The sequence below is a fragment of the Anoplopoma fimbria genome, chromosome 23 (assembly GCF_027596085.1).
Source record: "Anoplopoma fimbria isolate UVic2021 breed Golden Eagle Sablefish chromosome 23, Afim_UVic_2022, whole genome shotgun sequence".
Classification (NCBI taxonomy): Eukaryota; Metazoa; Chordata; class Actinopteri; order Perciformes; family Anoplopomatidae; genus Anoplopoma; species Anoplopoma fimbria.
Window position 1 is genome coordinate 12,788,954 of NC_072471.1, and position 61,549 is coordinate 12,850,502.

Genomic DNA, 61,549 nt, shown 5'->3' on the forward strand with positions numbered 1-61,549 from the left:
CTCCATCAGTGGAACATCGCTACTAGTGGCCAAAAACTACACAGCCTACCTTTAAGTATACTTAATGTGGCACTCCAAGGATTTTAAACAGTAAAATCTGTTTACTGACCACAAGGAGTACTACTCAAAAACAGTAAATTGTCTTCTGTGGCTCTGGCAGGAGTTAACTACAGTCTGAAAAAAATAGAACTGACTGAGTTTCTCAGATTGAGTTTACAGCTTAATTTTAAACATGTTCACATGCTCCTTCTACCATAAAAGAAAGACGGAGAGGAAATAAATAACATCACAGAAAAAGCAAAACAATCACTAACATTAGATAGAGGGACACATTTTGTTTAATGTCCCTGGGGTGCACACCGAGGACAGCGGCAACTGCGCTCAGATGTGCCGGAGGCCTGGCAGCGTTTAAACTCTGTAGCTTTGCATCTCCTCTCACGAGAGATGAGAGGATGCAGAGCCTGGCCAGGGGTCAAAGGCCAGCGTTGTGCTCTCTCTGAGCTCCGATCGAATTACAGACGTTTGAACCCACTGACACATCGGTATGTGATGAAAGGCTTTGCTGACTCATTTGAAATCCCAAGGAGAGGTTATTTATTTGTCAATGTCAGGCTTTTAAAATTAGAACAAAGAGAAGAAGAAGGAGGAAGAGGGACATCAGTGAGGCTCATATTTGCTTGTGAGTCATGCGAGGAGTTGTGGAAACAGCATGTTAGTCCCTCTGCCTTTTCTTGTGGTTGATAGGAGAAGCATTGCCGTGAAACAGTATTTCCATAAAGCACCACATGGATTTTAATTTGTTTTTAATTTACTCAGAAACAATGGTGGTGTCTAACATATTTTCTAAACATCCAGATGAAAACTTACAGCTTTAAGGAAAATCTTAGCCACCTATCTTTTCTGCATTGACTTTGAAGCCATCAAAGAAACAAAAAACACGAGTGCAATATGAGACCAGATGACTGAGCTGCTTGATATTTGGTCCGGGTCAAGAGCTCTTACTTTCATCTGCCTTCACCCGTCCACACTTAGAAGATAAAGCTTTCATTCCTACAGATCCTCCTATTGTCTTTGACTGCCGTTTGTCATGTACATCACACCTGACCCCGACACCCTTTGACCCTGCCGGTCTTTTGAAAGAGACACGCTGCTGACAGATAAATGGATGTTGTTCTGTTTTGTTGTACAGACTTTGGTATGTTCCTACTGCTGCCTGATAACCCCACGGGGCCTAAAACCACTGACAATGAGCGTTCTTCACATTCCTGCTGCAGGAATGTTCAGTTTTTAGAATTTAAGGGGATCTGGTGACATCATAATGCATCGTATCCGGTATTTTATTTCTTTGCATGAAAGAGCCAGAAGTTTACAGAGTCACGGGAGCCTGCAAAGATCACTCCGAGTCAGGCTGCTCACCTGTATATATGGGAGCCGGGGTGGCCAGGCTCAGTTCTGAGTTAGCATCTCCTGACAATGAATGGGTGAAGGAGGGGGGTATGAAGAACAAAAGGGTGCATGAATATCAAAGAAGAGGTAGAAAAACACAGGAGAGGAAGAAGACCAAAAGGTGGGTATGAGTCTCAGGTCTGGAGGAAGGACCAAGGTGTGAGAGGGCCAAAAGGTGGGGGCATGAATGAAAGGACATAAGGAGCGTCTCCACACAGTGTAACTTAACATACAGAGACGAGGTTCTCGTCACATCATAGTACATTTCATTCAAAACCTTTACACTATATACTTCCAACATACACCAATATAATTTTCCATTACATTCCCCCTTTTGATCATTATATTGATCAAACATAGTATATACATATTATTCATACACCTGTCACTATCATCAAACTTGGCAGACTCAAAGTCTCCTCCTCAGGGGCCTTTTGAAGTACAAAAAAGCAGGACGTTTCTGAGAAAAGGTCATTGTGATGCTCCATCTCACCCTAGCAAACTTTGAATGACCTTGCTGATGTATGTAATGGTTTATGTGGCCCCTTATCTGAAACCAGTTTACCTCGGCTTTGAAGTAAAAGATTCTGTTGTAAATGGAACGTTCCACAACAGCAAACGTACAATAATAGCTTTGCCACCATCACCAGGCTCAGCAGGCCTTTGAAATACTCCACCTGCTGATGCGGCAAGCAATAGTACAGCGTTTTCTCAGCATTTAAAGAGTTTGAAGGGTGGTTTCTTTTTTCAACCTTTCTAAAGCCAAGATACTCAAAATAGTATGAAATGGATTAAACTGCATTTGTCTGTTCTAAAGGCTCAATCATTAGCATTTCCTTAAAAAGGATGGTTAGAAAACTTCCACTGCGTAGTATCACCACACTGCGTGAGAGCTGGTCAAAACTGTGGTGGAAGTTTTTTCCCAAAACTTCAATACAATTTACAATACTAATACCCAATGTACTAGTACTATCTATGTCCCGAGATGAGTCCCAGTGAGCGTTGAAATAATGATCAAATGACAAATGAAATGTCCTTGTATTTTATTTCTTTGCATGAAAGAGCCAGAAGTTTACAGAGTCACGGGAGCACCTGGATGCTACAATATCAGCGAAAAGAAATGCTAGCATCTTTGAACGGGAGGTTTACACTCCAGCAACCATAGCCTAGGTTTAAAGCCTTTTCTCTTGCAACTATAAAGCCACTACCAGGAACTTTAAGTTTGTGTTGATTTTGGCGGTCCCTGTGGTTAAAAGCAGTAGTGTTTCCGAGCACCAGAGTCCCTTTAGAAAACCTCAAATTTTACTGCAGCAGGGTCTAACAGTCTGCTCCACTTAGTCAAAATCAGGTTAATTTAACATGACAGTTGAATGGAGTAAAACAAATGGTCAACAGCAATGATTAACCATGGGATTTTAGTTTTAAATATGCTAAATTATTAAGTTCAGCTAATTTTTTGCAAAATAATGGTATGACATAACCAGACACCCAACTTACACACTCACCCCTAAATCCCCTTTAATTCAATGGCTTACACACAGCAAACCCAGGCATGGTTTTGTAACACTGTAATACTTTAGGAGATGAAAGTGTTTTCTGTGTCTTAACTGATGAGGCGGTGAAAAGCTCCATCTGCAACTTGCGGGCAGGTTGAGAAAAAGGACGTTTTCTGACACCTGAGTGTAAAGAGAGAAAAAACACTGCAGGGATGAATACATGTCAGAGACAAGTGTTTCTGTTGTTGTATCATTTCTTATACCAGGCCAGATGTTCGTCAACTCAGGATTTAAACCAAGGTCGTCTAACCTCTTCACCTAAGTGCAACCAAATTAAACCCTATTATTAGTCTAGATTCAGTTGAGAGTATGTTTATGACACACACAGGGACTTTTAACAGAGGTGAAGCAGCTTCAGACGCACGGCAGGTTCAGACACATAACACTAAATGCTAATTGCAAGTCGAGGAGGAAAAAAGAGGGAGATTTAGGGTGTGGTTGGGAGAGACTGGCTGAGACACGGGGATGTCTGCAAAATCCTTGGAGCAAATATCTTTCTCTTTGACTGACTCCCTGTTTTATCCTGTCTCGGCTGTATGGCTCATCAATGCTGCCTTTCTTTCTCTTTCTCCAACTTTCTTTGTGGTGTCCCAACTGAGCTTGTGTTTGAATAAAAGTTATGCTTTTGTTTTATATGCTTTGCATTTGTGTTTTGCATATGTTAATACAAAATTTATAAAAATTGGAAGAGGCTCTTTTAGCAGCCAAAGGGACCATCTTCTGATGGGATCACACCAGCCACGATGCCAAATCTGGCCAGGGGTGTGAAGTGTAAAGTTTCCTGACTGAAATCTTAAGTAAAGAGGTAAAAATGGAACACCAAAGTATGGTTTACATTTACATTTACCGTGTCATTTGCAAGTGCCTTCATCATTTCAATTGTTGATTGTGGAAAGAAATGTTATCGCGTTTACAAAATCAGTCCACAGAGAGACAGACAGACATATAAACACCTGGTAAAGTACTCAAAACCGCGTCTGGGGTAGTTCCTGAGGTGTCTCCAGGACCACAATTAGCCATGATGACACACACACACACACACACACACACACACACACACACACACACACACACACACACACACACACACACACACACACACACACACACACACACACACACACACACACACACACACACACACACACATATACATACAGGGACATGATTCATATATTAACTTAAGAAACTCTCCTTAAAATATTCTGGTAAGTTCTGTGTCCTCACATTTAGAAAAAGTGATTACCTGCTCTTGTTGTGTTGTTAATTTCTTTATTGGGGGTTCACCATGATTTCAGATTTTCTCTAATAGAATAAGCAGCAAGCAGGTATTGATTTTAGTGAAATAATCAATGCTAAGCTGGTGCTATTGTTATAAAATAAGTTGTCGTATACTGAATCAGACTAAATCTATAATTTAAAACTTAGAATGTAATGTTTTGTCATTATGTTCTTCAGTTCCTTTACTGTTGTTGGAGACGATCTTAAAATGTTTATCAGTACTGTTGGGTCATTGAAAATGCCAGCTCCACCTTGCCTATTCACCTCAGTAATGAAGTCATGATCACTTTACTGGTCAGTTGATGACATTTTAGCTGCACCAAATGTTTTAGAAATGAATTTCTGTAAAACCAATCATAATATACATTTGCATGCCACTGCTCAGTACATCAGTTACTGTCGTTACCACCCACCTGTCATACTAACAAGTCATTCAGCAGGGAAATTACACAGTTATTACAGACTCAGTCAGTCAGCAGTGAGGAAGCATCTCAATCTGAAAGGCAACTTAATGGTCTATAATATCCGAGTTGATAAAGTTTCAATTTCCACTTTGTCTCTTGCCTTTTAAATCATCTTGCAATTCTTTTGAATGGATGCAGCTGCAGTTTGGGAACAGATTATATGAGGTGTCAACATGAGGCCAAAAATAGAGCTCTGCAGTCTCATGTTGCTTTGAAAACTCACATTTACAGCAGATTGCCAGACCTCTTTTATAACTGAATAAATCTGCGATTTAGTTTAGTTTTTTTTAAGTTTTTCCGTGAGGTGTTTCAAGCATCTGCCATCTGTTGAAGCTTCAAGTAATTTCACCACTCAGCCAGTCCACAAGGACTAAATTTGATATCTGTTTAAAAAACGGCAAAACATATTTTTCTCAAAAAACAACTGCTGGAATTAATAATACAGTGTAATATTGAGAGTCACGAATAAAATACTTTAATTTTAAGGAATATAATCATCTGCACTGTGGAAGTACTCATCATGTGGTGACACTCTGCATGCAAAACAGATGCACAGTGTGTTACATTGAAACGCTTCACACTGACTTTGTCCAGGAGCCAGCCAGGCACTCAGTTCGTGCTCTCCATCTCCAGTCCTCACCCCTCAGGGACACTGGCTGGCAGGACGCCCTGTGTTTTTGTCTCAGACACGCTATGCCTGTCTGCCACTCGTAGTTCCTCCGGCTGCAGTTTTTCTCTGCCTCAACCAATCACAGTTCGGCTCGGGTCACCACGGAGGCCAGACAGGGCGGTGTCCTCTCTGAGCACACGCAGACAGAGTGGGAGAGGAGCTCACGTGAGACCTGTTTATTTGTCAGAAGAGAGATAGGGAGAGCGAAAGATAAAGGAGAAATAGAGAGAGAGAGGGAGAGAGAGAGAGAGAGAGAGAGAGAGAGAGAGAGAGAGAGAGCATGCCTGTGAAATGAAGTTGAGAAACTTTAATTTGGCGGGAAAAGCAGGAAGGGAGGGGAGGAGGGAGGGAAGGGAGGGGAGCAGAAGGGGAGTAAAAGGGAGGAGGAGGGACGCAATACACAGCGCCGGACTCTTTTATGTTATAGACATTTCCACTCATCAGCTGTTAGTCATTGCTTCGGCTCATAAGCTGAACACATCACTCTACGTGACCAATTACTTTACCCAACCAGGGACTTTATTTGATTATCCTGGTTGGCCTCTTTGACTTTTAAGGAAAATCTGGTGATTGAATTATACTGTTCATGTTTCCAAGGTAAAGCAGCTGATGTACATTTTGGAAGAGGAGAAGGATAAAGAGAGATCAAGCAAATCTAGCAAAAAATATTGTTTGGTGTCTATTGAGCTCTTGGACTCAATTAATCTTCAGATAACTTTTCCTGATTTCTGTAACTTCTAACTAACTAACTTGGCAGATGACATCAAAGTCTCTTATTTCACATATTTATGTCTACATTTTGAAAAAAATAAAGAGAACGGGGAAGCCAGACACTTTTTTGGGGATTAGGCGGTCACAGTAGTATGTAAGAAAAGGTGTCGAAAATAATGATGAAGCTTATGCTGACATGGATCTATTTGTTAGCCTGCTCTTAACAGGGTATGAACTGCAGAGAAGAAACAGACAAGACAAGAGTAAAAGCAGATTTAATTTGAATGGAGTTTGATTTGATTCTGCCTTAAAGATAGGAAAACTGCCCTCTTCTGGATGATATAAGTTACCTGACTGGCATTTAAATTAACAATGACATGTGTTACAAATCAGGGCAATCAACACTCCAAGAAAGGTCTACATAAAGAAAATAACTGTTTGTCCACAAGATGAAGTTGAATTTGGTTTAATTGTTAGCATTCAGAAGATAACATGGCCAACATTAGTATTTATTTATCATGTTTCTGGCCTCTCAACAAAAGTAAGTCCAGGAGTCATTCTCCTTTTAGCTCTGTTTTAAATGCTTTACTATATTTACTATTAGCTTTGACTGTCTGCTCTTTGGTGCTGACTGGGTAGCATATGAGCTTTCTCATTGAAAACAGCTGCCAGTGTGTGGAAACGATGCTGTTGAGAGCTGTGAGAATGAAGCAGAAAAGTTGCGGTGTGTAAAACCAAAACAATGATCGGAAAGATGCAACAAGTTAAAATGTAAAAATCCTGGAATTCTGTGAATTTCATTATGGATGACAGTGACTTTTGACCACTGTCTCTAACTACATTGTGGTCTTTGATATTTGTTGAGTGATTTATGTTGCCTGTTGTTTGGTTGTGTAGCTTCATTCTCTGCCAGCAGCACCTGTCTTGCCTCCATTTGTGGCAATCTCTGTCAGTGTTCAAAACCACATAAAGAAGGACGAGGACCTTTCTGAAGAATGATTTGACAGTAACATTAGTAATGCTAAAAAAACGTCTTTGTGATTGACTTTTAATTTCCTTCACAGTGGAAAGAGACCAAACAGTTCAACTAAAAATAATGACTTTTTTTTTAATATGGAAAACCAGTGCCAGAAAGTGTCCAAACAGCCAGTGCAATCCAGCACAACAACTCTAAGAGGCAGAAAACAGATTTTCACTGAAAAACAAAGCTTGCCAAGCTCCACATTGCTGTTATAAATCAGCCTAAGCATACATGTCCTGTGTGGATAATATCCCAACTGTCTTTGCTGCAGCTCCCCTGCCCGTGTTTTCTCTGCTCAGGGTTTTGGTCGAACTCCAACTAAAGCACAGGCCCCCTTTTTACTGGCTCCCTTCACATTTCCATCACTATCACTTCACCATTTGGATATGCTTTGGGCCTCATTTCTCTCTGTCCCATCCAGGAGGTCAATACGTGGTCATACAGTAATAATTGAACAAATATGGGATGAAATGAAGGCAAATTGTCTAAACATTGTGAAAACAAAGGGGGAAATGCGGCCTCTTCTGATGACATATTGACCGGCTGAGCTTTGTTTTTTGCTCACATTGTAAAACAAAGGAATGATGTTGTTCCCCTTTTTTAATAAAGCGGTCAAACTATATTGGTTGTTACATGAGCGGCATTCTGCAGTAATTGGCATTACTTCACTCTTGTTGAAGGTTTCCCTAAGCCAACATGGACTCAGACAGGAAAGAAAAAAAGCCTAGTTTTCCTCACCAATTGGTGACCCCGGTCTGATGTCTTTTCCATGTTTAGCCTTTAATGTATAGATCACATACAGCTCATTACTGCCTCTGTGGAAATCCAGAAATCATTCATTTTATATAATTTCCATTAACCTCTATTGATTCAATTTGCAGTCAGTGCTGGTTGGTTTGCTGACAGAGGCCTGGCCCCTTTAATTACCTCTTACTGACTGACTGATTAATTAGCTTACCTATTCTGTTCTTTGAGTACAAACAGAAGGGCAGTATGAAGTAGATGATTTTTTCATTAAGATCATTATCAAGAAAAAAAAAAGTTATATAAGTGTGTAAGGCTGCCGAAAAGTTTTTTGAAAGGGTAAAGAAACTTTGCCAAGCCCTGCAGCCTTTTGACAGCAGGACCATCCAGCAGTTCAATCTACTGGGAAAACAGATGCTGGTCTTATTACATTATCACATCCCATCATAAAAGTAACAATGCCAGAAATGTAAATCTAGCATGAAAAGATGTTCTGGCATTTAGCCTTCAGCCTCAGCTTTTCCATCACCATAACGATGTGATAAACAAATAAACTCCGTCGACAGCATTCTTCTGCAGTGATTAATATGAAGCTGTGACGATCACGTTCCGCCGTTTATTTACAGTCACTGCATATGATACATTTTTCATTGTTGGGTGTGGAAGATATGAACTCTGGTCAACTTATCAATACATGTTTACAATTTAACACAGACACAAACAGCACCACAATACAAATCAAACTGATCTGGATTTCCTTATTTGACTTAAGTCTTGCAAAGCAGTTGATTAAAGTCAAGGCATGTTGTCGTCTTGAAAAAAAACAAGATTCATGTCGGACTTGTGTGGCAAGGACAGATTCAAGTCATCCAGGCGTGTACACAACACACCCATCTCTTTCTGTGAGTGTAAGACAGCAACACACCTTCAAACATATGTTTAATCCCATAATGGCCTCTTATGGGTATTACAAATGTTTGCTCACGCAATCTTTACAAGTACCAGAATATTTTTTTCCACATTAGTACAGAGCGTGCAGCCTGCATTGGTAAAGCCCTCAAATGGAATTATATTAGCCACCTGTTCCTAATCCGGAGGCATTAATGGACGAGTGGAAGTTGTGTGTGCTGCCTGCGGTTCAGACATGGTAAAGACACACAACCCTCTACTCAGGCACATAAAACAGACATGGGTCCAGGCACAACAGAGAAGGGGAGAGGGAAGGATGTGTGTGATGGGGAGAGAAAAAAAACTAAAGATGAAAGGTAGAGTCAGGGAGGACGTTTTTTCACCAGTTAACAGGCAATTAAAGTTGACCTCATTTACACACACAGAACAAAGAAGTCTGTCTGGTAGATGACAACTTACTGGTCAAGTCCTTTCTTTCCTTTCCCTTCCCTATGTCCCTCTGTCCTCTTTGTGAGTTATCACTGTGTTCACTGCATGATATGAATAGTATGAAAAGTTGCCTGACTTAAATGATAAAGCTGATGTGATACTATATTTTCTTTATGGTTAGCAAATGCCATGAAAAGACCAAAATGAACAATGCATTAGTTTGCATTCTCTTAATACTTCCTGACCTTAAGAGGTCATAAAGGTCATAGTCATAAAAACATCCTCTGGTTTTTAAAAAAGGCTCAGTAATTCCCTTAAACAGCTGGGACCTGTAGTTTTAACAAACATTACTAAAACAAGAGTAAATATTGCATTTGGTGTGGACTATTCTTGCTGCGGATTAATACACAATTGTTGCCTAAGTTAGTATTCACGACACCAGAATGATAATTTGTGGGACTGATTTAAACTAAACTACAATGCCCCTGCTTATTGTAATGATGGAACATGTCACCCAGTGCAACAGGCTCATTGTATTTAACAGTTTATGGACAACAGTGGAGCTCTATGGCACAGAGGATTAAACTATGTCAGGCTTTGGCTACTTGTTAGTGGGATGAATTCATTGTTGGTTTTGGTTTTTTCATAGGATTTGTTGAAAACAAGAAAGATAAGGGATTTCCCCACACTTATCCTTTAAGCCTAGTTGATGCACACATTTACATTAAATTTGTGTGTATCCTGCACTTTAGAGTTACAGCTACTTATTATATAAGCATCACCTGTTTGTTTGTTTTTTTATGAGATAACCTCCAAGACAAAAGCTCTCGGTTAATTCCTCTGGCACTCCACCTTGTAGATTATAGGGTCAAGAAACTTTGGATTGGTACACTAACAAATGTGAAGCCTTGTACAAAATAGCTTCCTCAGCTTACCATCTCTTTGTTATCTACTGGACTGAAATAAAGACTTTTAAAGTGTATATTTAAAAATCTAGCTTTTATGTTTTATTATTGAGTGTCTTTATTTATTGTACACGGTTCTTGTAGGTGGGGCCCTTTACTTTGTCTGTTTAGGCTTTGAGGCTTTTGCTGCTAACTGCCCACTTCCTCCTTATTTTTTGCCAAACAAACCACTGTTGCAACCTGAATACCAAGTTTCAAGAAAAACCAACACGACACCAGATTTTAATGCAGCATTTTGAAGCTTAACGATATGGGTAAAGGTTGAATTGCTTAAGCTTCAAATTATGGTACAAAATGAAGAAAAATTAACGCAGATGAGGCAGAATTCAAGGAGGAGTTTTTCGATATCCATGGACAGCAAAAAAGGTTCGAGTGTGTGCTTATGACTCAACTCGACAGCACTGTTTGCTAGCGTTTCTTCCTTCAAGCTGAGTTCGGTGACATCATTTATCAAACAGGACTCTTGCTTGCTCAGACTGCAGGACTCAGACTTGTGTTTGGTTTGTTTTTTGCCCTCTGGTTGGTATTTGCGACAGGATGAGTTCACTTCCCGTCTTAAGCTGAATGCTGGGGGCTACAGACTGGAGACTTAGGACTTGCTTGTGTGTGCATAAGTATTTATTTCAGCTGTTTAAGGGAAGGGCTAGGTTTACCTTTAGAGACAATGTTCTACATCAATAAAAAAATGTAAATAAAAAGTGTAGTAAACCTTCAAATTGATGCATTAGCTGACTGTTCCAGTTAGTAATTATGATAATTGAAGAACGTTTATAAGAAACAAAAAAAATTTAATTGGTTATCTAAACAGCCATGATTCCGCTCTATACATCAGGTTGTTCCTCTCAGTGCATGCTTAGTCACCCATTACCAAAGAGGCACTGGTGAGAAATAAAAACATATTAGCAGACAATGTGTCACTTGTTCTTTACATGTTTATGAAAATAAACCCTTAATGATTAGTTTTAAAATGTAAATGAAAATAACGCATAAGTGTGTGTCGAGACGTCCCTGGGAATTAAACATTAGAAAATGCACCTTGCGCATTAGCGGAAATGCGCAAGGTGCATTTTTATCAGCTTGCTCAGCACAGTTATGATTACAGTGTAAACATGAATTACTGCCGGTTTGTGTATTTTGCAATGTGAACTGCCGATTCAAAGACCTGTGCTGCAGTACCAAAATTCATGTGAAGCATTTCCCAAACTAATTTTAGTTTAAAAGCAGTTGGAAGCACAACAGTGGAAGGGAAAACCCTGTATACCACTTTATAGAATTTCCCCATTTTGTTTACCTACATGCTGAGTGCGGCAGGTGTTTGGGCAGCGCCGCAGGACACCCTGGCCACAGAATACAGAGTGTGAAGTGCGAATCGCTCTCCTGGGAGAGGGCGCTGCAGATTGGTGGAGTTTTCTGTGAGAAGACTCGGAGCCTGTGCATGTGTTTGTGCAACCTCATCAGCGCTGATGAGTGATTGAGTACATACATAAGCCTGCTCACACACCACATCTCAAACAAGCCCGCACGTATACGTGTGTGACGCCATTCATTCTGACTGAGTAAATCTGGTAGAAACCAAACAATGCAGCCCTGCTCACACCCTGTTAAGCTGTCACAGAGCAACCATTGAACTTACGTTATAATCTTAACCATAATAGAAGTCTTTTTGATAATATTTGATGTGCTGCTAGTACTCATAGAAACACACACACACACACACACCTGTAACACACACACAAACACAGAGTGAGCAAACAGAATAAAGTATTTACATACTGACACATAAAGTAAATATACACACTCAAACACACATGCACATCGTCTGCATACAAACAGTTACGTGCACACGATACACAATAGCATCCAGATATGCCCACGTGCGCTGTTCTTTCTTGTGACCTCAGCTGCGAGTTCATTCTTCCCCTTGCACATATGGAGCCCTGGCACGGTCTCAGTTCTCGGCTGCTGCCCTGCTACTATCAGCACATTTTTAATTGCGTGGCTTTAGAATATACCAGCCTATGTGATGACAGCATGCTTGTTTATTTTTATATGCAACAATAAAGGTCCCAACAGCCCGCACCGTATAAGGTATATTATATATGATGTTTTTCCCCCCCAGACCCTTTTTATTTTTAGCAGCGTGCAAACAAAGTGTACTTTGGAGTAACTAAGGAGTTTCCTTGCGGAAAGTGTCGTAAAAGGAAGGGAAATGATCTAATGAATAGTGGCAAACCTGACCTCTGATCATATATGCAATGTCAGTGGACTCAAGTTACTGAATAAAGGTTAATGTCCTCTCGCTGTCTGGGTTTTTGTGTTCCTGTTCGGCTTGAATAAATAGAATACACCACAATATTGTGAATATTACCATGGAAGCAGAACTGAGTTAGACAAATAGGATGAGATGAAGGAATGCCTTGGTCTCACAGTATCCAAGAGTAACAGGCATATAATATGATAAAGATTGAAATATTGAGAGAAAAGAAGTAAGAGGTGTCTGGTAATAGCTTGAAAACTCAGTGTGGACACTTTTCTCATGACATGACATGACATCGGAGTAACTTACTGTATATCAAACAATAGATACACGTGATTAACCAACTGAAGTACACCCTCCCTATTGCCACTGTACTTGATTTTAAGCTGTCAAATAGCATTGCAGATAAACTAGATAAACCTGCACCCCATTAGACTGTATTGCACAGTGCTGAGTAATGTCACAAACACAGCAACCAAAGCTGATGCCATCATGGCTTATGCAAATGGTAGTGTTGGCTTGTGTGAGCAATTTTTTTTAAATTCCCCCAAATGGCCAAAAATGTATTCATGCAAGTTTAAGGTTATGGTATGAATAGTTGGAATTAAAAAAAAGTCTGGTGTTAATATAATCTACACACAAGTTTCAGAGGTAAGAAGTGCACAGAAATGAATTACTTAAATTTATCACATCAGTTCAGTAATTGGTTAGAAATGAAACCTGTTTATAACTGGCACCCGTGGGGTGTGGACAGCAGAGGGTGTGTCAGCTGATGGCTGAAAAAATGAAAAATAGCCGCCAAACTTTCTCCGCAAAGAAAATGCCTCGTAAATCAAACTCGCCATGCAGAAGTTCTTGTTCTTCACGTTGGCCCTGTCACTTGGCAAGTGTTTTTCTTTCATTTCCTTTGATACCCATCCCTTTCCCTTCTCTACCAAGATATCAGAAGCTTTCATCTAGGAAAGTCCCCGAGCCAAGCCCTTAAAAAAAAGAATCACTCTCTTCTATTAATCATCATACTGAAAAAGCTGCGTCATACCACTGTGTGTGACGTGTGTATTTAGCACCTTTACAGTCATTCAGATCAACCCTTATTCTTTATACATTATAAATTACACTTATTCTGTAAGAAATTTGTTTTCTAAAACCATATGTTTAAATAGAGATATTTTCCGTACGCATCCACACCGCAAGTTCAAGTTGTATGAATAATGTTATGTTTTAAAGGAAAAGTCCCTTGGCGAATAGCATTATGAGAAATAATCAGAAGTACATTTTAAGAACTCGTCTAGGTTCTTCCTGTTCACACTGCGGCAGGCCAAGAACTGTAGCCAAAGGGTAATGTGAGCAAACTGCTCTTGTTTCAAGCATGTTGTTGTGGCATACTTCTCAAGCTCTGAGGTAAGCGTTGACCATTACCTTGCATGTGTTTACAACTACAGTATACACACAATAGTAACTTCAGCGTGCATTCAGTCATACCTCATGACAATAAAAACACTGTGCAATAATAGTTAAAATAGTTTTTTTTTCTGTCTGTAAATATTATATTTCAGTTATTGTGTTTTTCTACTGTTTTTATTGCTTATTTATAATACTTTTTTTTTTTTCGTTTTTTTTTTTCATTTTTTCTTTTTTTATCTTGTCTTTCTTTACTATGTCTCTTGTGTGCACTTTAACTCTATGCTGCTGTAAGCCTGCAAATTTCCCTGCTGCGGGACTAATAAAGGATTATCTTATCTTATCTCTCTTATCTTACCTCATATATTTTCAAACATATATGCTGGTGGAAAAAAAAACATGAATTTTAAAAGTTATGTGAAGAAAAAGGCATAGGCCGGTATGAGCAGCTAAAACAATCTCACAAAAATTCCATTCGTGAAAAGAGAACCGGTAGGATGGCCACGTATTGCCGTGGAAATAAAACCTGTTCAGAGCTGCTGACATCCAAAAGGTGTAACCCCAGAGGATTGTCAGAGGGTGTGTGTCACATCAGCTGATGGCCTTTTAAAAGAAGAAATGGCTGCCACACCTTTTTGACAAAGATTGCATGCCAAGGACTAGTTTCTGCACCTGTCATTTAGAAGTTAGTTTTCCTTTCATTTCCTGTGGTATCAATCCTTTTGTTATAACCTCGCAACTCATGATATGATGCTGTAAAAATGTTGGTGTCAGCCAAGGAAAATTACAACTTAACCTTACGCAACAATAAATATGTATAAGATCCTTAAACAGAAGTTGCAGTAATAAGGTCATTCTCTCCATATAGGCCTTTTATAGGGAATCTTTTAGAAATGTATTTCCAGCTTTAAAGAGCTGTTTGTACTGGTAAGAATAGGAAAATAAAAATCTGTGAGGCTTCTATGACAAATGTTGCATCCAGAGACAATAGAGGCACATGCCACTGCTGATAAACAATTGAGGAAAGAGCCTTTTAAAATGAGTGTTACACAGTTGTGGCTTTTACATCCCACATCATACGCCTCCAAGTATCATCAAAGAAATGGCAACAAACTGTTTTCTCAGAGCATTAAACAAATTTAGCCATGATAGCTTGAGTATCACTCTTCGTTTTATATTTAGGAAAAGTGTAGACTAGAGGTAAAACTGACTCACTACCACCCATTACTGTGTAGTGCCCCGTGGCAGGGTCAGAGAATCCTACTCCCTGATGTAATTTCACTGCCCACCATGTAAAAAGGGTGTGGGTCGCAAAAGCAACTTTTTCCTCAAGATTTTTGTCTTTGTGGCTTGTGTAAAATATCCATATCTATATCTATATATATAACAGAAATAATGGGGCACAGTGAAAATTACATCAACCTGTGGAGGAAACTGTGACTCAAAATGCTTACTTTATGTCGGTTTTACAGTCCTCCTGGCTTATATATATATAGAAATACACATATTTTACCAAAGATATTCAACCTGCAGATTGTGCTTTAACAGAGACGCACTCTGGCGTCATGGGAGGGATTCTCCTGTTTGATTCAGTCTGGTGCTTCTGCAAGATTGTACTTTGAGACAAGTGATCTGATTACTGTGGAAAAAGTTGTTTAGACAGACGCACTGTGGGGAGTGTTAGCGAGTCCAGGCATCATGTGTTTTAAATGCTCTCACAGCAGCACAGTGATGCAGAAGCAGAACAGCAAACAAGGCTAAATGCAGACCACAAATAGACAGTTTGGGAGCATTCTAGGGATGGTCTACCAACTAAATGACAGTCAGTTTACATTACATTACATTACATTACAGTCATTTAGCAGATGCCATTGTCACACTAAACTTTTGGCCTCCTGTTGACTTGACAAATCAACCTGGACTTCATAACCACCACTCACACAGGAAGAGAGAGAGAAAAAGAGAGACAGAAGGAGAGAGAGAGAGAGAGAGAGAGAGAGAGAGAGAGAGAGAGAGGAACGGCGTGCGACGTGAGGAGTGCTCCCTATACTTAGTGAACTTCTGGCGTTTTAATGGGCCTGACGTAGTTCCATGCTGCGGTCTGAGGTCTCTCAACCAGCATCTATTTTCCCTCAGAAACTAAGAGTTGGAATAAAGCATGGAGCATTTAAGCAGGCTAAAATTATATCTGATGGCAACCACCGCTGGCTGAAAATAGCCCTAGAAGGGTATTATTATCATTAATGAGGGTTAAATTTGTCGGCCGCTTAACCCCGGAGTCATGAGCACTTAAAATTATTCTGGAGTTTGCCCTTTTTTTGGCCGGTTGGCAAAGCTGAGCTATCAAGTCTGTCTGAGGAATGGATGGTCTCCTGCTGAGTTCTACTCATAAAGTCAGCTTCCCCAGTACAGCAGAAGAGATCTTGCTGAGTAAAGATCAACATAAGCTCCTTTTAAGTTTAGCTGACACAGACACAACACACTGGGAGTCTCAGTGTGTTGCTTTATTGACCATGTGGACTGTGTTGCATGTTTTAGCTTATTAACTTCAAATATCCAATTCAATACATTTCTGCTGACCATTATCCAGTGCTAACAATGTGTTTCAGATTGGTTTCTAGGCTTCCACAGTTCATACCAGCACACTATGAAGGACACTATAATTGTTTGTAAAAAGTTAATTTATCAAGGTAAAAAAAAGAAAGAGACTTCTTTGTTGGTGTGTTCAAGGGAAATGTGACATCATATATGAGCTACCTTGTAGATCAATAAAAGGAAAAGGGAAGTTGTGTCATCTGTGTTCCTCATACTTCTCCTGATATCTGTGGCTTCCAACACCCATGGTTTGTCAGATAGTCAACAAACACACAAAAAAGAAAACGTCTCTTCCAACCCAGCAATCCTTCATGCCACCCAAATGCCTCACATACTTAAAGATCAGGGACTTTTTGGAGGACTGATCAAAATCAAGGTTAACTTGTTAATTCCTGACATCTTATGCATTCATTGCAGATTCCATCACATACTCTCTTCCTTGTTGTAGATCACAGATATCATTCACAAGGAAGTAGCTTTGTTATCCGTTGCATAAATATTTGTGTGTTAGCCACAGTGAAAAAAATGCAAAACCCTTTGAATCCTTATAGCTTCTAATCTTCTTCTATCATAATCTTGTCTACTTCCTTTGTCAAATATTAATAAATTGATAGTGAGGTGGGGGCTGCACGGTGGTGTAGTGGTTAGCACTGTCGCCTCACAGCAAGAGGGGCCTGGGTTCAATTCCCGGGCTGGACAACCTTCTGTGTGGAGTTTGCATGTTCTCCCCGTGTCGGCGTGGGTTCTCTCCGGGTTCTCCGGCTTCCTCCCACAGTCCAAAGACATGCAGCTTAGGTGCATTGAAGACTCTAAATTGCCCGTAGGTGTGGATGTGGTTGTTTGTCTCTATATGTCAGCCCTGCGACAGACTGGCGACCTGTCCAGGGTGTACCCTGCCTTCGCCCATTGACAGCTGGGATCGGCTCCAGCACCCCCGCGACCCTTAACTGGATAAGCGGTAACGGAAGATGGATGGATAGTGAGGTTAAAATACACTAACACACCTTTATTCTGCACAGGATATCCATGATCATGTGTTCCTTAAATGGGGCTGTGGGGTTCATGCATTAACCCAGCATGAACCAGACTGAGAGAGATAAAGGAGGTGTGACGAGAGAGTAGGAACAGAAAGAAAGAGATAAAGAGAAGTACAGTATGATGAGGTATGGTGTTCCTGATGACCAGGCAGGGAGAACTGGAGCATTCTGCAGTTTATGTTCAGGGAGGGAGGGTGTGTGTGTGTGTGTGTGTGTGTGTGTGTGTGTGTGTGTGTGTGTGTGTGTGTGCGTGTGTACAGGGGAGTTACAGTAGTTGGAGGCAGTGGGTGAGGTATATAGTGTTAATGGGGGAGGAAGGCAGAGTAAAGTGCAGAAGAGCAAGGGAGGACAGGCAGAGAGTGTGAGGGGGTAATCTTATCTTGGCTTGTGTATCGCAGTGGCCAAATATCATGCACATGTGGGAGGTGGAGTTCTTTATCATAAGCCAGGAATAGTCAAGCTGACACCTGATGTGTTTTATATAAGTGAAGTACATACATTTTTGTTGAAACTGGTGTTTGTATGACATGATTTTAAACAGATACTATTCCATCATCTGTGGATGGTATACAGTTAACTATATGTAAGTCAATCAGAAATTAAGGCAGAAATACTTTTTCGGCTACTTGGGAGCAGCAGAACAAGCGTTATATACGACATTACCATATCACAAAGCAACATTAGCATTCATTTGTCAACATGTTTCTGGTCACCTTGCAAATATAAGTCCAATAGTCAGTCTCTTTTTAGCTCGGGATAAGTCCCCATTTACTCTGAGGAGAAATACTTGGCTTTTTTACTGCTAAATGCTACACTATGTTCACCAGCTAGTTGTTAATGTTGTCTGTCTGTTGTTTGGTGCTGTACAGGTAGCTACAGTGGGTTAATTTACACTTTTTTCCCCGCTGAAAGCAGGCTGGAAACAACACTTATCAGTTCAGTGAGGTTAACCCAAAACAATGAGCTGAAAGACGCTAAAACACACAGAGGGAAACTGCAGAGAAGGGTGATCATTTTCTATGGGCTCTTCACTACAAGGGACTCTTTTCACATTACATGCAGACATTTGATCCATTGTTGAAGTGATCACACTGCAAGGGTTATTTCCGTAATTTTGAAACACAAGTTTAACATTTGGAGTCAGTTATGGCACTTAAAGTGTTGTGCTAAACAATATAAAATGATGTAGTGATAACATTTAGTACTTCAAGAATTTTTGATTGTTTCAGAAAATTGGCCTAAATAAAAAATATGTCTACATTTAAAGGAAGTTAACTTACAGTTGAATTAACACAAAACAGTGTAGATCAGTAAATTCATAAAACTAATAAATGAGTAATAACATAATCTGTGTTTGTGATGTCTAAACTGACAGAGGAACATTCCTACTGAGGGCAGCACACAATCCAGAAGTTTATTGACCATAATGCAGATTTAATCACTACATGCATGGCTTGATTTATGAGTGCTATTGCAAACTTCACACCTCTAGTCTGCACGCACAGGTATAATATATATTTAAATTGAGCTTATACCTACTCGGAGTGATAGCATTGTCACAGGCTTTAAGCACACACCTATATACACACATAATGATTTTTTACACTCATAAATAAGAAATACTGTAGTTACACTGGCCGCACCCACCTACCAATAAATGCACTTGCACTCTACACATACTTGTGCATACAAACTCTAGGCTCCCGTTGAGCTGGTGCAGGTCTGTTTCTTATTTTTATTCATTCATTTCTATTTGCATCGCTTCAGGCTAAAATAAAACCCCGAAGCACGGTTTTACATTACTGCCTCTCAGCTACAACTTCTCTATAACATACATCTTCTCGAGGAATGCAAGGAAAAATACTAGCACAGATTCCAGTAGTGGTTAACCCTCCCGGACAAGCTTTACAGTTGAGTTGGAAAAGTACCTCTATCTGTTTTGAAATGTTCCCTTCATGCAGAGCATAGCGGGCAGCGTGCCAACCCATTCTGCACCTGTGTCTCCACCCAGCAGGTTTGGAGGGAAATAGTGCAAGTTGAGTTGCTGGTTGGACCAGTTTGTTTGTTAGCGCCAGTAGTAAAATTAGTTCCTCTGGCGTGTAAGCAAATATGGTCTAAAAGATACATTAGCAGGTTGAATAATGCATGAAAATAAGATGCTAATACATTCAAACAGCTGTTTTGTGTAACCAGAAATGCATAAACAGAACCACATAGCAGTATACATTTCCACCCATACAATATATTTCATTGGTTAAAATACTTAGTTGCAACAAGCAGGAGTTTTATTAGAAAATATTTGAACCAATCATCTATGTCTTATTAATGATTATGCAGTGAATTTCTCTTTTTTAGCTGTTGTTTTCTTCATTCTCCAGCTGCTACACAGAGTGAAGAGGAGAACAAAGCAAGATCTGCTATAGTGAGCTCCACATTTTCATGACTAGACTGGCTCTCTCAAGCCGAATGCCACTGCTCAAAGTGAGAGTGCATGTGTGGTGAAGTTAAGCACAGCCACACCCTTGTCGTAGTAAAATCACACACATCATTATACCACAACCCAAACAAAACCCAACTGCTGCAGCAAAACTGCGGTGGCAAGATGACAATGTGTGCCACATTATCAGCTTTAACATCTTGTTATGCTTATAACCATGAAGTAAATGGCTACTGTTACCTTTTGAAGCCAGTTTGGGTCATTTTTTACTTCCTGTCACATTGTCATTAAATAGTTGACACAGTTAAGATAAAGTGGCTTTGCACAGAACTGGCCTTGACCAGTTTGGAGCCCTATAGGCAAAATTTTAGCAGTTGCCCCTTTCATCGCAGTCAATTCCACCACCAATCATTGTGTTCAGACACACACAGACACTGCTTACCTTTTTGACTTTGAGATTAAGCTATTTGGATCAAACTTAAAACAAGACAGTATTATGTTAACAGTTATAACACCTGAATAGTCCAACTTCCCCAAATGAATTTGAGGTGGAAGTAACTGATGTTAACTCTAGCTATTGATTGGCTGTTATGGTGATGCAGTGGGCAATCCAGAAAATAGGACATATTTAATAGGCTTTGTAGTTGTGTTGTTGTGGGCTGTGTTTGACATTTTTAAAATAGTAGTTAATAGAAAGAAATTGTGCATTTTATACATTTTAAATTGTAATTTTAACACGTATGGTTGGATGGCACCCCTATCCTTCGGTTCTGGCTTTGAGTGAAAAGTGACAAGAAGAGGGGAAGAGTGATAGAGAAATTGGCTGAATGTTGAACATATTGCATACATGTGGAGCGTATGTGAGTGCCAGCACTGGCTCCATTATTAATCAGCCATATGTGGCTGCTCAGTATGGAAAATATTCTGGCGTTTGGATATTTTTTGGCAGGAAATCAAATACCTTGCATGTCTCCAATGTGTAAAAAAATAAAAGTCCACTGTATACTGCCTGTCCAAAGATTGACATGAAACTTAAAATCTTGAGTACTCTTGATCCATTTAATTTTAATCTCAAGTCTCATCTTTCATCTGTTGTCTCACCCGTTATCTCTGCGTGTCTTCTCCATGTGCCTGTGAGACATCCACTTAAATTACTTTTATGGTGCACCTTGGAGACCTGAAGAGATCTCCTGCTTCAGAAATAAAATCTAGTGCTCGTGCACCTGTCAAACAGCAAAGACAGGAGGTGAGAAGAGACGCAATGATAGAAAGAAAGATCTTCCCTCCACCCTTGAAACTGGATATTTTCCAGCCTTGAGTTATTTTCTGGCTCTTTCTCCACATGAGGCTCCACTTGATCCCTTTAAGCAGGCCCTAATTGGATTAGTAGACTTTATTAAATGCCCAAAAAATAGCGATGAAAGGTAGGTAGACAAATATAAAGAGAGAGAACAACCATGACGTCACTCTTTGATCTATCTTGCCTGTGAAATATGTTACTTGTCCCCGCAAATGCCCTTCATCACCCAACATTTATTCACACACACACACACGCACACACACACTTTTGCCCTCAGGGATCAGCGCGGTAAGCACGCAAACCACCGCCTGTCTTTCATTTTGCTTTTCCAAAAGCGAACGAGAGAGGTGGAGGCCAAGAGAGACAGAGAGAGAAATTACGAGACGCGCTCCCAACATTCCTTCCAATTTAATGGCCGCTGTAGTATGTCCTGTTTTGACAAGGAATGGATTTGGGCCCCAATACTCACCATGATTTCCTTCCATTAGATGACTTTTGGCACAGTGGTCAGAGCATATGAGGGACTCACTTCCAAAAATGTAAGGGCCTCAGTTTTGGGGTTGAAACATTACCTGAAGCTCATCAGTCATCTCTCGATTTTCTGACCATCCAATGATAATTTTGTCAAGCAATCATCAACATGTGGTTAATGAGTTTAAATGTTTTTGTTTTTATTTTAATGATGATGAACATTTGAACTATATAAACAACGATTTTGAGTGAATCTGATCACAGGCTGACAAACAGTTCAGTTCCCCTTTTGTTTGAGTTGTACGGTCCAAAATAAGTGTGAATAAAGAAAGTTCATGTTTATTCACTGTTTGTTCATGTGGTGCACGGCAGGTACCATCTGTTTTTTTTCATTTTTACTTGTTTGACCCTGGATGAATATTATTGTCAGCTTAGGATAGATGGCCTTGTTTGTGTTCTCATACTTGTTTTCTGCATTCATCTAAGCTCAACTGAATCCCCAAAAGTGCTGAATAAAAAATACATATGGGACATAACAAACAGAGGAACCATTTGGATTTAGTAGGTAACGTCTATGTTAAATGTATGGATTCATGAAACACATCTACACGAATGGAAAACATGGATACTGGAAGTAAACTGATTAATTTTCCATAAAGCTGAAATCTATATCTTTGTGATAACAAGGGATCAAATGACTTTGCATAATGTGAAAGAGGTTGCTCATAGTGATTAACCCAAAGAAGGAAAACCTATGTGGATTTTCCAGCCTGCAACTTTGCAGTTTTGGTTCACTCCCACAGAGTCTTTTGTAGCTGCAACAGGCAGCTGTTTTTCACCCCAAAAGTGTCACAAACCCACTGTACACTACCGGCTTAGAACATAAACAGACATAAAAAGTTAGCAACTAGCTGGTGAACATAGTGAAGCATTTAGCAGCTAAAGAGCCATATATTTTCCTCAGGAGTTGGTGGAGACCAAAACAGAGCTTCTCTGTACAGCATTCAGAGAATTATTATGGAAGCAAACAACTATTTTCTATGTAAGGATATAGTGAAGTAATGTCCACCGGAGAATGGAATGAAGTTTCTCTCCCTCTGTGTGTGTTATAATCTGAGCTTCTCTGTGTTTTGCTGACATAGCCAGGAGAGCAGTTGGCTAGCTCATGGCTCATGGCGCTCATACGGTGGTTACTGTTAATTACACCTTCCCACCTGATGATGTCATTGAAAGCTGGTATAGTGCCCACCCTTTGGTTCCCCCTCAGGTAAACAGTGTAGGCTCTGTAAGCAGCTGTTTCAATTGTTTAACTGCGGGGTTATCACAGTTAGTCCGACTCAGGCGTCACCATGTTGATAGCCGTGTGGAGGCATAGAAATGCTCTGAATATCGTATTAACCGATCGTTCTCCCTTCTAACACAAACTCAATAAGTAATCTAGTCCATTTCTAATTATTTAATACAAACAGACGTCACATACATACAGAAAGTCTATTCCACAAACTTGTCATTTTATAAAGATGTGATCTTTGCTATCATAATGACACATTTTGCTGAACTGCCATAATGTCTCTGCATGGTCACATGTGAGAGTCTAGATTGAGTTACCCTTTTAACAAAACAAGCACAGCCCTGATAAGATCTCCACCTATCTCTCTCTCCATCTACCGTCTCTACGGCCCACTGACTGCACCCCTGATGGCAGGAAGACAAACAGTTTGACCGCTGACCTTGCACTACTCCAATACCTTTGAAGTGGACCAGTAATCCGCCTGGAGGTGGATAGGTTTTTTAACAACACTGGACATTAGAGAGGGCAGTGATAAAACCACTGCCTCCTTTTATGGATTGACCCAGAGGAGAAAACGGCCTCCCTTAGGGCTAACAACAAGATGAAAAGGTGGTTTAATGAGACACGTCCTGGATGACTGACCATCAATATACCTAACGATATTTATGGTCTTCCTTCCTGGAATGTTTTTGTTTTTTGGCTTTTTTTCAGTGAAATCGTGAACAACTACACAGTCCAAATTATTACTGAAAGTAAAGTAAAATTGAGAGATGCCATTTCACAAATGCTGTAAATGGCAGTTAATTATTTACCATTTAATTGGGCAATTGACACACAGGACTTACAACTGATTAGATGTTTCCAGTCAGATGTCCTAATGTCACCTGTGTTTTTATGGCTTGCATGAATTACTCATCTGCATTATTGGCCTCTGCAGTTAGCCAGATTGTGTATCACGTCACGCACATGCATTTTTGTGCACTTGCTAGCAGAGATACAAAGGAAACAGAAACCTGCTCTCCAAAACCAACCCTGTCAAATAAAAATACCCATACAACTACGATGCATTCTCAAAACATTTCGACGTATTTGTCAAATGAAAAAAAAATAATGTTATCCAAGAGAAAATATGTTTCCCAAAGAATGTTATTGACAATGCAGTTTTGTTGTACTGAAATGAAATTTTAGCGAGACCAGGCTTCCAAAGGATATGCTCTATAATGCCACTAGTGGTGATCCTGTATTAATTGATTATTTTCTCTACTTAAGGGCAGGTTCTTAGTTCTAACACGTTAACATAACTTTGGTCTCCATCAAATCTTGAGGGAAATGTCTGTTTCTTTAGCAGCTAAATGCTCTGATTTGTTTATTAGTTAGCCTCTAACTTGTCTTTACAGTCAGTTTATCAGAACTTTAGAAAAAGCTACTATTTTCGTGAGGAGGGGCGCGGCTGCTGTGTTAATCTGTGTGTGTGTGCTGTGGTGGTGAAAATGATAATTGTGGCCTTATGGTTATATCAGCTTCAGGAGAAGTGTGTAAATGTAAGATCACTGCGCGAGGCACAGAAACTCCAGTAGTGGAGCACAAGATAGGAGAGCTGACACCGATAACAGCAAAAATCTAATTCACGGTTTCCTTGCTGTGGTTTCCCCTCGCTGTAGCTCGTGTTTGATTTAGAGGCTTTCGCTGCCAAACACACCAGTCCTCCCTCTCCTTCTCTTGAAAGCCAAGACATTCCTGTAGTTGTGTGGTAGGATTTCTCTATTCCTTTCGCTGACTTTTCTTTCTGTCTGTGTCTAACTCCTCTCCATTTATCTCCCTTTCTCTGTCAGACCAGTGAAAAGCTTCAGCTCTCTGTTAGCTCTCCTTCTTTCTTTCCTTTTCCTTCCATCCATTTGTGGGCCAGAGAGAAAACTGCCAGCAGTGTGTGTTTGTGTATGCATGTGTGTCCCTTGGGATGTGACTCAGTGTGCAATCTGAGACAGCCCCCGTATCATAATGACTGCTCATTACCTACTGTGCTCTCATATAAAGATATATTTATACACCCGAGGACATAACCTCATCGCTCATCTACATAACAATTATGGCTCATTTTATGGGCCTCTTTGGAGCCATAGAGGAAGATCAGAATGCACACAGTTGCAGAAATGGCCTGAGTGACAGACAGGTTGGGAAATTAACAACAGCCCCCAGTTATATTATGGTTAAATTGTTGCTGTGGCCTGTATGTTTGTGCACCGATCTCTTTGGCAGATGAAAACATAGATCAGTCAGTGGTCTGATTGTAATCAGTGTGGCTAGCTGGTAAAATAGTGGAAGTGGCAGTAAAACTTTAAGATTCACCAATTACTGGCCTGTAGACAAAACAGTTCCTTACTATTGTCTCCAATACCAATGAAAATGAAGTTCAGGGACAAAAAAGGTTTTTAGATATTCCTATAAAGCTAAGTTAGAGGTCTAATGCCTACAACAGTCAATGTCCTTGTCAAAAGTAAGTAAGGCCAATTTTAAATTTGAATGTCCCCTGCTAATTACACACGAGTCAAATATTTTTATATACATTCAGGACTAAACGTTATATTAGACACAAATGATGCATATTCATACTTAAAGTCCATTGGTTTCAAAATATCATGTTTTCTCACTAACACAACTATTATTATAACACGTAATAAAAATGATATAATTCAATAACAGCCACTTTATAGAATACGTCACTTCCTGTGCCCGCAGAGTAGGGATTAAGAAGACCAGTCAAAGTTGTTTTGGTGGGATTGGTTAACAAAAATAAAATAAATAATTTTGTCAGATGTATCCTTTAAGCAAGGAAAACTGTCTGTTATCAATGTGCCCACAAAACATTAGGTGAGTGACAGCTGTATCTCATATGACTGTGTTGCTTATAGTAGCCAAGTTAAGCCTTCCTCTTAAAACAACAGGCTCTCTTGCCAACCTTTGTCACACTGAATTCAGATAAGAGAGAGCAATTCTTCCGAACAGTGACAAGAGCAAATATCATTTAAAGGAATGTAAAACAACATAAATGTGAACTGGAAAGTGTTGCTTTTATCTTGAGCAGCATAAACACAGCTCGGGTTACGATTACAAAAGACATTGTTTGCACACATCACTCAGGCTACAATCAAATGCCATTTTAAAAGGAAAAGGTAGCTGGAAATGTTTCCAACTACTTCACAAAGCCACTACCATAATTGATCAACAAAAAAAGCAAGCCAACCTTCTTGAATGAAACACTTAGCGTCACAGAAGTTTGGAAAATTGACCGCAAGAATTCAAATCTAATTTTAAAAAATCCCCGAAAGTAGCACTTCATTCTCATACTGTAGATGTAAGTGAAATTATTGCACATAGATAAATTATAGCAAATTTTATTTCGTTTAAATTAACTATTGTCATCGCTACTGATAAGTACACAAGCTCGCTTCTGCAAAAGGACGCAGTTTACATTTTTAAAGCTCAAAATAGAAGAAAAAAAAGTGTAATAAATTGCATGATAGGTCAACGTTGCATATCGTGGTGCAGAATCTATGAAGATATTATTAGACATAGAGAAATACATCAATAGTTTCACTCAAAAATGAGCCTAAATATTTTTTTAAATATAAAACATATTAATCACATACAAACTAAACAACGATTCTTACAACATAAAGCCTGACTCCAGAGTTTATTTGATTTAGGAGAAATTTTAAAGGCAAACTTAAGCAGAGACACATTTTGCTGCAATTTAAACCTGAACTCTGAACTTGCATAAAAAATAACATGGAGTTTGATTTTTTTTATCCATCTGTCAGTTGATTGTGCACAGTAGACTGCCTTTTGTGCCAGTGCACTTGAAGCAAACCCAAAGTACATTTGCTTACGTGTGACCCTACAGCTTAATTACAGTTAATGATCGACCAATCCAGCCACATTACAGCTTATCACAGCCTAAATGCATCATCATCAATCATAAAAAAGTGGGGGCCATGCTTTTGGATCAGGCTCAAATGCACACAGGTGTGTCTTGTTGATTTCACTGTGGACTGTGTGGACAGATGGTTAATGTCCAGAGGGCAGATAGGTGGCTGCTGCTTACTATGTTGATTTGCTTCCTCTGTGATAGTGATATAATATCAAACAATTCTTACTGAAAACATGTTTTTCTAAGCTTTTTTCTTTAGGGAACCAGCCAAATCCAACATGTCTTTATGCATTTTAAACGAGTGAAATATATATTTGTTTATTTGTGAGAAAAAGAACTTGGTTCAGTGGTTTTCCTTTCAACAGTGATGTACTGGATGTGACATTTGCTTGTGGTTTTGCAGTAGACAGACATGTTGTTTTCTGTTAGAACTCGCTGTTTCCTCTCTCTCTCTCTCTCACACACGCACATACAAACACACTCTCACACACACACACACTCACACAAGTGCTTCACCAGTGCAAAGCTTATGTGCAGGTTTTGCTTTGTTTGATCGAACTGATGGCAAAATTCGTCTGATGTCCCCTTTGCATGTGTTGCGTGGTTCTTAACGTTAGTCGCTAGCTACAACCAGATAAAAGGGCTGCTTCAAGAGTGAAAGTGTGTGGGAAGTAGTAACTTCAGGCTGTGTGTTTGTGTGTGTGTGTGTGTGTGTGTGTGTGTGTGTGTGTGTGTGTGTGTGTGTGTGTGTGTGTGTGTGTGTGTGTGTGTGTGTGTGTGTATGTGCGAATGTGAAAGTGCATGGGCCTGCTAAATGTGTGGGCCATGGTATTTTTCATTTGGTCTTGGTATTTTATCTTATATTTGTTTACTATATTTTACCATTATCACTTGATTTTATTTATTTTATTTATTTTATTTATTTTATTTATTTTATTTATTTTATTTATTTTATTTATTTTATTTATTTTATTTATTTTATTTATTTTATTGTCACTTGTTATTTCATTTTGTTTCTTATGTACTGTCTTGCTGGCTGGTCTGTCAAAGCACTTTGTAAACCTTGTTTTTAAAAGGTGCTATATAAATAAAGTTATTATTATTATTATTATTATTATTATTATCAGTGACCCTACCACAGAAATTCAGAAATAATAACAGAGCATGCAGACATCTGACTTAATTCCTTCTCTCTGTATTGTCTCACACCCTCAGAAAACTTAATATCTGTCTGTCCATCTCTCAACTTGCAGTGTCTCCTACTCATGGCACACAGCACGGAATGATAAGCTAATAACCTGTATATACTGCAGGGATGCCAAGGTTATGCTATTAATAAAATGTTGCAAGTTGAATTCCTGCAACAAACAGACTTGCTTACCAATTATTTGAAACTTATTTATATAAAATATTATAAAAGCGTCAGATTAAGTTTCAGAAAAACACATATACGACTCCCACTTCTCACCTCCTGCTGCGGTTGATTATAGTTTTAGAGAATGGCCTACAATGTATATTTTCAACTTAGAAAATCAGTCACAATGCCTAATGCTTATCATCTCTCTCAGCAAAATGCTGACAAAAACCAATACCAGTATGAAGCTGAAGCAGCAAATGTGGGGTTTTAACATCTGTAAACTATCTCTCTGGGTAACCAGAGACAGCCAGGATAAATGTGGGCAGTGAAAGGGAGCGGGATGCGCTTCCCTCTCGCTGAACTGGACTCCCAACTGTGGTTGTGGTGGCACTGGGCAGCTCCCAGACCTGAGTGTGTGTTGTGTGTGTGTGTGTTTAACTACTCCTCCAAAATGAAAGTTGGAGAGTATTCTTGGTCGAGGGAGTGAACAGTCTTTCCAAAGAGAAAAAAGGGTTGCTTTTCATCAATATATTGTTTGGGATACGGTCTTGTTTTGAAGATAAATCCAATTGTCATGTTCACAATGTGTTTTATCTACTGTGAATAAGTGGTCAAAGTTTTCACTTGTCAGCTGAAAATTGTTTTCAAATGAAAGTTCCTTCACAACTATTAGAATTTATTTTATTTAAATTTAGCACACATTTTCCCCCTCAGCATTTATTTATCATAGCCTTGGTGATCCCTGACTTATTAATCAAGCAACATCATCAGATCAATATTGTTCTTTTCCAAATATTTGCCTCAGCTGTACTTTGCCTTTGTGCTAGTTAACCAATGTTAGCATGCTAATACGCTAAACCAAGATGGTGAATATGATCATAATAATACTTGCTGAACATCAGCATGTTAGCATTGTCTTTGTGAGCATGTTAGTATGCTGATATAAAGCGCTGTGGCTAAGTACAGCCTCACAGAGCTGCTAGCTGCAGACTTAGCCATAGCCTGTTACAATAAAGACAAGAACAGTGAAATGATGTTCTGCAGATATAAATACAGATAGGGGGCAAATAAAAAAACCCATTTCTTTTAAGTTCCAGCTAAGAGTTCATGGCCTTCTCCCGCTAGGATTTCAGTAGATTTGTCGGTCAGCTAGGGTCATCCATTTTTATTCACAGTCAAAACACGCTGGTGTCAGCTGCAGGGCAAGTTGGTCTTCCATGGAAGAGGTCAACTCTCTAGGGTAAGTAAATGACTTGCCAGTAGTTCAAACTCCCCCGACCCTGAAACTGCAACCTTTCACCTATCCTGCCCTTGTGTCACAACCTCAATATGTCTGCATGTATAGAAAGAAAGGGGGGAAAACATGGAGAGGAAAGTGTACGAGGTGGTGTCATGTCCCTTGTTAGCCACAGCACAGCCTTTTTTTTTTTTTTTTTTTTTTTTTTTGATCATTCACGCTTTCTTAGTCACATGTCCCTTGACATTCAGTGGAGACACTCCAATATCCAGCCTCTGCTATTGGCCTTATACCACCTCGGCAGAAGTTGTGATGACGACAGTCACATGCTAAACGCCTCTCTTCATATACTGTGCTATACATTAGGCACAGCAGGACAGCAATGTAATTATAAAACCTGCAGGTTTCATCCCATCAACAACAGTGTGTTCTTAGTCTAGCACGCTAAACTAAGATGACTAAGTCTTTTCACATGTTCACGCCAACATCATTTATGACTCCAAAGTGTTTTAGCAGTCTATGAAGTCCGGGCTGTTTCAAACCATTCCATTATACCAACTGCTCTATAAGATAACATTGGCTAGAAAATCAAATATATAATGGATGTACATTGTGATGTATTTTCACACTACACTGATGTGAAACTATTGGATTTGGACTTGGACAATGGTTAGTAATATGAAACATAAGTGATTTAAAGTGACTGGGTCAGGACACAGGTATATTCTTTTAAGTGTGTTTGCATTTTTAAGCTGCTCTGAGATGACTCAAACATGAAATGACAAAAAAAAATTACAATTTGGTGAAAAGCAGAGAGATAATTTGTTTTGATATTTGACTCAAAATTTGTGAGTTGTGAACCTCCCTGACCCTCTTTAAGAAAAAATCTCCCCAAAGTTACCTAATCACAGCACCAATCACAAACACATTAGAGGAGTTGGCTTTGCCCTCACCCTGACCTGTGAGTGCTGATACTTCCTGTAGCCACACGTCTGTTCCCAGGACAAACATTACTCACTGCAACAACAAAAAAAAGCTTGGGGGTCAACTGTTCAGAGATCATCCACAGCCAGATTTCATTTCAAAGCGGCCTACTTTTTCTCAAGTTGCAAACGCTCTTGTTAATATGTCGATGAGGTGATACACTGACCGATACATTGCACAGTAACCACCCACAGATCTATATTGGCAGCTTTTATTAGCCTGTCAAATACAACTATTTCTAACCAAAGCCAGATAATAAGCAGCAAGTATGGACGTCAGCAAATCACACTTCATACTTTGACAAATACATGCTTGTTTGTACAAACACACTAGAATGCAAACACACACACTTGGGAGTAATACTGTGGTTGTGTGGCCATCTGTCTGAGGCTCGCCTTCCATCTCACAACTGCCTGAAACCTTTATATGGTGCCTTGGTATACAGTCCAAAGACAAGGCCCCGAGTTATTTGCTAGAGCACGAGACACCTCAGCAGATGATTGTTGCCTTATTTCACCCAAGTTGTTCTTCTCTACTTTCAGACACACGTTCGATGAACCCTCAGGGCCATATGAGAGAAATCAAAGGCATGTGACCTGCAGAAGGATGGAAGAGGGGCTGCGTTTGTGTGTTCGTAAGTGATTGTAGGTCTGTGTTGGCCCTGAGTTCATGAAACAGCTTGTTTCCATTACATTAATACAGTGGATTCATCAATCATCAGACACACTTTCTGTTCATTTCTTGTATTTCTGACAAAGTAGTAGCAGAAGGAGCGTTTTTGCTGTTGTATTAAACCACGCTTGCTGTTACCAACACTAACCACAGGTGTTGCCACAGTAATGTCTACCTGAGCAGAGAATTAAGCCACACTCCTTCTGTGTGTGTTGTAATTAAAGCTTCTCTGTATCTTGTTTACATAGTCGGGCCGGCCGCACATAGTTTTAGTACATGTTCGTGCATGTGAGCGTGCACCATGGACTAGCTAATGGCCGCGCCGCTCTTCAGTGTGCTCATTTGACAGTTACAGCCCAGTGTGAAACATTTTCCCCCTCACGTAAACACTGGTGTCGTTGTTTGTACTGTTTGCGCTGTTAGCACCATTAGCTGCGAGCAGCCGACTCAGCTGTTGCCTTGTTCAGAGCCGTTAAGAGGCAATCGAGATGCTCCCAATCCAGTATACAGCATCTTTAAATTGCAATGTGAACAATGTCCGTCTACACAGAAAATTCCCAGTAATTTTATATCTTTTTAAAAGGCAGCTGTTTCTCCACGTTACCACAGGGCATTTGTGTTTGAATTTTTAGAGCACATAGCAGGCCTGTAATGTGTTGGTGACCCCTGCTGCAAGGCAAACTAAACAGTCCAGTGCTGTAGCAGCAGGCCAGTCAACATCGGAGGCCACACAGCCAGGCTGCATGAGTCACACAGTCCCGAGCAAAACCAAAATGTGTAAAAACTTCACGTTGGCAGATTAGTTTGTTTACATCCTGCACTGGATGTGATTTGGCCATGCTGCAGCAAGACACAGCCAAAAAGTCTGTCTTCTCTTTCCTCCCTTTAAATCAGCCCTTCACTGCCCCTTTCCTTCATTTTCTTTCCTTGTTCCTTCTTTTCTTTCCCCTCCTGACTATCTCAACTTCATCTCTCCCTCTCTCACCGCTGCCAAGAGCACATGACCATGAGGCAGACTGAAGCGGAAAAATATAGCAGCGCTGCCTTGTAAAAAAAAATTAAATAAAGAAAAAAATAATCTGACAAATTAATTACAACACCAAACAGATGGGGAAGTTGCATTTCCAGAATAAAACAAGACATGCTAAAAAAAATATAAAAAATGAAAAGCCCTTTCCACCCTCAATGGAGTTTGCCAAGCTATGAGCTCATACTTTGTAGGCCCTCTGTTGAATATCTATTCATAGCGTCAGCTCCAAGATGTCAGACTTTTATGACCCATTTCTCCTCTCGTTATCTGCAGCAGCATTTAGGGACCTGCTAATTTAAAGCTGGAAATATGGAAGTGTTTTCTCAACTTCGAAGCAAACTTTGGATGGCTCAAAGTGAACCGGTGTGTAGGGGGGGACTGATTAAATGCTTCATACTTCTTGAAACGTGGAGGAGACTAGTAAAAGTCAACATGTGGCTGTGGCTTCATTTGCATGAGTGGGTGTGTTTTTCACACCAAGCTAGAGAAGAATGATGAACAGGTCAGTCAGGGGTAACACACACATCTTCTAATGTCAGTGGTTTTGAGGTCATAAAGTGGTGTTGTCATATCTGCATCATGGCATACTATGGGAGTTTCTGCCTCTCTTCCTGCACCACCTTGATTTCAAAGGTAAACTGAAGGTCTCTCCTTCTCTAAATCAAGAGCAACATTCTACTAATGTTTATGAAACCCTAATATCCTCCAAAAATGTCAAGTGTCTTCGCTTGTCTTTTATGTTTCATGGCAGTATTTCCCAAAGTAGGCTACATGGGGTTGCGACAACAGGTTCACAATGTGCTGACAGCAACCAACAGTGCAAAGGGATGTCCCTTTTTAAAACCTCTGCTCCTTCACACAGGTGCTTTGAATTCTCCCTAATCAGGGAGATGTCAATCATGTCAGTACATGCCCACAGAGTCCTGAGAAGAGGTCTCATCAGGTAAACCAAGTGAAAACAGCTGTGTAGGTGAACTTAGAGTATGGAGTCAGTTTAAATTGTATCATAAATCATGAATTAAGGATTAATGCAAACATTTCACAGACAGTGACAGGTTATAATTTGTTCCCACTTCTAATGAATTCCCAGCATTTGTTCTTCCTTCTTTTCAACATCCTATTAGCCCTAAAAATATCAGCTGAGCTCTGATTCTGCCATTCATGGGACTGTTGACCAGGACATTTGCCTTCACATGGACACCAATCAACACAGTGTAATTGTAAGCACCTGAAAGTTCTGAGCCCCATCAGGCCCAAACAGCCAGCTGGACCTCATTGTCCCATTATGCTCGGCTGCGGTACTAGATTCAGAAAGATAATTTATGACAATTATACGTTAGTGTTACACCACAAAACTACATCTTATGTTAGTGATATAACTCTTGGTAGTTGGATCTTTGTAGCCACTCAGCTGGTTTGACTTTGTGAAACTACTTTTGCTTTATGTATTGTTTTCATTATAATGTAGCTGGTAACCTGAGAATATTCAGAGGAAATTGGCATTTCAATGACCAGAACTCACTGTCACTTGCAACAAACATCAGCTAAAAGCCACGAGTCAGTTCAACATTTTGGACTTTTCCTTACGAGAAAGACTTTATTTAACTGGACAAGCGAGGCTCATTATTTGTTGATTTAATGTACTCTGCATGCCATTTTACTATGTCTGATCCCTGACTGGTGTGACTGAATGGAAATGTATTCGGAGGCTTTCCATTCACCTTTCTGTTTATTTGGATTACAGGGTTCGTGTGCATGCTGTAAATGTAAAGTTAGCCAAAAGGCTAGTTTTAATCGCTTTTTAAATAACGTTAGACTAAAATAAAGAAACTAAAATGTTCCTCATAATTGGCATCACAAGCATGTGATGTTATTTAAGCAATAGCTCTCTTCTATTAAAGATTCTAAATAAAGGATTCAGAACATTAATTTAGAAGCAAACAACTACGCTATTTGCTTTGTAAAGTTATGGTAGACTTAAATTATGTGTATGTTTCCATTTATTGTGCAACCACTGTTAAACTGTCCACATCAGTAGAATGACTTTGATATCTACTTGTACATGACGGTGGAGGTGTTTGCTTAGCATGGCAAGGATGTTGCGCCACTTTCTGGTACCCGAGTTTCGGTTGCTTCAGTGTGTGCTTACCCTGCTTGTTAAACAATAAATAATTTAAGAAATGATTACAGCACATGTAGGCCACCTCAGTTGACATGTATGCATCTTAATTACAGTCTCTACTGAATTGAGACTTTATTATTATTTATAAAAACCTAGCTCTATGCAAAGGTAAAAAGATCTGCCTACAAACATCTTTAAAGTCCCTGAATAACATGTTGTATCTATTTAATTCGCACAAAACTGTTAAAACGACATGATGCTTAATGTTTTACAAGAGGTTACGTGCTGGACTGTTTCTTGGCTGGGGGAAGTGACTTCCTAGACTTCCTTGTCGCAATGTGAGGTTGGCTGGCAACCAGTGGAAACTCCAGGATCTCATGTTTTTCAGCCAAGAAAAAAGAGAATATGCATTTGTTCCCAGAATTTCAAATTATATTCCTATAAGTACCTGATTCAAAATATTTGCGTTCCAAAGCAGTACTGTTGGTGAAAAACATAATGATTCAGACAACATTAAAGTATTTGTGAGTCAATCAGCATTTCTTTTCATTTTTAGTTCTACTACATTCATATATTATGGTGTCATCAGCAAACATTTGGACAAACCTTAGCACACTCCGGTTGCAAATTATTAGTTTTTGCTTAAGTAAAGTTGCACTTAGTGTATTACTGTAAAAGCTGTGCATAAGGTATCCTTAAATAAATGTATATTATAATAAAAAAATGTAAGTACATTTAGTTATTAAAATTGACTATGTTAAGTATATATTAAAGGTGTTACCTTATTTGGAAATTGGTAGTGACTGAACAGACATTTATTTAAATAAAAATCTTCAAGTCTATTTAAGTATCAGTAATGTGCCCCTACTGTATATCTACTTAAATTGATTGATATTTTACTATTAGTGCAATACCAAATAAAATGTAATTGTACAAAAATAAGATCTCAAAGCCGCTGTTTTATGCAACTCTCTACTAAATACCAAATATCAGTATCATGTTGCTATTGCACCATTTATAGGGGTAAAACTGTTGATATCATGGCTGTATAAAGAGAATGAATACAGTGATGAAGTCGGGGTACCGTTTATTACTATGGAAGCTGATCATAGCGTCCATAGAGCATATAAAGCAAAATAAGTTTGTCTTGGGGGTATAAAATTACCAAGATCTTCTGCTTCCATTGGGCCCATAGAGGAAGCTCACTAGCGCTTCCTTTAACCCCACCTCCCACCTGCTCGGCCTTGGCTTGCTCACATGAGCAGTTCATTATGCCTAGGGAAATTTCTCATATTGTAGACTGTTCTGTCTGCTTCTCTCTGAAATCTTTTGTTTTTGCTTTTTCTGAAATTCAGATAATATTAATGCAGGGAGTGCAGTTAGTGGCAGTGTGGGCTCCACAGTGACTGTAAGAGCTTGAAAGAGTAGAAGCGGGGGGGCGGGGCTTAGGAAGAAGTCAACTGTGCTTCTACTTCTCCAATTATGACATCAGTGTCAAGTGCTTCATAAAATGCCAGTTGGCGGCGCTATTGCATTCATATCACTACAAAAAACAAATGATAATGTGTTTTCCCAAAATTTGATTGAACACTATTAAGTAGTGCACAAAAAAAAGACGAGGGACCAAGTTCGCAAACACAAACAAACAGGACTGAAGTAGCAGAGATAAGATCCCAAAACTATGGATTTTCTTAATGACAACACTTATTTTCAGTACCTTCCAAGACAGCATTTTTGTGAATGATGATACATTTTTACATTCTGCTGTCATTTAACATCTCCTGTGTTCAAAAGTAACAAATGTATGTTGTCAAAAAAGAAAAAACAATGTGTTAAAAGTGTTGTAATCCTCTCTCAGAGTTTAGGAAAAGGGCATGAGCTCACTGTTAATTACTGCAGACTCAGTCAGAGCCAGTATGAGATATTAAAGGAATAGCTCTCTCTCACTCACTCACTCTGTGTTTGACTCCTACACGTTGGTATCAACAGGAAAAAGGCAGCCAATGAAACTAATTGGGTGGTGTGTGGTTTATGAAAAGAACAGCCTGTACTGTCCCGAGCTCCCTCCCACCGCTCTCTGACTGGCTGGCTCCTAAGTGGTCTGCTTTTCTTCTATCCGCTGTGATTGGATCCAGGGAAAGCCAATAACTAAAAACTTTTTCACCCCCCCTTCTTTTCCTCAGGACATACCCTTGTTGTTTTCAACTTTGGAGGCAGAGCTGGGCTGAGACGATCCAGCACAGTCACTGCCTGCACTCTGGTGCTGTGTTTGCACTCTAGATGTTCACGGTGTGCTGGATTTTAGTCCAGCCACACACATTACATCATTTTATTATTTTAGTTTTATTACAAAATACCAAATATTAGTAGGAAGTTCCTATTGGCAAAGTATGGGACTGGTGTAGAAATGCTTTTGGTAGTTAGGTTTCCAGCCACAAACTTTCAGCTGAATTTTTTATTTCATATTCAAATGTATATAGTATATGGTCATGTAGTTATTAGTGGTTAGACTGTGGATAAGTTGTGGTAAATACTGATCCTATCAGTGCTGTGTCATTCCTCAGACTAAAGAACTAATTAAACCTCTTTAATAACATGGTGTATCTCCATCAGGTATTTGTGTAAACGATAATAATCATTACATGATTATAGTGATTATTATTTCTGTCTGCCAGTTTAAAGGGCGGAACAATTTAAACCTAAAGTAGGTTTGTTAAGGGTGAGGTGGTTGTGTGCTTAACAATCAAAAATAATGTGCACATGCATTTATTACACCAGCGTTTCTTTTTAAATCAATCAACTTGCCCATCGAAGAAGAAGAGAAAAAAGTACAAAACACACAGGATATAAAATCGATTATTAGGCTCAGTTTTGCAACAGTTTATTTCTCTTAAAAACAATAATGAAAATATATATTTACAAAAAAGTTGCTTTGGGAAGCTATACATACACCCACAACAAAAAGCTCAACATAAATAAGTTAGTATAATTTTTTCAGTGTTTTTGAAAAAAAAGGGAAAAAAAAGGCACACAGGTACACTTCAAAGTTTTACACCAAATGAGGCAGTGTCACTTTGTTTTTCTGCCCTCAAAAAGGAGAAATTAAAAATAGTGCAATTACATGTTCCACATGAATTCCACCACAAATACAAATCTTTGATTCACATATTTGCATAATAAGTAGCCCGGTGATTTTAACATATTTAATCTATGTTAACTTGGGCTACACCACTTGTAAAATGGGGTGGATTATGTGACCCAAAAGCCACTAAAATATGAATTTACCCAATTCAAAAATAAAAGCTAATTCTTAGGATTATTAGCAAATACTGTTAAAATTTGGTTGGATATTGCTCAGCAGTTTTGCCACACACACACCCCTCCCCTAACCCCCGAACAAAAGGCACAAACTTTGGTGAAAAAAAATAAAAATACTAAATTGTCAAATAAAAATTGTGGGGGTAAATAAGGAGACCATATTTGCATGTAAACTTTATCTTTCATGGCTGTTCCCAGTTAGATGGACCCTCAACTTACAGTGTGGCCATCTGGGCCTTCAAAAACAAGATATGTAACACTGGGACAAATAAAGCCATAGAAAAAGTGAAGACATTTTGTTTCCACACAACCCTGACTTTTGAAATCTGCATTTTTAACTTACATCAATTACCTGAATAAATGATACAATATGACCATTTTAACAAAATAATATTTCTCTTTTGGAAATTGCACTGCAACTTCCCGAGTCAAATTCACACACTTATTCAAATACATTTAACAAAAGTATGAAAAGCACAATATGCTTTTTTTATGTGCTACATCTGAAACATAGGTAGTAGATAAAAAATGAGCAAAATTCCATTTGCACACTGCTACATTGTCTGCTGCTTCTGAGGCAATTTAATTGAAATGAGTGCCAAAACTTGATAGTGTACATATTCAGTGCTTGTGCAGCCTCTCCTCCTCCCTTCTTAAGGAAAAGACTGCTTTTATATTTTCTCTCCCATCTTTCAGATGATGAGAAAGGCTACAGTATTCCACCAGCAACAGGTCTCCCCGCTCTGTGGGACATGAAAAGGAAAGAGGCTGTTGAATGGTGCAATTGAAAAAGCAGTTGCTCATGCTTGATATCCCTCATGCAGACACACACACGCACACACACAGGGAGAGAGAGAGAGAGAGAGAGAGAGAGAGAGAGAGAGAGAGTGTGAGTGTGTGTGTGTGAACAGTCATAGCACGAAAGGTTGTGAAAGAAAACAAAACACAAAATGCAAGTTTGAAGGGCTGATGACGTGTAAACGCTGTCTGCGGGACAGAGTTGCGTTATCAACTGTTACTGATGATAAACAAGAACACAAAAGTATATTAGCGTCCAAAATAACAGCCGATTTTTTTGGGGGTATTTTACACATTGAAAACATGTCTATCATGATCCATTCAGAAAACGCCATTACAGTGGGATAGTGAGATAGTGGTTTCTGACCTAGCACTGTTTTTCACTGGTCCTGCGGGCTCTCCTCTGGCCTGCTGAGTCTCTCCTCCACGGCGTTTACCGCCTGACTTCCTGCACCGTGGTCTTCTTCATCATCATCATCATCATCATCATCGTCGGTATGCGACCTTTTACTCTGAGTCTCGTCGTCGCAGGATCCTGGCAGACAAATTAAAAAAAAAAAAAAAAAAAAAAAAAAAATGCACGTAGAAAAGTTGTCAGGCTGTTTGTGTAGATGTAGAGCTGCACGTTCCCTTTAAACAGCACCTGGTGTCCTCGGCAGGCTCCAGAAATTACAGTGAACAGCCCGAGTTATAAAAAGAAAAAAAAAAAAAATGTGGAAAACTACACTCTATTAATTAAGCGCAACTTTGGGTCCCATTAACAAACGTACATTACATTGCCAACCTCAATAATAATACTACTACTAACACTAATAACACTATTAAATGACTTTAACACCTGTAATACAAGTCTCAGTCTGCTCATATTCGGGGTTGAAACCTTCCGGACACAACCGGTGCTATCCGCTCTCTGCATTGCGGCACAGCGCGACAACATTTGGGTAAAAAAACAGTCTCAGTAAACCAAATCACCTGAAGCTCCAGACCGCCTCTTCCTCGCTCCGGTGCTGTCCGGTGGCCGGTCCTCCGCGTCCCGTCGGCCGGTACCGTCCTCCCGCTGGGGCCGCTGTCTCCCGTGGGGCTCCCTGACGTAAAACTCCGGTGCGTCGCGGTCCTCTTGCCAGTCGTAGTTGCGCGGAGAGAGCGGTCTCTCGTTGACGGGATCAAAGTTATACGTGTCCGTAAAACTCTGCACCTCTCCCTGTATCGACGCGTCCAAATAACTCCGTATCTCCTCCGGGTCCGGTGTGCCGAAAAGGGTTCTGCGGACCGGGGGTCTGGCGGTGTCTGGCAGCCGAGCGTCCACCCTCTCCACTGTCGGGCTCGCATTGGAAAGGCGAACGTCTGACATTTTGTTGCACATAGGGGTCAAAAAATACACAAACAACAAGCGAAAAACTTCTATTTCCAAGTAGTATTCCTTTTTAAAACGCAAAGTCACGGGGATGATGCGCGCATACTCCGCGCGCGTATCATCCAAAAACGCGTCCGCGCAACAAAAAAAAAAAACAAGGGAGTAAAGCGTCTCCAAGAGCGCAGGGGCGTTTAAGAGAGCCACTCCTGTCAAGCCCGTAGTAACGCTGATGAAAACAACAAGTCAAGTCATAACAGCCAACATGGCGTTGGAGGGAGCAATGAGTGAAGAAGAAAAGTTGACATCAATGACTATTTAAACAGAGAAGGCGATTCATTGGTCTGCGCACAAGGACCGCCCATTGAGCTCTTAAAGTCGAACAGGGGCAACAACACAGAGCTGGATTGGATTAACTCTACACATGAATATGACCCAATTAATCTGTTTGATTAGTTAAATACTTAAAGAACAAAAGGAGCAGAGGCTGTGGCTATAAAAGGGGTGCTCATCGTGCTGTATCTTTCCATTAGTACTTGATTTATCACAGCAAGCTATCCGGTTAGACATTAACTGAAAAACCCACAGCTCAAAGATATAATTTGATCTCATTAACAGTCATTTGTATCTCTGTGTTCATGCAAAGTTAAATGAAAAAAAATGTGATAAGAGCACAATAATGGAAACAGCTTTATCTCAGTGCAAGAGTTCAGTGTGAGGTCTTGCTGCAGAGTGGTAATACTATCACAGGAATCAGTCGTCAAGCGGTCGTACAAGTGCTGACAGATATTGCATGATCTGATTTGGTGTCACTGAAATGGTTAAGGCCCACTTGACTCAATCTGTAAATACATTCAGGTACAATTTCAAGGCTGCTGAAGGACAATGAGACACTAAAATCAGGTTTTATGCAGGAAAATAACAACAACAAACAAAAAAGAAAAAGCACAAATCTGCCTCCTGGCATCCGATGACATCAGCTCTCTTGCAGAAAGCATTCCGTCATTGTTGGCACGGTGCCTATCGCTGTCAGACTTTGCCAGTGGTGCCACAGAGGTGGTTTGTGTGCATCACTGGTTGTAATTGCTTTTGTGTGCTTGGGAGTTTAAAGGGGAACAAAGAGTGCTGCAACTTAAAAAAACCAAACAAATAAAGACCTTGAAATTCCCCACCATTTCCCTCCTGCGGTTTCCAGTTTGCATCTTAACAATTATTAACTTAGGATTTAAATTGGAGTTATTGCCAACACTTAAGTTATCAAATGTATTTTCTGTGCATCCCAGAGCTGCATAGGAATCCCAGATAATAGAGTGAATGCATCTGCAATAGTAAGCACTCCTTGTGCACAGGAGTTCAGGATGTCCCAACTTAAACTCAACAGCGAATGTCGCTCTGCATTCCTCTTCAGCATTCCCAGAAGAAAAAAAAAGCACTGGGCCTGCCTTAAAGGCCATGCTGTTTCAATTAGGCCTCGAAACGTCAAACATCTCGTGATGAAAACAGCGAGGCCATCTGTTGTATCAATGTTATCGCCGGGATCACACTTAATCCATAATGTGTTTATGCTGCTTCAAACTGTGCACGGTGTTGTACAGAGTGATCCCGGAGATCAAAACAGATTTTGATCAAAATGATTAAACGACAAGCGAGAAAGGGGGCGAGAGAACATTTTGTTTGGGTCAGGTTTGATAATGTAAAGTGTGTATTGTGAAAATGTTGAAATGGGAGTAACTGTTTAACAGAGCTAATGATGCAACTGTAGCAGATTCTGTCACTAAAACGAACATTAGTTACACATTCATTTTGATCCGAGATTTAACAGTCACAAAACAACAGAGAAAGAAAGGTCACTGTGCGTATCGTTTTTTTTAATAGTTTCAGATTACACAGAAAAACTATTTTGACTTCACAGAAGTTAGCAGTGCATCGTCTGACCATGGATGCAGAGATGAGAAGGATAATGTATGTACTCATAAAAAGGATATTATAGTTAGAGGTAATTAGTCCTGTAAATTTAAATGTTTCCATATATTGCTGAGAAGTAGTAAACATTTATTTTCTCATAAAATAGGGTGTTAAAATAATGCACAATGGGCATAATACTATAGTACAAAGAGAAAGAGAAAATCTAGGTGGTTTATTAATTTTTTACTTTGTAAGAGCAGTGGAGAAATTAATGTTTTTAATCTGCCCTGCAACTGGTCTCGGGGAAAAGCTATTACTTCCACATCTTATCTGGAGTTATAATAGTAGTGTTAAACATTTTGTAAGGAGCACCAGAATAGTTGCTGCACTGGGCTGAACAAGCATTAGCCAAACTGAACATCATGGACATTCGTGATCAGATATCAGCAATCATTTTAAAAGTTTTTCGGGATTGTTTAATAGGAAATTTAGATCTGCTGTAGGCCAACTATGCACGCACATGAAATCAGATATTTATCCGAGCCTTTTTTATTTGCTGCTTCTATAAAACTCTCTAGAATCAAATAAATAACACCCTGAAGGTTAATACAGCAGCCCGACTTTACTGGACAAAAGCATAATCTAGTATTGTTCTGATGCGTGGTGTTCATTTTTCCACCAAATTAAAAAGCTATGCCAAAAAATTTAAGTATGTTTCTTTTTTTGTTATATGCTCTTTTTGCAGTTAAGTTCAGTATGAGTTTGATGGAGAGTTCTGGTAAAGCACCTTGACAAATTTGGGACTCTTTAAAAGACCAAACATCTTTCTTCTATTGGTGAGCATGTTATGGACCTCTTCTTGTCCGATGTCACGAGACGGCAGACTTGGAGCTCTGCTTCTTCTTGGCCAGCTCGGCTCGGATCTGATGGGGGAACTGTTCCAAGTGCTTGTTCACACACTGCATGCAGAACCTCTTGGTGTAGAAAAGACTGCAGTCCTGAGAGGAGAGAAAGCACAGTTCAGCATCAATGCCTGACTTTCGCATAAGCAATGGATGTTTATTCACATTTGCTCCAAGATGGAAAGCCTTTCTATTTAAGAAGCTGCATTTCAAGGGCATCGGTCATGAAGTTCACCCAGCACATATAAATGCCACATGATTGCAAAGTCATCTGAGGAAAACATCCAAACCACAGATGCATAGTTCATCGCCAGTGACCTACATATGGTGAAGTGTCACAGGAGCTCAGCTTAGCTACATTTGAAGACAACTTACCGATCCAACACATACACACATGTTGCACAGGCTGCAGGTAGAGCCTAAAACCAGGAACTTCTCCTTGTCCGGACTGAAGGGGTCCTGGCTTAAAAAACACTCCTCAAGCAACCTGGTGGACGAGGCAGGCAGACATACATTCATGTGGTTCACAAAGACAGAAGTTGCTCTAAATACAACACAAATCACCGCTGTAGGGTTACTTTAGCTGTGTGTTTAACGTTGTTATGTAACGTAGCAGCTAGGCTAGCTAATAACACTGGGTTTAGCATAGCTAGCTCCAGAGCACTAACACAAGCACTTAGCTAAATGTCCACTTACACAATGGCTCTGGTGTTTGGTGGTTTCTGGCCGTAGTAAGTAAAGGGGCTACTTAAATCACACGACTGGCATGTAAATGTTTTTTGACGGGGGACGCTTGTAGTTTGCTCCATCTTTCAAAGCCAAGGAGCAGAAAAAGTCACTTCCTGGTTTTCATATTGAGCGCAGTCGTGTTGGTTCATGGCGTTTTAGCGCCCCCCAGTGGAGAGGGGATGCTACATGTATATAAATACAATTGTATAGTTTATCACAGTGTTAGGAGGCTTTAAACCAGTGTGGGTTGATATATACAGCACCAGTCAAAAGTTTGGACACAACTTCTCATTCAACTACTAATCTAAAATATAAAACATATTCTGGTTTGTTGAGCATTTGTTTGTTTACCACATAATTCCATATGTGTTCCTTCATAGTTTGGATGTCTATCAATATTAATCTACAATGTAGAAAAAAAGAAATAAAGAAAAACCATTGAATGAGAAGGTGTCCAAACTTTTGACTGGTACTGTATTCTTATAGAAAATATGCAAGTGTTTTGAACCAGCCGAAATTGATTACATGGATTATTTTCATAGTAAAAATATAAACCTTAGATAATACATTTTTACAGCAGACCTCAATGTGCCATTAAAGGAAAAGCACAGGTGTAATTAATCACATTACTGGTTCACTAGAAACCCTAAATGGAAGAAAGCTATAATTAATATATATTAGATACACCTGTGCTTTTCCTGCTATGACAGCTCATAATATATGCAGTGAAAAATCTGTTAGCTAATGTGTTTGAACAGATATCATTATGCAGGTAAATAAGTCAGGGTATTACAAATAAAAAGTTAAATATATTAGTTTATTTCAAACATGACATAATTCATTTTATTGAATCAGTAAATGTATTTTTATTGTACATTTCATGATACAAAATATAAACAGTTTCGTTCTGAGAAGAAACAGTGTTTCAATACTCGGGAGGTGAAGTGTAACACAGAAAATGAGGCAACCGGCTCCTCTATTTGAGGTCTGTTTTACTATCAGCAGACAATCTCATTGTGGCAACCACATTCTTGTTATATTTACAAAATAAAACATAAACCAGCTTAACATATTATTGTGTTTGTGGTCAAAATATTCACTGGCCAATAACAAGTCTTAAGCAGGATTTGTACAAAAACCTTAGGTAAGCTATGTTATCATGTTGGGTTGTTTTTTAGCAGTAGGTTAAGGATGAAAATAAATACATTACAAATTAAATTACAATATTTTTAAATGATGGCTGCAGTCAGTAGAAACAAGGGTCCTTTCAGTTCATTGCATGTTTAAAATGCATTCTTGTTCGTGATTTATGATGCGAGAACATTCCCTGATAAAACACTGAATAGACGTCTGTTTTGCTGTGTTGTGAATGTAGAAGGTGAGGTCATAGTATGGGAAATACGAGCTCCAGCAGTGAAACATTATGGCACTTGGTGAATACTGATGCAGGTTTTCCGTCAACCACTACTCTCAAAGTGGTTGAAGAAGACGTGGCTGATTTCAATAAGGTAGTAGTAGTAGTACACAATGAAAGGACATGATAAAGCTGAACATAATCCAATCGATTTGTATTAACATTTCACATGCACTAAATATCCAAAATACTAGGAATATTTTGGTATAGAGTTGCCTATTGCATGACAAACATTTCAGTTGCCTCAAGGATTAGAATGTTATAATTTCTCTAACAAGTCTGCATCTTTTACCACAATTCAATTTATGTTCAAGATTAATATTTAGCATCAGTGCATGCATGAGTAGAAGCTGGCATCCAGGACCCAATCCATAGCAATTGGGTGCTCTCAAATCAATGCATTAAAAAAAAAATACCTCTACACATCTATGGTGTAAGATCAAAAAGTTTGTTCCCCACAGTCTCCCCTTTCATTGTAGCAGCCACAGCACCTACAAGAGCTGCCTTACCACTGCAGATCAAAGCAGGGTGCATCCTCAGGAGCTGCACAATACGCTACTTACAGTACTTTGATGTGAATGATAGTATCAGAAAATATTTATGGACACCAGTTTTTGAGTGGCATACATAAATATTCTAATACATGTCCCCCTTAATGACCATGTGCTATCGACTCAGTACATGTCCCTATAAATCTCTTGCAGGAGCGGGTGCAGTGACGTGTCCTCTGTTTTCTTGATCTCCTGCACTAACTGAGCGTGCTCGGTGACCAGCTCCCGGAGGTCGGCCAGTTTCTGCAGCAGTCTAGGGAAGAGGAAGTTGTCGTCCGGGTGGTTGGCCAGCAGGTGGAGCCTGAGTGCCTGAACGATGCTTTCCTGCAGCTGCTCCACTTGAGGCACATCCACCAGGCCTGGGCGATCTGGAGGGAAGGGATCAGAGAAACAAGTAGGAGGATTCAAATTTTTTTTTTGCAAACTTGCACCCTTTGTGCACTTTTAAAAATAATAGTCAGTTACCTCCGCAGCAGATAATGGCAGCCACAAAAAGGGCCAGGTCACTGTCATCCAGCTCCAGGGAGTTGAAGCGTGTGGCGAACTGGAATTTGGGCTCCATCATGTCGCTAAATGGCCGCCGGTGGCTCTTGAGGAACTCCCTGGTGATGAAACCTCCCCCACGGGCCACCAGGAGGCCGTCTTTGTTCATGCATGAGGCCAGGAGGGTGAAGAGGGCTTCATAAACGCCATACTTCAAGAGAGTCACCTAAAAGTGCAGGTAAGAAGGTCACAGCATGACTCAGATGTTCCTCTAAACATCAGTGTTTTTTATGTCTGTAACTTTTCCACATAAAATCCCAACATGAACACAAACCTCTTTGGTTCAAGTTAAGTAAACCACTTTATACCCCACCTATCACATGGAATCATGTCAGACAGATACAGCACCCCTGAACTCACCTGGTCATTCAGATCCAGGTTTTGGAAACCCGGCACCGCCTTGGCGAACTCCGTCAGCTCTGTGACCGTCTCCACTGAGGTGCTCTGGCAGCAGTGGAAGAGCCTGGCTTCAGCCTCCCTCTGCTGGAGTTCCCCACAGCCTGCAGCCAGGACCACCTCCCCAGCTTGGAGGCCACTCTCGGGCTCCGGACAGTCACTGTTTACCACCTGGGCCGTTAACGTGCTCTCTGCCAGCTGGAACGTCTCCATGTCGTGAATTATAAAAGGCTGCGGAGAAAGACAGAGGAGAAAATGTTGGTAGGCAAGGTTATTTGCTATCTAGTAGAGATACATAATAAATAATCTTCTTTTTTTTTTACTTTACCGGCTTGCTGGTCTTTCCGGTGAGTATGAGCCGAGCTTTGGCCTTGTTCATGTTGAAGTTCTTCATGTAGGCTTCGTGGATCTGCCCGACCAGAATCTTGTGGTCGGTCAGCATGGGGCTTGCCTCCTCTTTCTCCACCATCTTGCATTCTGCCTTTAGCTTCAGCTTCTCCGCCTGAGGCATCCGGCCAAACCGGATGGCTGGTGCATAGAAACATTCATCGTAAGCGAAAGCTAGAACATTTTTCATATAGTAGCTGTTTTAATTTACACTCAGACTACACAAAGAGACATCCAACATATCCTCCTACAGCAAACGTGTCTGCTCACACACACACACAAGTATTCGCCCCCAACAGATCTGTTGCGTTATGTTCCCTTTCCTCTCCTGTGAGGACAACATGTCGTCCTCCTCTCAGGTTTCTGAGGGTTCTGTCTGCGGTGGGAGGCCATTGCAACAAACCCAATGACCCCTCAGCAGTCAGTGCAGTTGACGGGCCAGATGTGGAGCTATATGGGCCTGTGCTTTGTCAGTGTCAAGCAGGCTCCGGCAGGAGCAGGACGTTGCTCTATAAAAACCCCGTCAATGTAAAGCACGTTGATTTGGAGCCAAATCACATTAGGACACATCCTGTTGTTGACAACACATACCATGGTGTCGGCTTAGGAGGTGGTGAGCAGGGTTTTATGCAACTGCATTAATGACACATACTTGCAAGTTATTTCATTGCTATACAATCAAATGGGCGAATATAAACTTTAAAGCAAGACTTTTGAAAGATAATGTAACAACATTTTTCACTTGAGGCTGTTGTTTAGCAAACATTACACAGATATGCTTTAAACTATGTTGTAGGTTTACCGTTGTGGGACATGCCTACGGCGAGGCACTTGTGGAATCGGCAGTACTGGCACTTGTTGCGGTTCTTCTTTTGGATTTTGCAGTTGCGTTCACACTTATCATACTCCAGCTTCAGCCTGATGGTCCTCCTGAAGAAACCCTGGCAGAGAGAAAATGACACATGTTGTCATTTGAAGATTATATGATCTGATTTGAGTAGAAAAAAAGCCTACAAACATACTCTCGTGGTATTTAAGCTCATAAAGAGATCCGTTAACCCTCCTGATTTTTCTACCATCTGTATGCTCCCTGATGACGCCTCGTGATTAAATTTCAAACAACATTAAAAGGTGCTAAATTTGAAAGTCAGAGCATTGATGTAGCAGCAAACAACCATTAGCTCTGTAAATATATGGTGTAGTAATGTCTACCTGAGCAGAGAATGAAGTCACTCTCCTTCTGGGTGTGTTATAATCAGAGTTTTTCTGTGCTTTGTTTATGTAGCCAGCCCGGCAGAGCGTGCATGTTAGTGCATGTGAGTCCCTGTGTGAGTGCCCCCCCTGGCCAGCTAATTGCCACCGATCTGCACTAAGCTCATGCAGTGCTTATTGCATATAACGCCATCCCGGCATGTGCCGTTGTCGTCGAAGCGCAAAGCCCATCCTCAGGTAAAAACTGTTATTCTGGTAGCACTGTTGACGTTGTTTGCACTGTTTGCTGCTAGCCGACACCATGTTGATGGCCGTGTGGAGGCAAGCCCCTCAATTATAGATATGCTCTGGATTTGGAATTTAGCTCCTTTAAACAACACGTTGGAGAATAACTACTTCACAGTGCAAGGATACTTTATTTATTCAGTTTACACCTCGAGTTATTAGTTGAGCCTGCCTGAGCATGCATGAGTGTAAGACCACATGTTTAAGCTTTGTTTAACAATGCTCTCTGCTACCAGATCGCTTTGGTGCAGTGAGCCTTCAGGTCTGATTTGCATGGGGTGATTGGACAATTTTATACTTGCTTGCAAGTGTAGTTATTGCTATTATATTACTATTATTATTTAGGAGACATTATTTTAAAAAGCACGAGTACCAAAGCTGTGAACATACCATACGTCATACACCTACATATGCATTATCTTATACTACTGTACATGCACTGTACATTTAAGCCCTGGTAGGACTGGTGTTATTACATAACATTTTGGGTTGGACTGTATAGTGGAATTGCATCTATATTCAAAGAGCGATATGCTTAAGGGTGTATAGTTACCTTTCTAAAGAACAACCCTGATTGGACAAGACATCCTGCAGCCCTCCAACTCACTCTGGGATACAGGGCAGTGGGCCAACACATGCTAACAGATGTCAAACTTACACATGGGCCGAAACATATGATCCTTTGACGCACACTCTCACACACCTACGTGCATCACTGAAATTTCAGTCAGAACATTCCTCATCCCTCACCGTAAAAGAAAAAAAAAGCAATATGGATTTTCTGGCAATATATCTGGAACCACATGGTCACGCAATACATCAGCCATCATCTTACAGAAGGGCTTGTCTTCCCTTATGTTGAATACACATTGTTATTGAGGGTTATCATGTGTCTCACATCATTTTTTGTGGTATTTTAAACCGTAAAAAAATATATATTGTGGGGAGAACTGGATGTATTCATCATGGAAACACAGAGGGAAGAAATGCGAAGGTCTGGGCATATGATAGTCATCAAAAATACACTGCAAAATAACAGAACTGCACAAGGAGCAGAAAACAGATGTGTGCAGCGTGCATGTCTCTGCCTGTCTGTGTTTGGGTGTACAGACAGTGACACAGCCAGTACTTTGCTTTGATATATAGCTGTAAGTAATTAAAGATGTCATAAAAGAGATGTATTATGCAATGCTTTCTTAAGGGCAAACGTATTTTAGTGAAACCGAAAGAAAATATTTAATTCATCTTTGTAGCACACCAATTCAAACTTACTTCCATCTATCAGGCAGGTAGAGGTAATGTGATTAACTTTCCCATTATTGAAGGCTTTCTCTGACGGTCCTGCTCCTCTAGATGTCCCATACAGATTATTTAGCGTCATCACTTTAGATTTAATCTCTCGCATCATGGCATGACAGCACATTCCATTCAAATTCCCACGATTGAGAGCTCCTCTCTTTAAGCGAGGTGTTGAAAGTGATATGCAGAGCGTGTCGAGCGTGGACTGTGACTGCTACATATGGCAAGCCAGATTTTTCCATGACGGCACACTATCATCAGTCAGAGCATTTTAGGAACAGAGTGTCAAAATACTCCCCTCCCGTGTGCAACAGTGTCAGTGTCATGATGTCCCTACTTTAGAGTGGCAGCAGCCTGACACAGGGGCTGACAAAGTTAACAGTAGTTTGTGTTGATCCTAATGAATGAAATGTGGGTCATTAAAACATAACCCTGCAGGGAGATGTCTTGTTTTGCAGCACCCAAAAACACATTCATTGTGCAACTGACAGATCATTTTGCAAATATGAAAAAATTGTCCAAAAAGGGTGTTTGTTGGATTGGAGGGAAATTAAAAGAACACCAGTAGCAACTCTGTCTAACCTCAAAGAAATGAGTGGTACCACAACGATTTATTGATCATTGTGTAAATGTTCCTGCATGAGGCAAACAAACACAATTTCAAGGTGGAGCTGTGGCTGATAGGAGAAAACTTTAAAGCTGGCACGGTCATAAGTTAAAAAGTCACGCATGAATAGCAAACAAAAGCTCAGATTAGCAGCAGCAACCTGCCGTTGGCTAAGACAAGTATGAGAATACAACAAGTGCACGTGACTTGGCAGTGATGATCCTTAATGCTTTTAACACACCCAGTGGTCTCAGTTCAAAGTCTTTTAATGACATTGTTGTACTTTCCTTAAACCTAAAGTCCAGTTTTTCCTGTGGAACTGAACTGTTTTCAGGCAATTTCTGTTATCATCAAATCCCAAAGAGGACTCTGAAAGAAGGTAATATTTAGTAATAAGCACAGCGGAGCTCTGTGCCAGCAGCAGCGCGATGTGTGTACTAGTGCTCGTGTGTATTAACATCACTCAGTTGGGCTCAGTGCCAAGCAGGGGAGAGGTGGACAGTCGAGCAAGGCCACCATGTCCCCCACCTCACATGACCTGGCTGTGTGTCTCAGAAACTTTCCACTGGCCTCCAGGTCAGGCGCCTCTGCATGCTGAGCTTGTTTTGGGTGTGCGTGCGCTGGTGCAGGCATGTATGTGCATGTGTACACATGGGTGTGTGTGTGTGTGTGTGTGTGTGTGTGTGTGTGTGTGTGTGTGTGTGTGTGTGTGTGGTTTGTCACCACACACAAAACATTTGCCTTTTCAGCATGTTATCATCAGTCTGATTGTATTTGTCTTTATGTTTACATCCATATCTTTGTATGACCTTTATGTCCTTTCTCACTTTGGTATGTCATTACGCCAGTACATGCATTCAAAATGTACTGTGACTGGCTGCGCTAGGCCTGTTGTAGTCCTACATCTCTCACCTTGCAGCCCTCACAGGCGTGCACCCCGTAGTGGAAGCCCGAGGCCTTGTCTGAGCACACCCGGCACTCCAGGTTGAGGGGGCTGAGGCTCTCTTCTGGACTCGGGGCAGCTGCACACACCCCCGACGACGGACTGGAGGCCGGGGTCAAGGTGTCTACAGCAAGACAACAAAGCAGAGAGGAGACAACAGCGAGTGATTTCAATGGGCCACGCTTTGAACAAATTCTAACAAATTGAGACATACACATTTTAGGGAAACGTTGCACTTACTCTAACAAGTTATTTTACAATTATTATAAAATAGAGAAGATATCATAAATGCATACCAAAAACACCTTAAGGAATAGTTTGACAATAGTTGGAGTTTTGAGGAAATTACTTTCCAACCAAGAGTTAGATGAGGAGATTGATACCACACATTCAGTATATCTCAGGAGGACTCACAACAAAGCATCCGCCAGCAGCCAGTTAGCTTAGCTTAACATAAGCTAATGTTTGTTACCTATCGGTTTTGTATGGAATAAACAGACATAACATGTTATAGGCGACTGTGGCGTAGTGGAGAGCAAGGTAGTTCTCCATTCAGAGGATCGGTGGCATGAATGTTAGTTAGAGTCTGATGGTGGCACCTTGCATGGTAGCCTGTCATCAGTGTGTGAATGGGTGAATGATATGTAATATACTACTGATTGTAAGTCGCTTTGGATAAAAGCGTCTGCTAAATGACTGTAATGTAATGTAATGTTAATTAGTGAGCTTTAGGTTTAGGTGCTCAATGTCAGGCTTTCTTTTTTTAGTCTTTAAGCTAAGCTTACCAGCTGCTGGCTGTAAGGTTATTTTCATACTTACAGTGGCATACAAATATAGAAGTGACATTGAACTTCTCATTAAACACTTGGCAAGAAAGTAAATAAGCGTATTCCCCAAAATGCCAAACTATTTCCTTAAAGATAGTGGCTCTTCTATATTAAAGCTAAAATGATCAACCTGCACCGTTTTATTCTTTAAGCACACAGTCTTGCTTAAAGGTCAAGCATTTGTAGAGCTAACTGGTCAGATGAAGAAAACATTTTTGAAACTGACGAATTAGAGTAGGGAAATAAAAATGAGTTTGTACAGGCTGGCTTGATTTGTCTACCTTGATTATTTTTGATTATTATATGGCAACTATGATGTACAGTAACAGCAGCTATAAGAACAACTGTGTTTTTTTGTTTTTTTTTTACAAACATCTGTAATATAGAGAAAACAACCAGTCACAACAAAGGGTAACAAGCTCCTGATCTATTGTCGCATACAGAATTATATTTAGGATTTAAAACCAATCAGAACAACACTGATATTGGACTCCTAACAACCAAATGAACCATCACAACGATGGCAAAAAACAGATATCCGTTAAATAGATCACAATGAATTCCTCTTTTTTCCTTGATGGGAAACTGAGGATTCTTGCCAAACAGGTCACTTGAGGATATTAGGTAATGAGGCTATTTTAGTTTGTGTCTACATAAAATCACAGGAGTGTCTGTTTTTTTCCCAGTGCTGCTCAGGAATTTGGAGACGACATCATGGAGGAGACACAGTGAGAAAGGAATTGTATCTTATCTTCTGTAATCAGACATGCAGTCTCTTACAGAAGGCCTCTTTAGGCACAATGGAGCCATAGGCTCAGAAGGTCAATATTGTAACTTTTTAACATGACAGATTGTGTACCAATTTCTTTCCTTTTTCAACCCATGAGGCCACTTGACTACTCACCCAGTGCGATGGAGCTCTCAGACCCTGAGCCAGTGCTCTGGTACACCGGAAAATCAAATTCCAGAGTGTCATCTCCTATAGACTGGGAGATGTCCCGAAGATCCTCCATCAGGTCTCCACACAGAGGACTGTCAAGCAGGGAATCCCCAAGTGGAGATGGGGGGCTAAAGAGATCCCTGGCCATGGTGGAGATCAAGCCAAACCCTGGGAGGAACAACCCCTCACTCACCAGACTGTGATAAGAGGGGAGAGAGAATGAGAATGAGGACAATGGGTGACAATGAGACTGCAAATCTTGAGGCAGCTATTAGATTGGTAGTTTTTTTTAATTAATTTTTTTATTTTTATAAACGCTCAGCTCTGGAAAAACCTTGAACACCTTAGATTGGGTGCAAACTTCACTATTTTCACTTCACTATTTTTTGTATGAAGTAAAAGTCAAAAACTGTTGACTTGAAATGTATAACTACACATGGTATACATTTTAGCTTTACCATTAGTTCCATTTAAATCACTGGCTTTGTCAAACTATTCTTGGCAATGTTTAAAATCCATGTGCAGGACTGCAATATGAAAATATTGGATTTGATATTTATGATTTTTACACCAACTTGATATAATACCTTGATTTTCAGGGATTTCATTTTAGGTCTTGTTATTTTTAATATCTTGTTAGTTTGTAAAATGATATTTCCATATAATTTGCAGTACGTATCCATATTGCCCATTCCTAGGGTGGACAAGGAAAATTATGCTTTTGTAAAATGATTAAATGAGTCCACTCAGACAGTCAGGAGCTTTTCTTTGGACAAGCCATGTAACTAATAAATAATTAACTCAAGACTCCTAATGCATTTCTATGTGAGATGGCCTGAAGTTCTTTAACACACGTTTAAAGGTTTCAGCACCAGCAGTAAATGCATCACACCATTTACTTTATCTTTTTTTTTTGCCTTGCTTAGACCTGGTTTATCCTCTTTCAGATAAAATATCATTAACATGAATAAACCTAAGTCGAATGTCGTGAAAGCACAAACCAAGATATGTCATGCAGTGGGGACAGGTAAGAATCTCGTGCCACTAATGCAAAAGGTAAGTTAATAAGGTGACGGTGCTTTTTTAATAAGTGAACCATGCCCATAGAGTCAGCAGTGGCCCATTATTCACAGATTGAATTCCAACCTTTCCAGCCAAAGTACACAATCTGCAGTTTGTTACAAAGCTCTGTATCTGATTTATTGACCTAGTCTGATGCTCCAGAGACCCAGCGTGTACATACTGTGCATCATAGCTTTAAGTGACTTTCTCTCTGCAACGATACTTTCAACAAAGAATTAAGTGTCTATCTATTCCTCTGGCTGTCTGTCCTCTCGGAGTGGATCTTAAAGTATGTGTGGGAGGGAGTGTGGTGGAGCTCCCAGCTGCTCGCGGCGGGGTAAAGGACATCTGTTAGAGCCATCCCACCACATCATAGCCCCAGAGCTCTTGTTCTTTAACGCTGCCCCCCCGCCCCCCAACTTCCAGTAATTCATCGTGGCAGATGTTGCTGTTGTTTTTTCTTTAGATTATAGACTAGGATTTGACACAGCATAGTGTAAATCCTCACTGTATTAGTAATGATGTGATCATGAGCAGAAAATTGTAGGTTAAAAGGCAGACAAATTGAAATCTGCCTTTAAAAACAGATGTGAATTATCTCACCCTAACCTCTGCTTCTACATTATTAAAATAACATTTCATCTGTGTCAGAATTCTAACAAAGTTATACCATTTAGGCAGGATTCACCCACTTATCTCTGATCTGATATACAGGAAGATTTGGCTGTGGGGCCATCACAGACCTCATGTGAGCTCAATGTAAAATCTCAGTTTACACAGCTGCTAACATCTGTAAGCCCAGCATGGGAAGAAAAAACACAGGCTGATATGAGATTGTGCAACTTCAAACTTTCACAGTTGAGAACCCTGACTTTACAGTAAGTGGTTGAACACGACAATTTGGTAATATGCTCCCTTTATTTGTGCATACAAGCCAAACAGCGAGTAAGTGTTTGTTCTTGTTTATCTACTCTAAGGGTTGCAGCATTTCAGAGGGCAGGTCCGGACGGTATACCAAAGTTGTTTAAATCTGTGAGAGTTTAAAAAGCCTCGTAGATACATTATATTGTACCATATAGAGTTCATTGTAGACACCGTACAGACTGAAGCAGCTATTGACTGACTGTTGTCTGACTGGTCTGTCAAGCTGCTTTGCAATAAAAAAAAAAAGAAATCTTCATCAAGGAGCAACTTGTGCAAATATGTTTTTACTTGCAGCACAATAACTAGCATTCACACCACAGTGCATTGAGTTCATCCTGAAATTAACCCATTGTTTCCCCCTGCATCTCTAGCCATTGATGACTCTTTAACACTACTAGGAATTTTAAAATGAGATGTTTTGAGAGTGCATGACCATAAACCTGCACGTATGCAGGAAAAACAGCTGTTATGATGTTATTCTTATGATTATGTTATCTAAATCTATGAGGTGGATCCAACATATGTAGGACCCGACAATACCAACACGAGATATCCAGATCTGGTTTTGAGGATTTTACAGTAATATATCAGAATTTTGTGCCAAAGTCAATGCAAGTTTATTTACACAGCACATTTAATTCACAGAGGCAGATGGAGGTGCTTTACAAAATGGAGTTTTTAAAATGACACAGGTAAGAGAAATAATGCAAATTTGAATTATGAAATTGAGGAATAATCCAATAGGAGGTATAAAAGGTTTTAAAATAAACAAATAAATAATGTAAAGAAAATACAAATAATAAATATTAAATTACAAAAAACAAAAGGAAAGAAGTTGTATTCTTTTCTTATTCTTATTTTTAACATTTTCAAAAGTTGTTACAGTTGGTGCAAATCAGATCAACACATTAATTAGTTTTCCTAAATCCTGTTTAGACATGATTCCTCAAAGTCTCGATCTGAATCAATAATAAGATTTGGAACATAGTTAAGTTAAATATAATGTTAGATCTTTCAGATATGTAGCTGTATTCCCTGTCCTGTAGGGCTCTAGGACCGTGCCCGAAAGACCAGCCCGTTTTTTAATCCGCCAAGCAATAATTTATGATCAGCTGTGTCAAACGAAGCAGCAGAGTTCCAGAAGCATAGAAGTGACATCTCACCAGAGTCTGTTTTTAAATCGGATGTCAATAACAACTTTAAGAGCAGTCTCAGTGCTGTGATGGGGTCGAAATCCAGCCTGGAAGTCATCTAGACCGGTGGTTCTCCACCGTATTTGTGTCAAGGACCACTACACTGAAAGACATTAGGTCATGGACCCCCATTTGGTACAATTACCCTTCAGGCACCTTGTCTGAAAAGATTTTGGTTGTTAGATATGACAAAAAACAGAATTTGTTTCTTTGCCTTAGGGAAGATGCCAGATAGGAGGGGACTGTTGCTTATTTTTCAGCAAATCGGCCACAAAGCAGTTAAAAAAAAAAGTTTTCAAATAATGGCATTAAACTGTGCCAGGATAATTAAATCATTTTAAAGCACAATCTTTGTATTTAACTTGGAAGTACTCAATGTTTGTCTAATGCATTGAATTTTATCCCATAAAAAAGGAAGTCAAATCACTGCGTTTATCCATGGAAGAATTTCTGGGGCTATGGGTGGGAGAGGTTAGTCAGCCTGTCATAAGTGCAACTAAAGTAAGTGCATTGTTATTTTTTTATTGATGATATCTGAGAAAAAAGGATTGTCTTGCCTGGTCTCTTTTTGTAGATGTCTAGGTGAATCTGGCTATTATAGAGTTTTGCAATTAACGTTCAGTTTTTCTACACTCTCTTTGGAAGAGTTTGACAGCTGCAGAATTTCTCCACTTTGTTTGCCAGGAATTCTTTTAACCCTGTATGCTGCAACAATATCAATGGAATTCACAATTTTAGAGCGGAAATGACCAACAAGATCATCAGCAGAGTTTGAGGAGTGAGTCTGCAACTAAGAGAGGGTTTCTATTAAAATTGAACTAGAATTCACCTTGATGATTGATACTGTTTTACCTGACAGTTTCTGATCTAACATGGATGTCAGGGAAGATGCAAAGATGATCAGACAATGCAACATCTAAAGCCATGATGAACAATGACTTAAAGGGATAGTTTGTATTTTTTTGCCATCAGTGTGTTTCCTACAGTAGATGGTGACGTTTGGAGAAGCAGACAGGAGTCCCAGCACAGGGGCAAAGTAATGTACTACTGACAACAGCAAAAAATACTTTGGACACACACACAAAAAAAAAAAAAAGGGCCCACCTAAAACAGTAAATTCCCCTGGCATAATGCGGGAGTCGTTGGTCCATTTGTGTTATCGTGTGAATTTGGTAAATTCAGATGTACCAAAGTCAAACATGACACAAACTAACTAACCGATCGTGGCAGCAGTAAACCAGCAACTCCCGTCTTCTGCGAGGTAAAATTACCTCGCAGAGTCATGTAAATGTAAAATGGTCAAATGTAAAAACACGAAAGAATATGCCAGTCTCCTTTTTTGCCCACTCTTGGTGAATTATTGTCAAAAAGTTTTAGCAAGAACACCTGCTCTATTATCCAAAAAAAGCCTTTTCCCATGAGCCATGAGGAATATGAAATGTAATTAATGAATGATAACATGTCATTTTTTAGTAATGACTGAATTGATAATGATCTGACATTAAGCCATGCAGCTTTAATGGTTTAGGTGACATAAAATGGTGTGGAGATAGTGGACTGTTAGAGACCAGGTATCAGGTTATTAAGTTTGATGTACTTACAGAACTACTTACAGAACTACTTACAGAACGTGTTGAGCACTGACAGTTGCAGAGATCCAAACAAGAATGGGATAAAGAGCAGAAGAGACTCATGAGGAACCAGTCACAGTGGTGCTAGGACCCCGGGGACCTCAACAGCCCAGACCAGCACCTGCACCCAGAGCTGCAACCAAAGTCCAATAATCAATTTGTGTTTTGGAAGAGATTAATCTGCAACTATGTAGACGCTCATTTAAAAACGTTTCAAGCTATGCAAAACATTTTATGGTTTCAGGTTTTTAATAAATGGGAGAATTTTTACAGTAATTTGAATATTTGGGGCACTTTTGCACTTTTTTATATATTTTCTGGTGTTTTATAGACCAAACAATGGCTTAATCTAGAAAATAAATGCCAGGTTAATCCATAAAAATAAAAAAAGATTGATTGAATGCTGAAAGCTGCACTGACACAAGTTATGTTGCTTCCGTTTCCCTTAATTATGAATTCAACAAGTCAATAAGTTGCTGGTGACAGCTTTCTAATAAAACGCGACTGGTCTTGAGCCTTTTTTTCATTCATATAATTGCCTTGCTGAAACTAGGTTGACAACTTACTCTTAAACTGGGTTGATACGACTGCATTGGCTCTTCCATAGATGACTCTGGACCAGCCCATGTTTCCCCATCACATCAAAGAACATTGTGTTTTAATTCCCAGAGGGACTATAATCCCAGACAACGGGGCTCTATCTTTAGGTCACAGGAGAAGCGGAAACAGTAACTGCACTGAGAGCAGTCAGCCGCACTCGACTAAAACTAAACTAAACTTACACGGCCTATCCCTCTGTCAGCACCCCATGAATCAGGATCAGCTGCTCTGACCTTTCTAAGACCTCATAAGACCTCTGCAACAAGGTCATGCATGTGGCTCACAGACCAAACATCAGGTACAGAGGGAAGTCCCAAGACAAACCACAACATCTTGATTAAAACAGGTTCTGCATTTGAAGGTCACATTTACTTCTCACAATGCTGCACAGACTAGGAAATGGAAATCTATTGGGGGCTGAAGGGGGGCATCTATAGTCAGAGAAAACATTTCTTGACACCATGTGTGTGTGTGTGTGTGTGTGTGGTTTATTACAAAAGCAGGTGCGGGCTTGGCTCCTTCTCCACATATACTGAGAACAATAACATGCATTCTTCTTCATAAAGCAAGAAGCCTACAGCTGTAACATAACAGAAGGCTATATAATCCGATCCACTTTTCGCAGCATTATAGTTTCTGCTCTGACGTCATAAAACTGAAGCCAAAGCCGGACCTGAACTATCAAAGTTTGTCATTTCCCCTCAGACAACAGGAAAAGTAAGATTAGTCACAGTTACGTAACAGCAGAGTTTTTTTTTTAAGTGAAGGTTATTAATTACCTCAGAGGAGGCTATCCGAAACATTTCCAGACGCTGCTGACGGTGCTGACGGTGCTGACGGTGCTCGTCTCCCGGCTCGGGTCCCGATCAGCTCCGCCGACTAGACCTGATGCGTCGCCTCGCAGCGTGCTGTCAAACATCCGCTCATCCTCCGCAGGAAACAACGTCGAGACTGACGGCGACACGGCGCGCACACCCCCTGACACACCTATGGTTTCAGCCAATGGGAACGCGAGGATTTAAAAAACGGACCACCCACTCCCTTTTCCTTTTTTTATTTTTTTTTTAGGATGCAATTACTTCCCGGTGGCTCGGGACGTCACCGGACGTAACGAGTCGGCGTGCAAGTGAACCATTAAATCTGTCGATAAATCACCACTCTCCGGCTTGATTGTCTCTGTATAGAAGCAGCATGTCTCCTAAATATAAAACATTACTTTTTTACAATCACTAGTTGAAATGATGAAGGCAAATGACAAGGTAGTACAACATGTCAACCGTACTTTGGTGTTTCATTTTCAACTCCTTTCTTAACATTTCATTAAACTTTTTTTGCTTTATTTTTTACAAAATGTACTAAAACTACTTTAACTCACTAATTAAACACTAACATCATCTACAGTACCAGTCAAAAGTTTGGACACACCTTCTCATTCAATGTTTTTTCTTTATTTTTATTTCTATTTTTTTCTACATTGTAGATTAATATTGAAGACATCCAAACTATGAAGGAACACATATGGAATTATGTGGTAAACAAACAAATGCTCAACAAACCAGAATATGTTTTATATTTTAGATTATTCAAAGTAGTTGAAAGAGAAGGTGTGTCCAAACTTTTGACTGGTACTGTATAATATAATATTAATTACACAAACGCTCAATAAAACGGCTGTTTTTCACAATAACATGTCAGGCAACACGGACTTACTCGGCTGCCTGTTATATATCATACATTATAAATATAAAGGTAAGTTATGTATATGGTAGTTCAGTACCCCTTATATGTGTTGAACAGGCGTTATGTCGTGGTGCAATATTAACTGTAGTCCTGCACTTTTATTTTAGCTAAATTACTTAAATTTAGCAATTTTATGACACTTTATACTTCTACATTTTAACTATTGTGCTTTTTATTCCACTACAATAAATGTATCTTACTAGTTACTTTACTGTTTAAGATTTTAATCATAAACCAGAGCTTATACAATGTGAAACACTATTAAAAAGGAAGTAATCTTACACATGAATGCATTTGTAATCAAAAATAAACTATACTATATCATAGTTAAACACTTACAAGAGATATTTTTCTGAATCATTATTACTTTTTTTAATAGTTTAAGTAAAATGTAAACACTGGGATTTTTTGCAAGGGAGTATTCTTATATTGCAGTGTTTAATTTAAGTAAAGGATCTGAGTACTTCCTCCACCACTGCATACACGATATAGTATAAAATAAAAATAAAACCTCTATAAACATGTAACAAAATCTTTTGCCCATATTCAAAATATGCAAACTGCCAACATGTAACATCTAGCGCCATCTACTGTGTTTGGGTGCTCAGCAATGTCTCCATCCTGAGGTGAGAGACTGTCTTGGGGTGTTTAGCTTTAAACTTTTCCCGTTGACTTCCACCATAAAGCTAGACAACCCAACTCTTCTGAGGATGCTCAGTGCGTTTTCACACTGAGAGACGAGTGGGAGGGTGATCATTTATGATTCCTTGCGGGAACCTAAGCACCTGGTCTCTTGTTCCATCTGTGAGGGTTTTATGAACTAGAGACAGTCTTCCACACTCTGAAACTTGATAAAGTGAAATCCACAGTGTGAACCAGATACAGATCAGCCTTGAAGAATTCTGGGATCCAACTTGAAAACTCAAAACCTATGACGACACTCTGTAGTGTGTTGCAAAATGATCGGCATTTGTCAAATAAAATTGACTCTCTTTTTCGTATACTTTGAATTTTGAGTCTTAGCTCCAATTTTTTTCTGGAAATATATATAAAAAATAGAAACATAAAAATGTTTTCTTTGGTCCAGTAAATTCACTTTTTTCATAGAAAATGTAAAAAAAGACAAATACTAACTTAAGAACATTCTGCTGAATAAATACAGAACATCCACATGTTAAAGCCTGCAAAGCCTTTTAAGATTCACATTTTGAAATATAATGAGCTCATTACAAGCATTACAGAATAAGGCAATATTTCAATAAACTATTCCAAAATAACTAGATATTTACTACTCCACCTCGGTACTCAGTATACATGGAAAGAATCACACTCCAGTCATTGTTTGTTCTTATATTATTTCTTATCCAGTCTTTATTGATGTATTAATGAAACAGTACATATTAAAAAAATGCATGAGGCTAAAAACTACATTTCTAAAAACAAACTGCCTTTTACATGCTATCTACATTAAATACAAATCTGTTAAATAATGACTGTTGCTTTGAAATGCATATTGTGTTTTGGCACCACTCACCCATTTGAAATCAAATGTCAGATCATTTTCTTCTAAGTAGAAAGGTGACAAAGTCGTGTGTGCTCCTGTGATGTATTGCTGCCCTCCAGGGAAGGCAGTAGGTTGTATAGTTAGCTCCTGATGGGGTAAAATCACAACCCTGA

The 61,549-nt window shown here is 39.7% G+C and overlaps 3 protein-coding genes across 4 annotated transcripts; all 3 read right to left on the minus strand.

The window, feature by feature from the left end:
• Window positions 1–37,173: 37,173 nt before the first annotated feature.
• LOC129112606 (cyclin-dependent kinase inhibitor 1B-like) lies at window positions 37,174–40,027 on the minus strand. Its single transcript, XM_054624776.1, has 3 exons — window positions 39,404–40,027; window positions 38,799–38,966; window positions 37,174–38,376 (listed from the first exon to the last, which is right to left on the minus strand). The coding sequence occupies exons 1-2, from the start codon at window positions 39,792–39,794 to the stop codon at window positions 38,812–38,814; spliced, it is 546 nt and encodes a 181-aa protein (XP_054480751.1). The 5' UTR covers window positions 39,795–40,027; the 3' UTR covers window positions 37,174–38,376; window positions 38,799–38,811.
• A 1,613-nt stretch (window positions 40,028–41,640) lies between these two features.
• On the minus strand, window positions 41,641–43,471 carry cdpf1 (cysteine rich DPF motif domain containing 1). The gene is made up of 3 exons (XM_054624889.1): window positions 43,286–43,471; window positions 42,965–43,076; window positions 41,641–42,685 (listed from the first exon to the last, which is right to left on the minus strand). Exons 1-3 carry the CDS (start codon window positions 43,396–43,398, stop codon window positions 42,557–42,559), a joined length of 354 nt encoding a protein of 117 aa, XP_054480864.1. The 5' UTR covers window positions 43,399–43,471; the 3' UTR covers window positions 41,641–42,556.
• A 694-nt stretch (window positions 43,472–44,165) lies between these two features.
• On the minus strand, window positions 44,166–59,050 carry pparaa (peroxisome proliferator-activated receptor alpha a). Of its 2 annotated transcripts, XM_054624990.1 has the most exons (9): window positions 58,912–59,050; window positions 57,527–57,665; window positions 52,687–52,919; window positions 50,925–51,079; window positions 47,412–47,550; window positions 46,551–46,750; window positions 46,187–46,453; window positions 45,749–45,992; window positions 44,166–45,651 (listed from the first exon to the last, which is right to left on the minus strand). In XM_054624990.1, exons 3-9 carry the CDS (start codon window positions 52,868–52,870, stop codon window positions 45,407–45,409), a joined length of 1,434 nt encoding a protein of 477 aa, XP_054480965.1. In that variant the 5' UTR covers window positions 52,871–52,919; window positions 57,527–57,665; window positions 58,912–59,050; the 3' UTR covers window positions 44,166–45,406. The 2 variants fall into 2 exon arrangements, with proteins under 2 accessions (XP_054480965.1, XP_054480964.1); XM_054624989.1 differs by lacking the exon at window positions 57,527–57,665.
• Between the last annotated feature and the right edge of the window lie 2,499 nt (window positions 59,051–61,549).

Bases quoted from the DNA above. Each gene is read 5' to 3' on its own strand.
- pparaa (XM_054624989.1), bottom strand. From the start codon at position 52,870: ATGGCCAGGGATCTCTTTAGCCCCCCATCTCCACTTGGGGATTCCCTG. The intron at 46,751-47,411 runs GTAAACCTACAA...TCTATGCACCAG, and splicing joins CGTAGGCATGTCCCACAACG to CCATCCGGTTTGGCCGGATG. The intron at 45,652-45,748 runs GTAACTGACTAT...CCTTCCCTCCAG, and splicing joins TGCCATTATCTGCTGCGGAG to ATCGCCCAGGCCTGGTGGAT.
- LOC129112606 (XM_054624776.1), bottom strand. From the start codon at position 39,794: ATGTGCAACAAAATGTCAGACGTTCGCCTTTCCAATGCGAGCCCGACA. The intron at 38,967-39,403 runs GTGATTTGGTTT...TTTGTCTGCCAG, and splicing joins GAGGCGGTCTGGAGCTTCAG to GATCCTGCGACGACGAGACT.
- cdpf1 (XM_054624889.1), bottom strand. From the start codon at position 43,398: ATGGAGCAAACTACAAGCGTCCCCCGTCAAAAAACATTTACATGCCAG. The intron at 43,077-43,285 runs GTAAGTGGACAT...CTCGTCCACCAG, and splicing joins CCAAACACCAGAGCCATTGT to GTTGCTTGAGGAGTGTTTTT. The intron at 42,686-42,964 runs GTAAGTTGTCTT...CTCTCCTCTCAG, and splicing joins TGTGTGTATGTGTTGGATCG to GACTGCAGTCTTTTCTACAC.